This window comes from Hyperoodon ampullatus, assembly GCF_949752795.1.
Source record: "Hyperoodon ampullatus genome assembly, chromosome: 17".
NCBI classification, from domain to species: Eukaryota; Metazoa; Chordata; class Mammalia; order Artiodactyla; family Ziphiidae; genus Hyperoodon; species Hyperoodon ampullatus.
In genome coordinates this window covers 76567448-76637758 of record NC_136930.1, presented here as the reverse complement: position 1 = coordinate 76637758, position 70311 = coordinate 76567448, and the positions used below count along the sequence as shown (strand labels likewise).

The 70311-nt window shown below is 54.3% G+C and overlaps 2 protein-coding genes across 2 annotated transcripts; both read left to right on the top strand.

The window, feature by feature from the left end:
• Positions 1-49322: 49322 nt before the first annotated feature.
• Positions 49323-51024, top strand: LY6D (lymphocyte antigen 6 family member D). The gene is made up of 3 exons (XM_079722829.1): positions 49323-49401; positions 50184-50282; positions 50498-51024. The coding sequence occupies exons 1-3, from the start codon at positions 49350-49352 to the stop codon at positions 50731-50733; spliced, it is 387 nt and encodes a 128-aa protein (XP_079578955.1). The 5' UTR covers positions 49323-49349; the 3' UTR covers positions 50734-51024.
• A 7030-nt stretch (positions 51025-58054) lies between these two features.
• Positions 58055-58816, top strand: LOC307065816 (ly-6/neurotoxin-like protein 1; the record flags this gene model as incomplete). Its single annotated transcript, XM_079722780.1, has 3 exons — positions 58055-58106; positions 58321-58422; positions 58626-58816. The coding sequence occupies 3 exons, from the start codon at positions 58055-58057 to the stop codon at positions 58814-58816; spliced, it is 345 nt and encodes a 114-aa protein (XP_079578906.1).
• Positions 58817-70311: the final 11495 nt, after the last annotated feature.

Sequence of the window (70311 nt, the reverse complement as noted above, 5' to 3'; positions counted from 1 at the left end):
GGTCAGAGGTCAGGGAGCGAGAGGAGGAAGAGCCCTGGGGAAGCTGACCCCAGATAGACAGGCTGAAGGACTCCAGGCCCCAGCTGGGACGGACTCTGCAATTCGCTGGGGAAGAGGCCGAGTGTCCAGCGTTCCGTCAGTGCCTCAGTAGCTGAAATAAGAAGCATCCACGCACCCCAGGTCCCCAGCAAAGGGGCTGCTGCCAACAGGGCTAACACCCCTCCCCAAAGGCTGCCACAAGCTAGCACCCACCCAAGCAAGGAGAGCCACCCACGCACACCCCGCACGACACTCAGGGCGCCGTGCTGTGGCCATGCATGGCGATCATGGGTAACAGAGCCTCAGGTAACAGAGACACCACCGCCCAACGCCTCCATCCGAGGCACCTGCGCCTGTGGCTCCTCGCGCTGGGTGGGGCCTCCACATGGTCCCAGTCACGGGTCTGGTGCTCGTCCTTCCAACACCTGCTGCACAGCCAGCGCCTCCAATCCTCAGGCCCTCCTTCCCGTGAGATCTGGGAGAGCAGCCAGGGCCGAACCCAGAGCTGCCTGGAAGGAGGGCGCCCGCACCCCACAGGATGCCGGGCAGCACGCCTCGCGAGACACAAGTGCCTGGCAGCCTGACCAAACCCCTCGTGGCAGACATCGTCGGGTCGAAGCCACAGAGGTGGGCAGCCGCTGACCTGGTCTCTGCTGAGGTGATGTGCCTGGCAGGGCCTTGCCTAGTCACCAGAGAAGATTCTAGAGGGAGTAAGGCTGATTCTTGTGGCAGGAGGGAAAGGCACTCATGAATCAGCCGCCATCCATTTGGGGAGCAGTGAACCCCAATCACAGGAAGCCAGGTGAGCACAACGGGCCCTGGGGCTCCAGAACGGTCCAGACAGGGCACTGGCCTCAGTCCAGGAGGAGAACAGGGTGTCCTCACAGTCCCCCAGGAAGTGACCCCCATCCGGGGAGGCAAGAAGGGCCTGTCCGCACTGGGGCAGTGGTCAGGGCGTGGCAGCGGGGGTGACACAGACACCCTCTGGGGACCTCATCGCGTGGCCACCACCCTGTCCGCACTGGGGTAGGTTTCAACCTGGGTGACCAGCGCTCTCTTCTAGAGACCGGAGCCCTGGTGCCCACCTAGCTCTGATACGGAACTCAGAATCCAGTGCAGCAAAGAGATGAAAAGTACTAAGTAAGAAATGTCTCTCTCACCCCACCCAGGCATTTGGTGGGAGTGCCTTCCCGAGCTGGAGAACAGCTTCTTGCCCACTTACTGGTAAACACATGGCACGTGCTCTGTGCCAGAAACAGCTCTGAGCGCTTTGCAAACACTGACTTGTCTTGTCCCCTTCACGGGCACCACGATTCTCTCCACTTTATGGGAGGCGGCTGGGGCACGGAGTCAAAGGCTCACCACAGCCGCACAGGCAGTGATCCAGGGAGCTGTCACCCGAGGAGGGAGCCCTGGGTCATGGCCTTAGCCACTAGAGAAAGTACTCATCCTCTGCCCCAGAGCAGGCCTGGCAGGGCTGGGCCAGCAAAGTGGAGGGCGTGCCAGTCAGGGCGATGAGTGGGCAGACACAGAGTGTATGCAAAAGCTGCCGGTGCAGGGCAGCTCCACTGCAAGGACGTCCCCCAGTTAGCTGACACCTTGGGGATGGAGAAGGACCCAGAGCCCCTCACCTGGCGTTTTGCATGTCCCCTGCATTCTCCAGGGCCCGCTCAGGCTCACCCCCTCCCCACCTCCTTCAGGAATCCTCATCAAATGACTAGCAAACCAAATTCAGCAACATGTAGAAAGAAGTAGACATTCTGAACCAAGGGGATTCATTTCAGGAATAACAGGTTGGTTTCATATCCAAAGGTCAATTAATTGTAAGAGGACAATAACCCCATCAGTAGAATAGAAAAGAAAATTCACATTCTCCCCAACTCAATAGACACAGAAAGAGCATTTAACGAAATTCAATACCATCATTGTGGTAAGAAATATGGAACAAACTAGGAGTAGATAAAGGGCACCTATGGAAAACCCACAGCTAACAACATGCTTCATAGTGAAAAACTGGCCGCTTTCCTCCTAAGATCAGGAAGAAGGATGTCTGCTCTCAGCACTCCTACTCAACATGGTCCTGGAGGTTCTAGCCAGAGAAGTTAGGCAGTAAGCAGAAGTCATCCAGATTGCAGAGGACGAAGAAAAACTATCTCGATTCACAGATCATATGATCTTGTATATAGACTATCCTAAGGAAATCATCTTAAAACTATTATATCTAATAAAGTAGTCCAGCAATACTTCAAGATACACGTGCATGATACAAAAATCTATCGTATCTCTCTCCATTTGTAAGGGTGAATCTGAAAATAAAATTAAGAAACCCATTCCATTTGCAGGAACGTCAAAAGGAGTGAAAAACCTAGGAATGAGTTCAGCAAAAGGTGGTCAAACTCTATACTCGGAAAACCACAAAGCACCATCAAAGAAATGAAAGAAGATCTGTAGAGTTGGAAAGAATCCTGTATCCATGGGTCAGAAGCTGGTATATTGCTATGATGACAATACTCCTCATATTGGTCTCCAGATGTGATGCAACCCCTATGAAAATTCCAGCTGACTTCTTTGTAGAAAGTGCCGAGCTGATTCTAAAATTCACATGGAATGCAAGGAACCTATGTAGTCCATGTAATCTTAAAAAAGAAGGACAAGGTAGGAGGACTCAAGCTTCCCGATTTCTAACCTTACTACAAAGCCACAGTCATCAAGACAGGGTGGTACTGGCACAAGGACAGACAGACCAATGGAGGAGAACTGAGTGTTCAAAAATGAAGTGATACATCTGTGGTCACTTGATTTTTTACAAAGGTACCAAGACTATCCACTGGGGAGCATATATTTTCAAGGAATGATGTTGGGACAACTTTATAGCCATGTGGGAGAAAATGAAATTGGACCTTTACCTCACTCAGACCTTACACAAAAACCAGCTCAGATGCACCAAAGACCTAATCATACGAGCCAGCACTGTAAAAACCTTAGACGAAAATATAAAGGTAATTCTTCATGATCCTGGTTTTGGCAAAATATTCTTAAATATGACAGCAAGGGCATGAGCGCCAAAAGAAAAGCTAGATAATTTGGACTTCACCAAAGTTAAAAATGTTTGGTCTTCAAAGGACACTTCCAAGAGAGTGAAAAGACAAGCCACAGAATGGGAGAAAGCATTTGCAAATCATATGTCTGATAAGATACTTGTTTTCTGAATGTATAAAGAACACTCAAAACTCTGTCATAAAAAGACAATCCACAGGACTTCCCTGGTGGTCCAGTGGTTAAGACTCTGTGCTTCCACAGCAGGGGCGAGGGTTCAATCCCTGGTCAGGGAGCTAAGACCCCACATGTTGCTCGGTGGGGCAAAAAAAAAAAAAAAGACAACCCAGTTTAAAGTTGGGCAAGTTATTTGAATGGACATTTCTCCAAGGACGATGCACTCACAAATGACCAACACACACATGAAAAGATGCTCAACCTCATGAGCCGTCAGGGAAACACAAATCAAACCACAGAGGGGTGCTACTGCATACCCACTGGGATGGCTAGAATCAAAAAATCAGAAAATAACAAGTGCTGGTGAGGATGTGGAGAAACCAGAACCCTCATGCACTGCTGGTGGGGCTGTAAAATGGTGCAGCCACTGTGGGAATAGCCTGATAATTGTTCCAATGGTTAGAGAGTGATCGTAGGACCCAGCAACTCCACTACTAGGCATACACCCAAGTATGTACATACACCAAGTACTATGTCCACATAAAAGATGTTCACATGTATGCTGGTAGCAACATTATCCATAATGACCAAAGGTGGCAACAAGCCAAATGTCTTTCAGTTGATTAATGGATAAACAAAATGAGGCATAACCACACAATGGAATATTATTTAGTCAGGAAAAGGAAGTACTGCAACGCACCACAACATGGATGAACCTTGAAAGCTCTAAGACAAGCTAAAGAATCCAATCACAATGGACTCTGGGTTATATGATTCCATTCACAGAAAATGTCCAGAACAGGGAAGTCTATAGGGACAGAAAGTACATTTATGGTTGCCTAGTGACGGGAGGTTGAGCCTGGGCAGTGTAAAGGGATAACCACGAATAGGTATCGGATTTCTTTTCAAAGTGAGGTAAATATTCTAAAATGGACTATGGTGATGGTTGACATAGCTATGAATATACTAACAATTATTGAATTCTATAGATTACATGAGTGAATGGCATGGTATGTGAATTACATCTTAGTAAAGCTATCTAAACAAACAAACAAGGTAACAACACATGTTACAACAGGGATGAACCTTCAAATATTATGCCCAGTGAAAGAAGCCAGACACAAAAGGCCATGTATTGCATGATACCTTTTGTGTGAAATATCCAGAGTGATGGGTGATTTCACGTGTCAGCTTAGCTAAGCTATGGCGTTCAGTTCAATGGCCAAACACCAATCTCGATGTTGCTCTGAAGATATTTTTTAATGCGATTAGCTCTTTCATCAGGAGACTTTGAGTACAGCCGATTATCCCCCATAACGCGGGTGGGCCTCATCCAATCCGTGGAAGGCCTTAAGAGCAAAGACCCAGGTTCCCCAAGTAGAGGAAATTCTCCTTGAAAGCCTGCCTTTGTGCTGGTGTTTGTGAAATGCGTCCCTGCCTCTGTGCGCGGTTGTATGTTCTTCACTCTCGTAGCTGTATACTTGCCATTGACGAATATAAACGACAGTTTACTGTTGATGGACATTAAGGCCGTTTCTGGTTGTAAGAACCCCAGGTGGTGCTGCAGTGAATATTCCTGTCCTTGTCTTGAGGTGGGGCATTGTGAGTGTTTCAGGAGCTCCGTACCCAGAAGTGGTAATGCCGGGTCTTTGACGTGCTTAAGTACAGCTTTGGCAGAGGTTGTTGAAGAGATTTCCACAGAGTGTACCTGTTTATACTCCACAGGATCCCGCACACTTCAAAATCTCGCCAACACATGGTGTGGTCCTCTTAGAATGTTTAGTCATTCCCGTTGGGGTCATCGTATTCTTGCTTCACGTTGGATTTCCTCCAAAAGGAATCGTGTTCAACAACTTTTCTTATACCTATTACCCATACAAATTTCATATCTGGTAAACTGCCTTCATGCCTTTTGCTCAAATTTCTATTGGATGATCTACTATTTTAGTTACTGATCGGTAGGAAGAAGTTCATTCTGTATTCGGAATATGAGTCGTTTAGCAGATATGTGTTTGAAGTGCTTTCTCCTCATCTATGGCGTGCAGTTTTACTGTCTGATCAGTACCTTCTCAGGGGCAGACGTTGTGAATTTTTACACAATGCCAGTTATCGTTTTTTCTATGTGACCAGCAGTATTTTGTTCAGTTTTGAAAATTCTTAATTTTCCAAAGGACATAAAGATAGCCATCTACATTTTCTGCTGTAACAACTTCATTTTTGAGTATTTATTGAGACCCACAAACGTCCTGAACCTGCTTCTTTTGTGTGGTGTGAATACTGTGTACCTTATCTCATGTATCCACCACTCGTCAAGGCAGTTAAGGGTCTATCCCCACTCCAGGGTGGGGTTGGCTTCGTCAGAAAGCCTGTATCTGGATAAATGTGCTTTCGGACTTGGCTTTTCTCCTCTGTGGGTCTATTTTTCAATCCTGAGCCCAACCCCACACTGTCTTCATAAATGAGACAATATAAATGCTCTTGGGAGTTGAGAGTGCAAGTCCTTTAGCGTTTTTCTTCTCCCACTAGCTTGCCTTGGCTATTCCTAGCCCTTTCCATTTCCATAAACACTTGAACATTTGGAATCAACTTCACACACACACACACACACACACACACACACACACACACACACCCCACCTGCTAAGACTCTGACTGCAATTTCATTGAATTTGTAGATTAATGCTTACTCTATTGGGACTCACCATCCATAAGCTTGGTGTATCCTTCTATTGACTTAACTTCAAAAGTGTTTTTGTAGTTGCAGTGTGGAAATCTTTCACAAATCTAGTTGGATTTCTTCCTAGGTAGTGATATTTTTGTGCTCTTTGTAAATTTCAATTTCAGTTGGTCAGTCGTTGGTGTATAGAAATACAGTTGATTTTTATTTTATTTATTTATGTATATCATTTTTTTGGGCTGCCTTGGGTGTTCGTTGCTGCATATGCGGGCTTTTTCTAGTTGCAGCAAGTGGGAGCTACTCTTCCTTGCAGTGCACGGGCTTCACATGGGGTGACTTCTCTAGTTACGGAGCACGGGCTCTAGGCACACTGGCTTCAGTAGTTACAGTGTGTGGGCTCAGTAGTTAAGTCGCGAGGGCTCTAGGGCACGTGGGCTCAGAAGTTGTGGTGCATGGGCTTAGTTGCTCTGCAGCATGTGGGATCTTCCTGGACCGGGGATCAAACCCATGTTCCCTGCACTGGCAGGTGGATTCTTAACCCCTGCACCACCAGGGAAGTCCCCACAATTGATTTTTTTTTTTTGTGGTACGTGGGCCTCTCACCGTTGTGGCCTCTCCCGTTGCAGAGCACAGGCTCTGGACATGCAGGCTCAGCGGCCATGGCTCACGGGCCCAGCCGCTCCGTGGCATGTGGGATCTTCCCAGACCGGGGCACGAACCCGTGTCCCCTGCATTGGCAGGCGGACTCAACCACTGTGCCACCAGGGAAGCCCCACAACTGATTTTTAAAATTCACTGTTGAATACTTACCTTGTATCCAGGGCCCATGCTAAATTCACGTGTTTTTTCCAAAGCCTGTGGTCTTTGGTGACTAGTAGCAGTGTAATTCCTGTCTTTCCAATCACCATGTGTTTTGTTTGTTCCTCTGGCCTAACTGAACCAACCATGAACTTGGTTCCACGGGGAGCACATGTGGTGATGGCAGGCATCCGCCCACCATTTTGACTAAGGAAAATCCTCCCACCCTTCTATTGAACTATCATAGTTTCTTCGAGATAAAATTCCCTTCTGCTTCCATTTCCTTACAGTTTTCTTCTTAACTGGGAAAGGGCGTTGGATTTTACCATAAAATTTTCTGCATGTTGATCAATATTCTATGATGTTTTTTATTTTCTTTGTTAATATGGTGAATTGAGCTAGTAGCTTTCAAACTGTACCCACAATGCAATTCTGTAATTCCTTCCCTCTTGTCTGTCATCACTTACACTTTGATGGTACATTAGTCCCAAATGACGAATATTAATAAAATCTTATTAACTCAACTCCACACTTCCATTCAGAGTTCATTCATTTCCCGTTAATGTTCTTGTCCAATTCCAGAATCCCGTCCAGCATACGTATGCATTGGAGGTCCTACAGCTCACATAGACAAGGATTTTATTGGCTAAGGTTTGATTAGTATCTTTGCATCTCTAGTCACAAGAGATGATGGTCAGTGATTTCCCATTCTTCCGCTGTCTTTCTTAGGTTTTGTATTAGGTTTAAACTGCCACGGTAAATGTGCTGGGGAGCAGCCCCTCCCTGTTGGATATCTGGAGAGGTCTGTGGAATATTGGGGTGATTTCTCCCATGAAACTAGTGCGGTATTTGCCAGGGAAGCAATCCCTGGTTCGTAGGTTTTTTGTAAAGTATGATGGACACTTCAGCCCCCCAGTCTCACTGGGAGTGCTTTTCAAGTTTTTGCCCATTTCATCAGGAATCTCCCATTTATCACAGGGAGCCTCCTCATAGTAGCCCCCTATTTTCTTTATAAGGTCTGTGAGGGTTAACTGATGCCTCCCTTTTGATTTCTGATATTGGCAATGAGAATTTTATTTTTCTTCTTTGTGATCTCTTCTTCTGTGTTACCAATACCATAAATCCTTCCAAAAAACCAACTTTGGCTTTGTGAATTTACCTTGTGTTCATTCTGCTATCCTCTTTATATTTCCTTCCTCATTTTTTGGGGTGGATCATCTATTCTTTTTCTAGCATCTTGAATGGAAGCTGAGAAAATTTTCACCCTGTTCTCTCTTCTACTAGTTGCCTGTGATGTGATATATTTTGCACTAAGCACTTCTTCAGCTGCTTTCCCCACACTTTTAACTTGTCATACTTCATAATCGTTTAGACCTTACTATTTCCCAATTTCTGTTGGGGCTTGTCTTCTGTGAAATTGGTTTAAAAATAGAAATGCCCTGAATAATTAAAAAGCAGTTGGGGATTTCCTGGTTCTCTTTTGAGTAATGATTTCTAGCTTAATTTCACTGTAATAGAGAAGGACCCCTACGTAATGTCAATCATTTGAGACTTGTTGATGCTGGGTTATATCATGGCATGAACTCAACCAAGTAGAGTCATATGTGACCATGTAAAAAGCAGGAACTGGTCATCTCTGGGGCTGCTGTTATATATGTTGATTGTTCCCACTTTGTTAACGGAGCTGCTCACACCTTCTATAGCAGCGGTTGGCAAACAGGAGCCTGTGGCACAAACCCCATCCACCAACTGTGTCTGTAAATAAAGGTTGGTTGGAACACAGGGACGATCATATGTTTACTTATCCTGTAAAGCTGCTTCCACCTCCCAAGACAATGTTTTATAGTAGTGACAGATATAGAAGGCCTACAAAACTGAAAACATTCGCTGTCTGGTGCGTTCAGGAAGTGATTGTTGATCTGGGCCTGTAGCTGTGACAAGTTTTTCTCCTTGCTCCAGCATCTAGAAGCTATGGAGAGAGAAGTGTTGATGAGAAATAATTTGGGATAATGGAGTTGTCTACAGTACAGAGACCAGTACCTACGGGGTGCTGCCTGCAGGGCCTCCAGGGGAGCCCTGACCTGGACGACGGGAGAAGTCCAACCCACACGCAAGCCCCTCGGAGGCCAGTGCAGGTGCGGGGCTCCCTGACGGCAGGCATCATCCTTCTTCCTCTGGCCCTGCAGGAAGGGGCCGGGCTCCCCTGCCCGGCCCCAGGGCACACACGACCCCCAGGGCATGGGCACGATCTGCATCCGGAGCCAGTGGTCACCCTCTCTCCACCCACCCGGATGGTTCCCGGGCAGGCGTGCTTCGGGGTCTTCCCTTCCTCGCCTCCTGTCTGCACCCAAGCCGCCCGCCCCCTCCGTCCGCGTCCCCACTCGCCCGCACAGCAAGAACACGCCGCACGTGAGGCCACGGTCCTGTCGGTAGGCCAGCCAGGGCTCCAGGAACATCCGCCGGGGGTGAGGGCTCTCCACCTGCTGCAGCCGCTCCACGTCCTCGGGCAGCATGACAAACACCATGTGTCTCCCTCCCACGTCATACCTGTGGGACAAAGCTCCCAGCCCTGCCGTGGCGCCGTGTCCTCCCCGGGGCCCCACTCTGCAGAACCCTCCCGCCGCCTCACTGAAGCCTCCCCTCCTCTGGGGTCTGCGTTCTGTGCTCCCAGCCGCGAGCCACGCAGGGCTCCGTGCTCACGAAGGCCCCAGTCTGCCGCATCAAAGGCACAGACCTGCCCCGCTGAGCCCCCTCCCTGACCCTCCCCCTCACTCCCCGGGCGCCCCTGCGCCCAGCAGGGACTCAGCTGCCAGGAGGGACAGAAAGGGTGTTCTCGCCGAGGTGGGCAGGGAGAGCTTTACCTGAAAATGGGCCCCAGCTCCTGGAAGGCCTGATGCATGTCCAGGTGTATGTTCTCAGAGCCCTGCTCTGTCCAGATCTGCAGCACCCGCATCCACTTGTGGCCAGGACACCGGGGCATGGCTTCAAAGGGCAGCACCGCCTTGGGGGCCGGAGTGGCTCTGCTGCCCAGTGTGCGTGCCCTGTGCAGGGACAGCCAGGGCCCCGCCATCCACGCTCTGGCCTTTGCCCACAGCGCCATCCTGCTGCGCCCCCGCCCCCTTCAGTCCCATCCTTTTATCTCCGCTGGCTCGCTGGACCGGCCGACTGGATCGCGTCAGAGGAGAAAGTGTCCCTGGGCCAGACCAGGAAACCCGGGGCAGCGGTCAGGGCTGGAGGCCTCCAGCGGGGGAGGAAAGAGACGGACGGGCGCCGAGTCCGGCAGTGACGCAGGCCTGCTCGGGGGTGGCTGTTGAGAGCAGGGGCAGGGTCTGGAGCAGGGACCCGATGGGGTGGGGCTGAGGGCAAGAGGCCTCCCTCCCCGTCCAGTGAGGGAAAGAAGCAAGACGGATAGGTGCCTTATCTTAGCAAGGGATGAAAGGGGACCTTGGGTATTTTCATCCCTTTTCTACAAGGACCAGAGTGGGAAGCAGTGGTGAGGGCTTTGCTCTAATTTCTCGAGGCCACATGTGTTTTGTCCACTCTTCCCCAGGCCCTGGGCTGGGTCCAGGGAATGGAGGCGGGAGCCAGCAGGGGGTCTCCCAAGGGGGGCTTCCAGTCTCACGGGGGCAGAGAGGGGGATGCAAAGTCACCACTGGCGGTGGCACTGGGACCGCCACGGCACTGATGTGGCCGAGGCCCTGTCTGTCTGGCCTCGCTGGTCCCGCTGAGGAGCAGAGAACACCTAGAAGACGGGGTCACTGGGGGTGGCCTGCAAGCCCCTCTGCAGGCAGGAGGGTGAGAGGTCCCCGCCTCCCCCCCCGGGGCCTGTGCTCGGGGCCCGCAGCCTCCTTTCCCCCCGGAACCCGTGCTCCCAGCGTGGGCAGAGTCGATGACGGGGGTGTGGTTGTGGACTCCCCCTCTGCCAGGGACCCTGGCCAGCAAGCACGCAGCCGGAGCCAAGCCTAAGAGCCAACCCTACGAGGGGGTCCACGGTTTGGGGCCCCGACTCGTCTCACCCACGCCTGGCAGCTTTCCCGTGAGGTGGATAGCGCTGTCGCCGTCCCCATTTCCTCAACAGGCGACTGACGCCCGGGGCTCCTGTCACCTCCCAAGGCCCCCCCGTCCCGCCCGGTGTGCCAGAGGGGCCCCAGCGCCCTGACCCTGACTTGGGGGTGAGGCGGTGAGGCCACCGCAGCGCAGGCTCTGGGGGCAGGACGGAGGGTATGTGTGGGGTTAGCAGGGTGGCTGACGACCTGAGTGTTACTGGTCAGTCTACTTCAATCCGTTCCCTGCTCCTGACACTTCCTCGGGGAATATTCGGCTGCGGTAATGAGTCAGAACCGCCAAGGCCCCTCGTCAAGCTGAGATGTACGATGTGCCTCAGCCCCAGATGGTGCAAGAGCTGTCCTTGGGCGGAGAAGACGCAGCCTGCCCTTGGTGTGCTGGCACATCAGCCCAGGCCACTCTGGCCAGCCTCCTGCTGCCCGTCCCTGCCGGTGTGCCCTCCACCCCGTGCCCCCTCCCGGCCTCTCCTGGTCTGCCCTTGGGGCTGTCGGGGCTCTGCCGGGTGCCAGCTTTCCCCGTCCTTACACATTCTGCTGCAGGGTGCTGGACATACAGGTCAGCCCAAAGCCGACCCTCTGTCCCGAGGAACGGCAGAGGTGGCTGCAACCCGAGGCGCCGGCACCACAGGCTCCGGTACTTGCGCTGAAGTCCTGGTGCCTCCCAGACCGCCCAGCCTTGAAACCAAGGTGCAGGTGCCAGGAGAGCCTTCTTGCAATGGCTTCTCGCTGATGAAGACACCAGTGGCTTCTCAGGTCCCTGCTCCCCAAGATTTGTTAAAACAGAGGGATTTTTGCTTGGGGTATCATATTAATGAAGAAGTAACAAAGTTTTTTTATGCCCCTTTCTCAGACTCAAAATCCCCCCATCTTTGGCGATAAGGGTGCCCTCCAATCCTCCCCAAATAGGGGGGATACCTTCCCATGAGACTTTTGCTTCTTGCTTTCAGTGGGACAAAGGAGGGTCAGAGTGTTCTTCTGGTACTGGGTGTTTCTCAAGTAACTTTATTTTTTATTTATTTATTTATTGTTTTACATCTTTATTGGAGTATAATTGCTTTACAATGGTGTGTTAGTTTCTGCTTTATAACAAAGTGAATCAGTTATACATATACATATGTCCCCATATCTCTTCCCTCTTGCGTCTCCCTCCCTCCCTCCCTCCTACCCTCCCTATCCCACCCCTCTAGGTGGTCACAAAGCACCGAGCTGATCTCCCTGTGCTATGCGGCTGCTTCCCACTAGCTATCTACCTTACGTTTGGTAGTGTATATATGTCCATGCCACTCTCTCACTTTGTCACAGCTTACCCTTCCCCCTCCCCATATCCTCAAGTCCATTCTCTAGTAGGTCTGTGTCTTTATTCCTGTCTTACCCCTAGGTTCTTCATGACATTTTTTTTTCTTAAATTCCATACATATGTGTTAGCATACGGTATTTGTCTTTCTTTTTCTGACATACTTCACTCTGTATGACAGACTCTAGGTCCATCCACCTCATTACAAATAGCTCAATTTCGTTTCTTTTTATGGCTGAGTAATATTCCATTGTATATATGTGCCACATCTTCTTTATCCATTCATCCGATGATGGACACTTAGGTTGTTTCCATCTCCTGGCTATTGTTAATAGAGCTGCAATGAACATTGTGGTACATGACTCTTTTTGAATTATGGTTTTCTAAGGGTATATGCCCAGTAGTGGGATTGCTGGGTCATATGGTAGTTCTATTTGTAGTTTTTTAAGGAACCTCCATACTGTTCTCCATAGTGGCTGTACCAATTCACATTCCCACCAGCAGTGCAAGAGTGTTCCCTTTTCTCCACACCTTCTCCAGCATTTATCGTTTCTAGATTTTTTGATGATGGCCATTCTGACTGGTGTGAGATGATACCTCACTGTAGTTTTGATTTGCATTTCTCTAATGATTAATGATGTTGAGCATTCTTTCATGTGTTTGTTGGCAGTCTGTATATCTTCTTTGGAGAAATGTCTATTTAGGTCTTCTGCCCATTTTTGGATTGGGTTGTTTGTTTTTTTTGATATTGAGCTGCATGAGCTGCTTATAAATTTTGGAGATTAATCCTTTGACAGTTGCTTCATTTGCAAATATTTTCTCCCATTCTGAGGGTTGTCTTTTGGTCTTGTTTATGGTTTCCTTTGCTGTGGAAAAGCTTTGAAGTTTCGGACAGGTACATGTAAAAGTATGAGATTAGATCATTCCTTAACACCATACACAAAAATAAGCTCAAAATGGATTAAAGACCTAAATGTAAGGCCAGAAACTATCAAACTCTTAGAGGAAAACATAGGCAGAACACTCTATGACATAAATCACAGCAAGATCCTTTTTGACCCACCTCCTACAGAAATGGAAATAAAAACAAAAATAAACAAATGGGACCTAATGAAACTTCAAAGCTTTTGCACAGCAAAGGAAACCATAAATAAGACCAAAAGACAACCCTCAGAATGGGAGAAAATATTTGCAAATGAAGCAACTGTCAAAGGATTAATCACCAAAATTTACAAGCAGCTCATGCAGCTCAGTAACAAAAAACAAAAAACCCAATCCAAAAATGGGCAGAAGACCTAAATAGACATTTCTCTAAAGAAGTTATACAGACTGCCAACAAACACATGAAAGAATGCTCAACATCATTAATCATTAGAGAAATGCAAATCAAAACTACAATGAGATATCATCTCACACCAGTCAGAATGGCCATCATCAAAAAATCTAGAAACGATAAATGCTGGAGAAGGTGTGGAGAAAAGGGAACACTCTTGCACTGCTGGTGGGAATGTGAATTGGTACAGCCACTATGGAGAACAGTATGGAGGTTCCTTATAAAACTACAATTAGAAGTACCATATGACCCAGCAATCCCACTACTGGGCATATACCCTTAGAAAACCATAATTCAAAAAGAGTCATGTACCACAATGTTCATTGCAGCTCTATTTACAGTAGCCCGGAGATGGAAACGACCTAAGTGTCCATCATCGGATGAATGGATAAAGAAGATGTGGCACATATATACAATGGAATATTACTCAGCCATAAAAGGAAACGAAATTGAGCTATTTGTAATGAGGTGGATAGACCCAGAGTCTGTCATACAGAGTGAAGTAAGTCAGAAAGAGAAAGACAAATACCGTATGCTAACAACATATATATGGAATTTAAGAAAAAAAATGTCATGAAGAACCTAGGGGTAAGACAGGAATAAAGACACAGACCTACTAGAGAATGGACTTGAGGATATGGGGAGGGGGAAGGGTAAGGTGTGACAAAGCGAGAGAGAGGCATGGACATATATACACTACCAAACGTAAAATAGATAGCTAGTGGGAAGCAGCCGCATAGTACAGGGAGATCAGCTCGGTGCTTTGTGACCACGTGGAGGGGTGGGATAGGGAGGGTGGGAGGGAGGGAGATGCAAGAGAGAAGAGATATGGGAACATATGTATATGTATAACTGATTCACTTTGTTATAAAGCAGAAACTAACACACCATTGTAAAGCAATTATACTCCAATAAAGATGTAAAAAAAAAAAGAAGAAGAAAGTGTCTGCATTCCTGAGCCTATACAGGAGTTTGCCTGCTTCTGAATCCATGACAGTGAAATCCTACTTTGTTTTTGCGGCTTCCTCCTCTTCTCTGCCGGTGTTTGTGAAATGCGTCCCTGCCTCTGTGCGCGGTTGTGTGTTCTTCACTCTCGTTCTTGTATACTTGCCATTGATGAATATAAACCACAATTTACTGTTGATGGACATTAAGGCCGTTTCTGGTTGTAAGAACCCCAGGTGGTGCTGCAGTGAATATTCCTGTCCTTGTCTTGAGGTGGGGCATTGTGAGTGTTTCAGGAGCTCCGTACCCAGAAGTGGTAATGCCGGGTCTTTGACGTGCTTAAGTACAGCTTTGGCAGAGGTTGTTGAAGAGATTTCCACAGAATGTACCTGTTTATACTCCACAGGATCCCGCACACTTCAAAATCTCACCAACACATGGTGTGATCGTCTTAGAATGTTTAGTCATTCCCGTTGGGGTCATCGTATTGTGGTTTCAAGTTGCATTTCCACCAAGAGGAATCGTGTTCAACAACTTTTCTTATACTTACTACCCATACACATTTCATATCTGGTAAACTGCCTTCATGCCTTTTGCTCAAATTTCTATTGGATGATCTGCTATTTTATTACTGATTGGTAGGAAGAAGTTCATTCTGTATTCGGAATATGAGTCGTTTAGCAGATATGTGTTTGAAGTGCTTTCTCCTCATCTATGGCGTGCAGTTTTACTGTCTGATCAGTACTTTCTCAGGGGCAGACGTTGTTAATTTTCACATAATGCCAGTTATCATTTTTTTCTTATTTGACCAGCAGAATTTTGTTCAGTTTTGAAAATTCTTAATTTTCCAAAGGACGTAAAGATAGCCGTCTACATTTTCTGTTTTAACAACTTCATTTTTGAGTGTTTATTGAGATCCACAAACGTCCTGAACCTGCTTCTTTTGTGTGGTGTGAATACTGTGTACCTTATCTCATGTATCCACCACTCGTCAAGGCAATTAAGGGTCTATCCCCATCCGGGGCAGGGTCGGCTTTGTCAGAAAGCCTGTAACTGGATATATGTGCTTTCGGACTTGGCTTTTCTCCTCTGTTGGTCTATTTATCAGTCCTGAGCCCAACCCCACACTGTCTTCATAAACGAGACGATATAAATGCTCTTGGGAGTTGAGAGGACAAGTCCTTTAGCGTTTTTCTTCTCCCACTAGCTTGCCTTGGCTATTCCTAGCCCTTTCCATTTCCATAAACACTTGAACATTTGGAATCAACTTCACACACACACACACACACACACACACACACACACACACACACACACACCCCACCTGCTGAGACTCTGACTGCAGTTTCATTGAATTTGTAGATTAATCTTTACTCTCTTGGGACTCACCATCAATAAGCTTAGTTTATCCTTCTATTGCTTTAAGGCTTTAACTTCAATAGAATCTCTGGTTTATAGGGTTTTTGAAAAATATTCAGGACATTTCAGCCTCCCTCTCTCATTGTGTTGTGGTTAACAGTGTTTTCTAAGTTTTTGTCCATGTCATCAGAAATCTCCCATTTATCACAGGGAGCCTACTCATAACAGCCCCTTATTTTCTTTATAAGGTCTGTGAGGCTTGATTGATGCCTCCCTATCTATTTCTGATATTGGCAATGAGAATTTTATTTTTCTTCTTTGTGATCTACTTCTGTGTTACCAATACCCTGAATCCTTTCAAAATACCAACCTTGGTTTTGTGAATTTACCTCTTGTTCATTCTGCTATCCTCTTTATACTTCCTCATTTCTCTGGGTGGATCATCTCTTCTTTTTCTAACATCTTGAATGGAAGCTGAGAAAACTTTCAGCCTGTTCTCTCTTCTACTAATTGCCTGTGATGTGATATATTTTGCACTAAGCACTTTTTCAGCTGCTTTCCCCACACTTTCAACTTGTCATAACTTCATAATCATTTAGACCTTACTATTTCCCAATTTCTGTTGGGGCGTGTCTTCTGTGTAATTGGTTTAGAAATGCTCTGAATAATTAGTAAGCAGTCGGGGATTTCCTGGTTCTTTTTTAACTAATCATTTCTAGCTTAATTTCACTGAAGTACAGAAGGAACTCTAAGTAACGTCAATCATTTGAGATTTGTTGATGCTGGGTTATGTAATGGCACGAACTCAACCTTGCAGAGTCATATGCGACCCTGTAAAAAGCTGCATCTGGTCATCTCTGGGTCTGTTGTTACGTATACTGATTTTTCCTAGTTTGTTAATGAGGCTGCTCAGACCTTCTATAGCACAGGTTGGCAAACAGGAGTGTGTGGGACAAACCCTGTCCACCAACTGTGTCTGTAAATAAAGCTTGGTTGGAACACAGGGATGATCATATGTTTACTTAGCTTGTATGGCTGCTTCCACCCTCACAAAGACAATGTTTTGTAGTAGTGACAGAGACTAGAAGGCCTACAAAGCTGAAAACATTTGCTGTCTGCTCCTTTCAGGAAAAGATTATTGAGCCGGGTCTATCGCTGTGATGTTTTTTTCTCCTTGCCCCAGCATCTAGAAGCTATGGAGAGAGAAGTGTTGATGATAACTAAATATAGAATAATGGAGTTGTCTACAGAACCTGAATTCTACCAAGGTATCTTCTGTACGGATTTTGAGCCCGTGTTAGGGGGGTGCATATGGATTTTGATTGTAATGTCTTTCTGATATTTTGTCCCTTCGCCCCTACACAATGTGGCTCTTCACATAAGTAACACTCTTGTCTTAATATTTACTCAGCCTGTGTGTGTGTATAAGACGGTCCTTTGGGGGGCAATCAAATTGTAGACCATTTTCTATATTTCATTTTCAATCTTTTCATGTCCTTGTTTTAAAGCATGTCTCTAATAAAGAGCATATTTTTTTGTTTACCCCAAAAGTTTTGAGTTCCTAATTGTAGCCATTTAAATAATAATGTAATTAATGATATGTTTGTTTAAACATTTCATTTCCATTAAACGTTTACTTTGAGATAATTGTGTATTCAAATGCACTTGCAGGAGATACAGAAAGATCCTGCGAGTCCTTTACTCAGTTACTTGTTAATATCTCGCAAAATATAGTACAGTATTGCGACTAATAGGGTAGTGCCATTCACAATAGTGAGGGAAAAGATTGGTTTCATCACTGCAATTTCCCTTATATGGACACACGAACCTCTTTTCCACCCGTATCTGGAAACAGTGGCCCCTGCAATACTAATTTCATGTCCATTTATAAAAGTTTGTCACCTGTATAATGGCATATAAAAGAAACAGAGTGGTATGTAACCTTGGGAGATTGTCTTTTTTCACTGAGCATAAGTCCCTGAATATTCATTTAAGTCAGTGCATGTATCATATTTTTCTCTCTTTACTGCTGAGTAATTTCCCAGGTGAGAAAATTACATGGTTTGTTTACCCACTGCAGGACATCTGGGGTGTTTCTTGTCGTGGGATATTACAAATAAAGCTGTCATATACAGCCATGAGTATGTTTCTATGGACACGTTTCAATTTGTCTGGGGAAAACAGAGAAGTAAATTTGGGGATCTTATGGTAGTTGCTTGTTTAGCGTTTAAAGCAACTGCCACCCTGTCCTGTACGTTGGCTGCACCATTTTTCTGGGTCACCAGCAATGTGTTAACAATCTGGTTTCTTTGCATCCTGCCCAGCATTTGGTGTGGTCCCTCTGGAGACCTCCACGCCGCCCCCGTCCTGCCCAGAACTTCTAGAACCATCTCCCCCTTCCGTGTCCTCGGAGACCTTTGGGCACCGGGAACCGCCTCTGGGGACGCGCTTCCGCCCCAAGGCGAAGCCGAACCTTCTAGAGGCCGCGCAAAGCCTGACGGGAGACGCCCTTCAGTCCTTCCTGGGTGGGGTCTGGGCTCTGAGCCTGACCAGCCTCTCCTCACTCACCTGCGGCGGCTGCGCTCTCTACGGCCTGTGGGAGCCCGTCTTGAGGTCGTGTCCGTGAAGGTTCCATAAGGTCTGGGCAGGACACACGGATGTGGGGGAGGGTTCCAGAAGATCTCGGCAGAACGCGGGCTGGGAGGGGGGATGGGAAGGTTCCAGAAGGTCCGGGCAGAACGCGGGCCGGGAGGGGGGAGGGGAAGGTTCCAGAAGGTCCGGGCAGAACGCGGGCTGGGAGGGGGGAGGGGAAGGTTCCAGAAGGTCCGGGCAGAACGCGGGCCGGGAGGGGGGAGGAGAAGGTTCCCGAAAGTCTGGGGAGAATGTGGGCTGGGAGGGGGGAGGGGAAGGTTCCAGAGGGTCCGGGCAGGACACAGGGATGGAGCAGATTCCAGAAGGTCTGGGTAGGAGATGAGGGGGAGGGGGACGGATGGGGGGGCGGGGGGGATGACGGATGGGTGGGTGGGGCAGGAAGGTGCCAAAAGGTTTGGGCAAGACGCAGGGGGCAGTGCTGCAGGCTTGGACTGGGTCTTAGGTCAGTGTCTGCAGATCCTAGGGTTTGGCCCTGCCCTCCTGGAGCAGGGGTCGCAGATCCCACAACCACATCCATTCTGACCACACGGCATCCCTCCCCTGGGGTCCCATGGCCTCTCCTACCCACCTAGCAGCCCTTCCTGTGGGTGTCCCTTTCACCACCCCCTGTGCCATATAATATATGATGATATATAGCATATATTATCACCTTTCTGGGTACGGATGGCCCACTGAACCCACACAGCATCTTCACCACTGAAATCCCTGTCCCACCTGGACCCCACCTAGCATCCCCTCCCCTGAGTCCCAAGGCTCCCGGACTCATATACCTGTGCCTTGTAGATTCCAGGTTTATTTAAATTAAGACCCTAGGAGGATCAGGTCTTTCCTGCTGAAAGCAATTCACAGATATGACACTCTGTTATCTTTCTGTTAGCCGACACCCTCAGTGGAGGACCAGCACAGAGATCTGACCAGGTCATCATTTTCCTTCCCAAACTAGTGGCCCCAACAGAGAGGAAAAATGAGGTTACAGGCTGCTGCTGAACTTTGCCTTCTACAACCTTTTGTAACCTCTGGAGCTAAAATTGGGGTGGGGGGGCTCAAAATAATCCAGGGTCCAGAGTAATCCCCAGGATCTTTTTTCCAGAGATCTCTTCAGGTGATTTCTTTCCAGGTGGCACTGAATGTTATCACACATTTCTTTGAGGGAAGTCATCCACATGGTATTATCAATGTAGCTACTCGCTGATTCATGATGGTTATCAGTCTGAGACCCACCACACTGGATTTTCACATATGCTGGCAAATTCAAACTCCTCTGTGGCAAAACTATAAATGTATGATGAGTTTCATTTCCAAAGAATACACCTTTTGCCTGAATTGGGAGGAGGAGGCCTTAGCTAAGTTGTCCTCCATACACCCATTCTCCCATCAGCTGTTTTTCTTCTTGCACAGTCTTTGCCATATCAGGGACAACTGAAGCAGTGCAAAGGCCACCTGTTTTAATTCTCATTCATGTAATGATGTTCTTATTCCTTTTGCTATCCCCATAGAAGTCACTGTAGCTTGTAAGACTGTGACTAGCAATCCTAAAACATTCTAAACACCACCCCCAGACCACTTACCCTACACTCTGCAAAAACCTTAGATTCCTACACTCAGGTTATGCAATCAAACTCTGGACCTTCAGTCTTTAACTGAGGAGGCGAATTCAGCCTCTTGTTGAAATATTTTCTGCTCTGTGTCACGATTCTCATAATGGATTGAATCTGGGCTAAATCATGTAGAGCCCATTTTTTTTTAATGAAAAAAAATTTTTTTTGGCCACGCCACTCATCTCACGAGATCTTAGTTCCCCAACCAGGGGTCGAACCGGGCACACGGCAGTGAATGCATGGAGTCCTAACCACTGGACCGCCAGGGAATTCTCTGTAGAGCACATTTTTAATCCCTGGCACTTTATATAAATTATTTGAAACAGTAAAGTTGAAAGAATTTACAGCAAATACAAGGATACCCACCACCTGAAGTCCACCCTTAACATTTGACTAGTTTTTCCACGTATCCATCCATCTCTCCAACCATGCTTTAATTCATCTTATCTTTTGATTCATTTCCAAAGGAACTTCAGGCATCAGCATTCTTTCCCCTACAAACTGTAGCAGTTTTGCCTTGCAGGATTCATGCTTTATGTGTCTTATCTAAAAATTCTTTGACTAACCCAAGATTGAAAAAATTGTTCCTGTTTCCTTCTAGAAGTCTTCTTGCTTTGTATTTAGATAAGTTTTATAGCTTATAGTTATACCTGTGATCCATTTCCAATGGATTTTTGTATATGATGTGAGGTAAGGGAAAAGTCACGTTTATGTTTTTGCTTTTCTTTTTTGCAAGTTTTTTTCGTTTGGGGGCATATCTTTTGCATTTGGTTGCTCAAAGGTCCCAGCACCATTTGTCACAGAGGTGGCCCTTTCTTCATTGCATTGTCTTGCTTGGCACTTTTGTCTAAAATCAATTAATCACTTATGGGTAGGTCTGTTTCTTGACTCTTTAGTCTGTTCTGCTGATTGTATGTCTGAGCTTTGTGCAGCTGCAGCCTCACACTGACTTGGTTACTGTAGCTTTTTTCTAACTACCATTCAAAATCCAGAACCATAAAATAAAAGATGGTGATACAGCTCCTCTCCTGACCAAACTCCAGCCAGGCTCCTCTGGGCCTTTTATCAACTAGGCCTCAAGCTTGGCCTGTAAAGACTAGAGCAAACACTAAGGTGGCTTCTAACAGCTGAAGGCCGCATCCCTAGGATGACCCAAATCCCCCCACCCCTGCCTTAAAGTACCTGCCTGAAGAACTGTGTTCCAGCGGCCACCTGAAGATGGGCCCCTGCTCCCAGCCTCCGTGGGAGGGCGGGAGCTTAACTTAGATAAGCGCCAGTTAGCAAACCCAAGTGGGTTTCACAGGGACCAACCGTGCCTTCCTGCTTTTGTAATTCTCACCTCCCTGACTCCACTGAGCCCCTCTCGCCACCTCCGTACTCCCTCACTCTCCCTTTGAAATGCCCAGTCACCCCCGTGCAAATCCAAGTGCAGTTCCCTTCACGCAGACGCTTTTCCCCACTGAAATAGAATGTTCCTGATCAAAATCCATCCTTACCACTTTAACTAGTGTCTGACTTTATCTTTGACCATGAAAAGCAAGCACTTCTGCTTGGCAAAAATACCAAGACCTGTATCAGATAGGAAAAAAGTTTTTTGACTTTTTATGGCAGACAGTGGACTACTGTCACAGTGCATGTAGACAACAGACTTGAATGGAGAGCACAGGAAAAGGAACACACAAATCGACCTGGATGCAAAAACTTGCTCAGCGTCACTCATATTAAAGAAATGCAAATTCATGCTACGGGATACTATTTTTATCTACTGGATTGGTGAAAACCCAAAGGATAGATAAGAATGCATTCTTTTTTACGATACTGTGGGAACGGGCACTCACACTTCTCAAAGACGGGAGGAGAAAACTGATGTAGCTGCTGGGCAAGTGCATCTAGATTGCAAGTACATTGAACCTGAGACTGTCAGCCGAATTTCTGGGAAACCGTCCTTCCGGTGTACCTGCACTCGTAAGAGATAACATTACGGACAATTGCAGCTCTATTTCTACTGCGACACGCTGTAAACAACACAAAGGCTCATCGAAGGAGGCTCTGTAAATACACTCTCTTACATCCAGACCGTGGATGCTTCGCCACTGTAAAAAAACAGGAGAATTCCTGCGAAGGTGCCGCCAGTGCTAACAAAGGCACATCTGCAGGAGAGGGCTGCGGGAAGAACGCAGGCGGGGAACAGCCACGCGCCACGCTCCTCTGGGGCCACGACGTGGGAGAAACCAGGACGCGATCCCGTGCGGCCTGGGAAGCGACAGGGTGCGAGCACCAGGTGCACCCGGAGCAGCCTCTCCCCTAGCGCCAGGCGCCAGTTGCGCATGCGCGGCTTGCCCGCAGGGGGCAGGGCCCTGCGGAGTGGGCGGGGCGGTGGGTGACCACTCCCTCCACGGGAGGGCCCTGCCGCCCCCAGACGCGTGGCCAATGGCTCTCCTCCTTGACCCGCCACGCGCCAGATAGCAGGGCGAAGGCGGGTGTGGAACTTGGGGAACATTCCAGAAGGAGCACGAGAGGGGAGCCCGGAAGGGAGCAGGCAGGAGTGAGAGGAGAGCCGGCCTCAGCATCAGGGGTGGCAAGGCCAGCCTGGGGTGGGCTGGGTGCTGCAGGGGTACCCAAGCCTTCATGTGCCCTGGGGTCAGGATGCACTGGTGATGACCTGGCCACAGATGGAGAGGGAGATGAAGATGGAGGAGGAAGGCTGGTGGTGCTGGGTGGGAGGGTGCCCCATGGGGGCTCCTGAGAGAGCGGGAGTTAAGATCGCGGTGGGGGAAACGTGGTACAGCCTTCGGGAGCAGCAGCGGGCACACCTGCCGAGCAGGTTTGGGTGAATGAATGCAGAATTCCCGGGAGTGCTGACGTCCCTGGGGATAGAGGGGACTTAGTGGTGGTGACAGGCCGCCCAGCACCGAGAGGCCACACCCAGCCCCAGGCCCATGGGCGAGGAGGAGAGGGTCTGCCCCAGTGTCCAGCGGGGAAGGGCTCCGAATGCTGGTGGACACCCAGGGGCCAGATCTAAGCGCGGAGCCGCAGGGCTGACCACGTGGCCCTGCTCGCTCCTCACGTTCAGGGCCGGACATCCCCGGAGATGGTGGTCCTCCTTGTTTTGTTGCTGGTCATGAGCCTGCCACGGGTGGAGACCAACGTCACCGTGTCTGGAAGGCAAAGTAAGTTCCAGGCCCTCGGCCTCCTGGGCTGGGAGGAGGTGGTGGGCTGGAACGCCTGTGCGGACTCGGGGGTGGCCATCCCCGTTTGGATGCCGCCCTGGCCCCAGGTGGCTTTGGACAGTTGCAGCACAGAGGACTCAGTGGGCAAAAGAGCGTGAAGAGGGTGGTCAGCTGGCCTGGACGCCTAGTGGGGGAGCCTCTTGATGTGGAGCCCCCCAAGAGCAGGTCAGGATGGCTGGTTTTATTCCCCAGCGCCCAGCTCTCCCTGCCATGACCCTGCCTTCCTGGGGGAGGTCAGGCTGGAGGCCAAGCCTGGCGCAGCCGTCACTGGGCCCTCTGGGGCTGCCTCTGAGAACAGAGAGCTGCAGGAGTGTGACCAGCTTCTCGCCCAGCAGCGAGTCCCGCCGTGACGCAGAGCTGCCCGTGGGCCGCCGCTCTGGGCTCAGGAGGGACACAGGGTCTCGGGAGGGGAAGGGGGAGCCGGGTGCCGAAGGAGGTGGGGCGGGCCGGGAAGCGGGGTGGGAAGGGTGTGTGGGAGCAGACTCCGAAGCTGTGGGGTTTCTTTTTCTATAGAAGTCGGAGGTGAGATGCCAGTGTTGTGTGTGGATGGGGCACGTCCCTGAGGCTGGGCGGGGTGGGGGGAGGTGAGCCTTGGGTGTTGCCATATGAAGGTGGGAGCTTGCACGTCTCTGGGGCGAGGGTCTGTGCGTGTCGGGGTCGCGCGGTGGGTCTCGGTGTGGAGGTGTGAGAGTGACACGCCCTGTGCGTGGATGAGGGAAGCCCGGAGAGCAGAGAAGGAGCTCCGGGCCTGGGGCGGGCTGTGGGGAGCTGGAAGGACAGTGGGACCCCCGGCTGTTCTCATTTGGGGGAAGGAGAGGATGGCGGGCGTTGGTCTGACGGGACCTGACAGCTGCCACATTCCGCTTTCTTGTTATTCCTCATTTCAGACGTCCTGAGGTGTCACGTTTGCGAGGAGGAGAACAGTTTCGATTGTGAAAGACCCACGGACTGCAAGCCGGGCCTTCCGTACTGCGCTTCCGTCGCCGTGAGTGAGTGTCTCGGTTGGTCCTGGGCTTCCCCAGGCAGGCCAGTGGAAGACTTTCAGGACTTAGGGTCTGTCTAGTTTTCCTCAATAGAGAATAACTAATATGAAAGAGACCCTTTTTTTAAATTTGAAGAGCAAAGTCCTGTGAAGCCAGGAGGGCGGGTGGGCCATGGAGGAGACCCAGCTTGTGTAAGTGACAGCAGGGCCGATGTAGGGTAACACGCGCTGACTGCCGGTCGGGGTGAAGGACTGAGGTGTAGGAAGAAAGCAACGGAGAGTTCTGTTCATTCACTGCTAAGTGAAAAATTAAGCTTTAAGGACTTCACATGTCCCTACAAGAGAGGTACATAATTAGGGGCGTGGGCTTAAAATATGTTCTGAAGGGAGTGTGCATGCTTTAAAGCGTCTGGAGACCACTGCTGGGTCATCTGTGATTCGCCCGAGGACTTCTGGCCTCCTGGAGAGCTCTCTCCCGAGGGTGAGTCTGAAGGCCCCAGCATGACCCAGCAGTGGCTTCGTCAGGGCTGGAGAATTCACTTTCCATTCGTCAGCCGCTTCTGGAGGCTTCCATGTTCCAGGAAGTGTGCGGGGTGCTGAGTGGGTCGAGGTGTAAGCCCCACTGCAGCCTCACGTGGACCTGATAACTTCGTGTGGAAAGATGACGGCACAGTGCAACGTGAGATGAGGTGAAGTCGGAAGACTGGCCCTGTCCCCCAGCGCTGAGCTGTGCCCTTGCGGCAGGCTCACTGTCACAGCACTCACAGCCAGGCCCTGGGCAGCGGCTCCTCAGGAGGCCAGCTCCGAGCTCCGGGCAGTGGCTGCGATGGCCGGGAGCCCCTTGCCCTCGTGTGTCTGTCCGTGGTCACCAAGGCCTGAGCGACCCTGCGTTTGAGAAGTTGAGGCCTAAGGAGCCTGTACGTTCCCAAACGGAGACTGCCAGGCCCAGGTTCCCGGTGCGCGCGGACAGGCCAAGGCTGGGGGCATCGGTGCCACACCCCACTCCCAGAAGCAAATCTGAACACGAAGCCCTGATGCTCTTCCTCTGTGGTGATGGCTCCCGACTCCCCATCAGGTGCCCTCTTTGAGCGGGGCTTCTGAGAGGCGGCACCGGAAGGGTCAGGGTTGGGCAGATTTCAGGCAGAAATGGTGTTGGTGTCGTTTTCAGTTCACGTGACTCCTTTCTGTCTCTCTCCTTATTTCCCGTTAGGAATATTTCCCCGGTTCTTCTATGTTTCCAAGCAGTGCGTAAAGTACTGTGGGATCATCAGTCCGCCTCCACAGACGGCCAAGGCGTTCGTGCTCGTAAAGCCCACGCCCTTCCTGTTCATGGCGTGCTGTAAGCAGAACCTGTGCAACAACCAGAAACCAATCATCAAAGAAAACACAGAAGACAGATACAAAGAGGGGGGCGGGGAGGACGGCAGGAGCAGCAGTGCGGGGCTGGTGACTTTCCTGACACTGGCCTCTGGGCTCCTGGGCCTCAGGCTGCCGTGATGAAGCCGACTGGCTGCAGACGGTTGGAACCTGTTGCATTAAACTTGTTTTCCATTGATTAGCTCACTGGTGGTCTGACTTTCCAGGGGCCTCGAAATGGGGAAGGAGTGGGGGGATTGAATCTATTTGGCTCTAGCCGGCAGGTCGGCAGGTCAAATGAGAGCAAGGCCAAACCTTCCCCGTAGCGATCTTGTCTACAAGTTGTTTCTCTCTGAAATCAAGACTTTAACTCTGTTTATTGCTGACAAGCACTCCTGACCCCCCTTCACCTTGGAGGGCCTCAGTAGTGATGGAAGCGAGGGCCTGTGGCCACCCGTGAAGAGCAGTGCTCGGATGCTTCTGACCTTTGCGGGGTCCCAGGGTCCGTGGGGGAGACAGAATGATTTGGGCATAAGACATCCCTGAAGCGGAAGAAATACTGCTCCGCGTGGGGAGTGGGACATCATCCTGGGGACACAGCCCTCTTCTGACGGGGGAGGCCCCGTGCCTGCTGTCCCTCAGCTCTTGCTACCAGCTTCCAGGAGACAGAAGACAAGGAATTCTGCTGAATATGCATGGACTTCACCCACCAGCTGGCACAGGTGGGTGGACTCACAAATTCTTTCACATGCATTTGTCCAGCATCTGAAACTTGAGCAGGTAGACAGCGGCAGGGTCAGCCTTTTTTCAGTTTTCAGTTGAGATGCAGCTGTCCAAAGACAGCTGAAAAGTCAGTCACGGTTGTGCACAAAACAAAGGCTTTCTCCCCCGTGGTGTTGACTCGGTGTTAGGATGGGTGCAGCGCCATCTGCAGCTCACCTTCCTACCCCGTCTGCCCACACTCCAGCCCGCCCCGAACTGGTCTGACTCAGGGAGACTGCTGGTTGGGGCAGCCTGGGAACCTTCCAGAGAGTCTCGGTGGCCGTGAAGGAGGCACTGTGGGGCAGGCACGGAGGAGGGCCCTCTCTGTCCCATCTGGACCCTCTAAACCAGAGGTCTAGGTGGGCCAGAAGGCCCCTGAGGGCTGGCCAGCAACTCCAGGACTGAAGATTTCCAGCCTCTGTTAGGTTCCTACCGCATGCACGTCCCTTTTCCAAGCACAGGCTTTGCGCTCACACCCTGCTGCTCGTGCCCGGGTCCAGGAACGGCATCCCCCAGCTACTCCCGACTCAAATCCTAGGATAGGAGCTTGGGGAGCATCCCTTTTGTTAGGGCAGGCAAGAGAGGCAAGGGGTCAACTACGTGAGAGTTACCGTGGCAACCTGACATTGGAGTCTCTTCACCAGGAGGACCCTTAGGTGCGCTGTAAGATAACCGGGAAGTCAAGACGTATGAATATGGAGAACCCCTAAATTTGGACCTGGTGGGTCTTTGGTGATTTGACGAGGATCACTTTCAGTGACCGATGGTGGGAGATGCCAGCGTATTGCAGGATGAGGAGCTCAAGTGAACTGGGAAACGCGTTGTCACCAGCGTGATGGATACTCTTTCTAGAAGTCACTGTGGAAGGAAGGAGCTGTAAGAGGGTAGTGTTTAGAAAAAACAGATCAAGGGTCAACATCGGTGCCACATTAAGAATGTAAAGACTTGGGAGCCTTTATCTGCGAAGAGTGGGGAGCCCGTCGCGGAGGACAGAAGCAGGAGGCGGGGGCCCAGCTGGTGCAGGCAGAAGGGAACGGGATCCAGGGCAGAGGCCGCAGCCCCGGCAGGGAGAGTGGACGCTTCTCCCGTGAGCCAGCAGAGCCACGGCAGGAGTGCACAGAGAGCGCGCGTGTGGGAAGGAGCCGGAAAGTTGAAAGGATGCGCTCCCTGCAGTCACGTTTGCTCCGTGAACAGCAGACAGGGTATCTGCTGAAGACAGACGCGCTGGGGCATGATGGCAGCTTGGGACCGTCCCTGCAGGCTGGAGAGAGAGGAGGTCATGGCTGAGACTGCGCAGAGGCCCAGAAGAGCTTGCTGGCAAGAGGACGCAGGAGCGGTCGAGGCACAGGAGCAGACGTGGTGGAGGCCCTCTGAAGCCTGCTGTGAGCTAATCCCCTAGGTCACCAGGGCAAGAGGGAACTGCACTTGGTTTCAGGAGAGCAACCGAGTGACGACTTGTCAAAACTTGGCCGGATAGAGAAGGAGGTCCAGCCAAGGTGAATAGGACCAGGCCAGGCCTGCAAGGCCACGTGGAGGCAGAGGGCAGAGTGTTGGCTAGAGCTGAGGGAAGAGCGTGAAGGGAAGGGGACTGTGGTCACCCAGACCCCTCAGAACTCCGTGCAGAGTAAGGAGAAGCTCACGTGCCGGGGAAGGACGCGTGATTCTGCAAGTGGCGTTGCTAAGGTGGGCCACCGTGTTCCTTGAGAGCCGGTGGGGTGCAAGTGACAGAAAACCCCAAGCCACGGTGACCTCAGCAAGGGCAGAAAGTGTTTCTTTCTGGCTCACGTGCACGAAGCGCAGCACTCAGCAGCCCAGAGCGGCGCGGCGTGGCCCGGAAGCTCGCTCCGCCTTGCCGAGCGCTGCTGCAGCTCGGGGCACACGCTTCGGGGAGGGGAGTGGGTGGGCCACAAAAGCAGCATCTCTTTCAAAGTGACAAGTTCTCCAAAATATATATGCATGCCCAAGTTGTCACCTGTACGTAGGCTTGAAAAACCAAGAAAACCGAGAATTTGAGGATAGCAAGAGCTGAAGGACAGCAGGCACGGGGCCTCCCCCGTCAGAAGAGGGCTGTGTCCCCAGGATGACGTCCCACTCCCCACGCGGAGCAGTATTTCTTTCGCTTCAGGGATGTCTTACGCCCAAATCATTCTGTCTCCCCCACGGACCCTGGGACCCCGCAAAGGTCAGAAGCATCTGAGCACTGCTCTTCATGGGTGGCCTCAGGCCCTCGCTTCCATCACTGCTGAGGCCCTCCAAGGTGAAGGGGGGTCAAGGGTGCTTGTCAGCAATAAACAGAGTTAAAGTCTTGATTTCAGAGAGAAACAACTTGAGCAGTCTTCTAGGGAGAACAGGTATCTCAGACGCTCTGAGCTGCCAGTCCCTTGGACGGTTGGACTCAACGGGCCACATGAAGACTCGCAGAGGAGCTAGGGACTGTAGCCTTCAAACGTTGCTCCTCAACCACAGCAAAGCCCCCCACCCCCCGATACATATGGAGCAAATCACAAGGTGCTGGACACACAGGCTTGCCAAAGCCTCTGCACCTCTGAACAAGCACGTCCACCTTCTGAAACATCATCCTGTCTCAAGCACTTGGAACGCTCCTACCAACTCACTCCCTTCATAGGCAAAGCGCAGAACCAATACTACCACAAAACAAAAACAGTACAAGAAAGGAACACTAGAGGTCCACGTAACTGTAAACTAAAAGCAAAAACTGGCTAATTGGCTGTATTAAAATAATAACAGGCTATGACCAAGTACAATTTGCTCCAGAAACGTTAAGAATGAGTCAGCCTTAGAAAAAGATGTCAACCAAGGAGATAAAGGATAATAACCACAGGATCATCAACATTCACTTATATGATTTTTTAAAAATCCTGGATCACTAGGAACAGGAAAAAATGTCAATAATTTACTAAAAGTCACCCACCAGAAACCTAAACCAAACACCATACTTAGTGGTGAAGCATTCCAAGTGCTCCCATGTAACCCAAGAACGTAATGCGCACACACGCTGTCCCGGCTACAGTCAGATGCTCAAGTGGAGGCTTAGACATATCACAAAGGAAGGAGAATAAAGGAAGGACTATAGAAATGCTTTCCCCCAGCAACAAGTCTAACTGGGCAGCTAAAAACCCTCCTATTATAAAACACTTAAAAATGTTGCATGAAAAAACATTCTAAATACTTTTCAACTGTATGCCAAGCTAATGTGCACATTTCAGAAGAGGAAGAAAGGAAAGAAGAGACGGAGGGAGGGAGAAAGGAAGGAAGGGAAAAGAAAAGGAAAAAGGAAAAGGAAACAATCTTGACAATATATGGACAGCAAGTAGTGAACCTGGCAGCTGCCTTCAGGATACTTGCTGCTCTCCAGTCACCTAGAGCCACAGTTTGGGTGGCAGACGAGGCCCTGGCCTCCATAAGAGAGGAAGTGAAGGTAAAAAAACATAAATGAGGAGCTTCAGAAGGGATATGCCCTAAATTAAATACTAAACTAGAAAAAAAGAGATACTCTCTGCACAAGGAAGCTTGTCTGTGTCAGTATTGGCTCTACATGGAGAAGAACATATGAAGAGAAGTTTTTACTGAGAATTAGAAACTCTCATATGACCTTGGGGCTTGTATTTCCACTACTGGTTTATTCCAATAAACCTCAAGCCACAAAATAAATGTTAAGTGGCAATGATGGGTTTCTCCCTGTAGATACCTAGAAGAACAAAGGAAAATCCTCTCTGAAGGAATATCTGCTCAACTCAGAAGTCAGAGTCCCAAAGGTATTATCTCAATAAATATCTGCTAAAAAATAAAAAATCACAGACACAAGAAAACAAGAAACAAGGAGTAAGTAGAAGTAGACCACCAAAGGTTTCAAACATTGGAAATCATAGATATATAATACAAAATAAATTTGCTTTAAGAAATAAGAGCATAGAAAACATGAGGAAAGAATGAGATACCATCAAAAAATATTAGGCAAAAAAATAAAGGAAACTGCTGGAAGCGAATGATGTAATCTTTGAATATAAAAACTTGAGATGGTGGTGGGATGAAATGGGAGATTGGAATTGACATGTATACACTAGTATGTATCAAATAGATAATTAATAAGGACGTGCTGCATAAAAAAATAAAATTCAAAAATAAACTTAAGGGAGAAATTTAATAACAGATTACACACAGATGAAGAGAGAACAATAAACTGGAATTTGAACTGAACAAACTATTCCACTGCAACCTAGAGATTAAAAGAAATGGAAAACACAGAGAAGAAACTAGAAGACATGAAGAACAGAAGGAGAGAGGCTAATACAGAAACAAGCAGAATTCCAGAAGAAGAGAACACAGAAAATGGAGTACAGGCAATGTTCAAAGAAAAGAGCAATGGATGGTTTTCCAAAAGTGATGAAAGACATGAATACTCAGGTCAAGCAATCACAACAGACCTGTACTGAGACACACTCAGAGTAAAACGTCCAGATTTCAAACCAAGAGAAAATCCTAAAAGCTGCCAGAGAGAAAAGACACGTCTCGGAGGCAACAGCAGTTACACCCTATGCAGACCTCAGCTCAACATGGGAGACAGAGGACAAGGCAGTGAGCTTGGACTCGCAGCCTACACAACTGTGAGAAATAAGTGTCTGCTGTTTAAGCCCCCCAGTCTATGATGTTTTGTTGTAGCAGCCCGAGCAGACTAAGACATGTGGATAAAGCAAAACAAACACTGACTAGAGAGCACAAAAATAATAATTTCTTATTTGAGAGGTTAAAGAAAATAAGACAGAATATGGGATACAAACGGCATGAAAAGGCAGGAGGAACGTGCTTAACGATGAAGTGTTCTCTGGTTTCTACGTGGTTCACAGAGAGGTTAGAGATGCCATAGGCATAAAGGGTCAATGCCAAAGGGTCACAGAAATGGTGTTTGTTACCTTCTGCATAGGTATAGAAAAAAGATCATAATTGAGAAAAAACGGATAGAAAAAATTAAAAGTACTACATGACTGATGATAGAAATATATCTGCCTGCCTTAGCAACCACAATAAATAAAATCACCAGCTCAGAGACAGATCATTAGATTGAAGTTTTTGTTTTCATCCAGAAAAACACTCAAAACAAAAGACCACAGAAAAGTTCATCATAAAAGATGGAAGAGGGCTTCCCAGGTGGCGCAGTGGTTGAGAGTCCGCCTGCCGATGCAGGGGACACAAGTTTGTGCCTCGGTCCTGGAGGATCCCACATGCCGCAGAGTGGCTAGGCCTGTGAGCTATGGCCACTGAGCCTGCGTGTCCGGAGCCTGTGCTCCGCAACGGGAGAGGCCACAACAGTGAGAGGCCCGCGTACCGAAAGAAAAAAAAAAATGGAAGAAGATATTGTGGACTTATACTATTAATGTCAGACAAATAGTCTTTAAGGCAAAAATCACTAAGAGACGTAAAGGACAAAATATTCAACTCACTGGAAAAAACATTTTTTTAACAACTTAAAACTTATGTGTATCTATCTAACAGAAGTGCTCCAAAATACATAAAAAGTGCTAGAACGACAGGAGAAATGGACAAAACCAGCAACACTGTGGAATGTTTAAACACACCTCTCCCAACAACTGGCAGACCTGAGGGCAGAAGTTTAGTAAAAACACTGAACAACACAGCTAACATATCTTGTACCCTGCACCCAACAATTACAACATAGGCACTCTGCTCAAAAACAAGACAGCATGATGAAAATTTTCAAGTACTTTAAGTTGGACAGTTAACAAAGTCTACAGAAAACAAAACAATACACAACAAAACACTGGGATAAAGCTAGAGCAGCTTCCAGGGGGAAACTGATAAGCATTTTAAAACTCAAATGCTTGTAACAGAAAAGAAGAACATCGGAAAATTAAGGAATTAGACATTCCATTTCAAAAGTTAGAAATTTGTAATGAGAAATAATGAAGTGGCAGAAATTAATGAAATAAAAATCTAGGGTATGATAGAAAGGACCAAGAGTTGGATTAGCAGCATTTGAGACAAAACCAAAGAGAGATTTTAGTAATCAAGAAGAGTAGTAGGTAGAAAACATCAGACTAAACACAGTACCACTTTTAAAAGACTAGAAAACAGCAAAGAGCTTGATATCTGGGACATGGTGAAGTCTAACATACTTGAATGCAGATGTAAACATGGACCCCATTTCTTAACCAACCCTTTGCCATATAACTCTGCAGGCCCTTCAACCAAAGGCTGGATTTATTTCCTTGACCTTGACTTGGGGCTCAATCTTGTAACTTGCCAGGGGCTGCTTTCTTATGCCGCTATCACCATCATGAGAGAAAATGCTCATTAGTGCCCTTGTAGCAGGAGGATGGCAAATACATGTGGCTGAACATCTCAGTTGACCCCAAATCTGCAGTGAGAAGCACTGAACCCAGCCTACCCTCAGATGCATGGATGATAATATCAATGCTTTAACTCTGAGAGCTGTGTAGCCACTGGTTATGCAGCAGCAGCAGCAGCTAACTGAGACAATGTGGATCCACTAAGAGGAAAAGAAAGAGAATGGGTCAGACACAACATTTCATCAAGATACAGGAGCTAATACGATTCCAAAACTGATTAAAGATATCATCCCACAGATTTAAGAAATTCTTAAGGAACTGAAGCAGGATCAAGAAAAATCATACCCACGCACATCACAGTGAAACTACTGAACACCAAGGATAAAGAGAAAATCTTAAGAGCAGCCAGAGAAAATAGCCACCACACTTAAAGGGGCAACATCAAGACTAACAACTGAGTTCCAAAAGAGAAAATAATCAGTGAAAGACAGGAGACAATGGAATGACATCGTCAAACCACTGGCAGAAAATAGCTATCAATCTAGAAGTTAATACAAAGCACAAATATCCTTCAAAATTCAAAGGTAACAGGGGCTTCCCTGGTGGTCCAGTGACTAAGACTGCGCTTCCAATGCAGGGGGTGCAGGTTCAATCCCTGGTGGTGTAAACTAAGATCCCACATGCCTCGCAGCACAGCCAGGAGAAAAAAAAAAAAAACCCTAAATAAACAAAAAGAAAGATCAAAGGTAACAACAAATTCAAAGAAAAAAAATCTCAGAGAACTTACCCCCAGCGGACCACACTCAAAAAAATTATAAGAGGTAGAAGAAAAATGATCTCAAACATAAGCACAGAAATGCACAGACAAAAGGGAAGAAAAAGGGTAAATGTGAGACAGTGTAAATGAATATCATTATCTGAAGCAATAACAACGAGGTCTTGGGGTTTCACTACATAGAGTTAAAAAATTACATAGCATATTTAATCCAACGATATCAATAGTGTAAAGAGTTGCCTGCGACAGGAGTGGCACAGGTGGCAGCGAGATACACGGAGCCAGAGGCGGTAAACATGGAAATGGACAACCGTAGCTACGTTCCAAAAAAACTTTACTTATGGGCTTCCCTGGTGGCGCAGTGGTTGAGAGTCCGCCTGCCGATGCAGGGGACACGGGTTCGTGCCCCGGTCTGGGAAGATCCCACATGCCGCGGAGCGGCTGGGCCCGTGAGCCATGGCCACTGAGCCTGTGCTCCGGAGCCTGTGCTCCGCAAGGGGAGAGGCCACAACAGTGAGAGGCCCGCCTACCGCAAAAAAAAAAAAAAAAAAAAAAAAAAAAAAAAAAAAAAAAAAAAAAAAAAAAAAAAAAAAAAACTTTACTTATGACAGACGAAACCTGAATTTCATATATTTCACAAAAGTTGCTTCCCCCCGCTCCCCCCTACCCCCACCGTTTAAGCGTACAAAAGATATTCTCGGCTCCCAGGTGCAACTAAAAACAAGCAGCCGGACTGCTCTCAGGCTACAGTCGGCCGACTACGGCATCAGGGAACCACTAACACCTAGAATCGCCATCGAGCGGAGCCCACGGAGCGGTCACAGAGACCCCCGCCAAGAGCAGAGCGATGAACGAGGCTTCCACGCCGGCGAAACCGCAACCCGGTTAAACAACTGCGGAGAGAAAAGCCCGCATCAGGTGAACGAACTATGCCCCAAACTCCGCACAGCCGCCAGAGAACCGGAAGCGGCAATGCGCAAACCGGAAGCACGGCGGAAGGAGTGTGTCCTCCTTCCTCCCAGCCCCACTGCTCCCTCTGGCGTCCCTAGCGGCCCAGCCTCGCCTGGAGGCACCAGGAAGATCCAATGGGATCTGCAGATCTGAGTCCAGGGGCGGGGGGGCTGTCCTGGGCGGGCACAGATGCTGGGTCAAAAACTTTGGCATACCCTGCAAACAGTAAACAAAAGAAATCTGGTAGAGTATCTAATATCAGACAAAGGTGATCCCAACACAAGAAGCTTTACTATCATAGAGAGCTTTTGGTAATTACAAAAGTGTTAATCCAAGAGGCTGAAATAATTCTAAAACAGTATGCATCTATTAACATGGCCACAAAATATAAAGCCAACATTAACAGAAATAAAAGAAGAATTGGTAGATTTCAGTATATTTTTCTCTGTGTACGATAGAACAAGTCAGGACATTAATAAAGGTATAGAATATTTGCACATCATGACTAACAATCTTGACTTAGTAACTGTCAACTTCAATAATATAACAACTTCAATAATATAACAGCCAGGTATTTTACCAGCAAAAATAAACTATTCCTGAGTTTACTCAGGAATAGCGAGAGGAATTTAGACTCGAGAGAAGCCAGCTAGGGCCAACCATAGGCAAACCCAGAGAATAAGGAAGGGGAACTTGCTTTTATAGGGAAACAGGGGAGTTGGGCGGGGCTGTCGTGATAACCAAACAGCCCATTGGAGGAGCTGGGAGGCCGATGGATGGAGGCTTCCCATTGGTTCGGCTGCTGCAGTTTCTGACTGGCTGAGCTGCGGGTTGCAGAGAGCAGTGTCTTCCTTCTGCTAGAGAAGAAGTAGGGGTTCCTTCCTGTGGCAATGTATGTAGCCCCTTGTGTGTTCCCCTTGGGGTAATTGACTATGCATATAGGGGGAGCGCTCCCCACTCCAGGCCTGTCCCAACTACAAATTTAGCTGAGATTTCTTTAATTAATTCCACATAACATATATAGAGTATTACATACAACTGAACAATCTTTTCAAGGGACATGGAATATTCACCAAACGTTTGTCCATATGCTGGGTGTAAAGCAATTCTCAACAATTTCAATGGATTGAAATCATCTGGAGTGTGTTTTTTGACCACAGTGACATTCAATAAGAAACTAAGAACAAAAATTAAAATACTCCCAAATATTTGGCAATTAAGCAATACATTCCTGAATAGCCTAAGACTCAAAAAAATCACAATGGAAATTAGAAAATATTTATATTAAATTACAACATGTCTATGACATATTATTACCTGTGGCATAGTGTTAAAGCCATGCTTATAAAGAGAAATTTGTGATCTGAAATCATATATTAACAGGGGAAACCTGAAAGTCAGAGATCTGAGTATCTATTTCAAGGAATTAGAAGAAGAATAACAAACCCAAAAGAAGTAGAAACAGGCTAGTAAAACAGAAATGCACAAAATAATAAAAAAAATCAAAAGTTATTTCTTTGAAAAAAATAGTAAAACTGATAAATCCCTAGAAAGAATGATTATGACTAAGAGAAGACACAAATTATCAATATCAGGAATGAAAAGGATGACATGTCTACAGGTCGTATAACCACTAAAAGGATACGGAAAAAGATACCATCTAGGGCTAAGCAAAGAGTTCTTAGAGTTGATGCCAAAAGCACAATCCATAAAAGGAACAATTGATAAAGTGGGCTTCATCACAATTAAAAACTTACGCCCTGCTAAAGATTCTGATAAGAAGATGAAAAGACAAACTACAGACTGGGGAAAAATATTTGCAAGGCACGTATCCAACAAAGTATCATCTAAAATTCTAAGGAACTCTCAAAACTCAACAATTAAAAAGAAGAAAATCCAATTAGAAAATGGGCCAGGGGACTTCCCTGGTGGTCCGGTGGTAAGGAATCCGCCTTCCAATGCAGGGGATGCGGTTCGATCCCTAGTCAGGGAATTAAGATCCCACATGCCTCGGAGCAACTAAGCCTGCATGCCGCAGCTACTGAGCTCGCGTACCTCAACTAGAGAGAAGTCCGCGTGCCGCAATGAAAGATCCTGCATGCCTCTACGAAGATCCTGTGTGCCACCACTAAGACCTGATGCAGCCAAAAAAATTAAATAAATAAATAAATAAAATGTTTAAAAAAAAGAAAATGGGTCAGAACGCATGAACAGACATTTCACCAATAAGCAGAGGTAGGTGGCAAATAAGCACATGAAAAGATTTTCAACAGCATTATCCTTTATGAAAGTGCAAATTAAAGTCACAATGAGATATCACTATACATCTATTAAAGTGCTAAAGTAAAAATAGTGACCACACCAAATGCTGATGAGGATGCATAGAAACAGGATCATCCATACATTGCTGGTGAGAATGTAAAATTATATCACCACAATGGCAAACAGTTTGACAGTTTTTTATAAAACTCAACATGCAACTACCATATGACCTAGCAATTGCACTCTTGAGTGCGTATTCCAGAGAAATGAAGATGTTCACAAGAAAACCCTGTGGATAAATGTGTATAGCAGCTTCATTTAAAAGTGCCAAAAACTGGAAACAACCGAGATGTCCTTCAATGGGCAAGTGGTTAAACCAGCTATGGTCCATCCATGTCATGGAATACTTCTCAGCAATAAAAAGCAACAAACTATTGAAACAGGCAACAACCTGGATGAATCTGAAGGGAATTATGCTGAGTGAAAAAAGCAACCAGTCTCCCCCTACATACTATGGGGATCCATCTGCATAATGATACAGGCTTTCTCAAACCATCCAGAAACCCAGGACCTGTTATGGGGAAGCCTCACAGTAGAATCCCCTGAGGATGAGAAGGCAGCCGAGTCTATGCAGCCGGTGATCAATAAATGAATGAACAGTATGTGGCGAGCTGTTGTCCTAAGCTCGGTATGCACAGATCCACCCAGTGAGAAGGGCACTCACACCTTCTCCATCCTACAGGTGACAAAATGGAGGCTCAGTTGAACACTGAGCCTTTCCTCCCAGCCCAGGCCCTGCAGTGCTGCGGCCTCGAGCCCTGTGATCCTCTGGTGGAGTGCGCCCCGCCCGACAAGTACTGTGTGATTATGCGCCCTGGTGAGCACCCACACCGCCTGGAGGCCCCCACAGGCCCCGCTGGCCTCTCCTCGGCCCACCCAGACCCTCGGGGGACACCACGCCCTCCAGCAGGAAATCCGCAGGGGGCCAACCCCGGGGCTGTAGCGGGCAGGGACTACCCGTCCTTGTTTGTAACACTCACGAGTCCATACAAGGGTGGGTTAAGAGAAACTCCGTCAGCAACACAACACTGTCACAGCAAGGCCCCAGCATGGGCTTCCCGGCTTGAGTGAGTCCCTGTAAAATACTTGGGAGGGAGGGGGCAGGTGGTCCATGGATCCTGCAAGATGTGGGCACGGAAGGAGGGTGATGCCTGGAACACCTGGCCTCGGCCGGCAGCCCGGCCGGGGTGCCTCTCCCGGGCTCCCTACCTCACATCATGGGTGGCAGGACCCCTGACCTGGGCACCTCGCACTGTGCTGGGGCCCCGGCCTGCCCTGCCCAACCACACCCAGACCCTGCCTTCTCCAGGCTCCCCCCACCCCCCCAGGGCAGGCCCCTCCTTCCTCCAACCTCCCGGGGTCCCCTCTTCAGGTCTGAGCAGCCGCGGGCTGAACCGGGGCCCAAGCTCTCAAGTAGGGCCTGCTGGTGACAGTGACAGGCAGGGGCGCCGGCCTGCTGGTGACAGTGACAGGCAGGGTCAGGGCGCCGCTGGGCCCCGGGAGGTTGCGTGGTAGGGGTCTGTGCAGCAGGAATGGTTGGCCTGGAAGGGGTGTCAGGGATAGGGTGGGGACCTGAAACGAAGGGGGCCCTGGAAGCTGCCGCCCCTCAGAGAGAAGAGGTGTGACGTGGTGACGGTCCGTTATGGGCGCTGCGTGTGGTCCAGGAGAGGCCGGCCGGGCAGCTTTGTCTGTTTCTGCGAGGGAACGAGGAGCCCTCTCCCCTTGCAGGTTGCTGCCACCGTTGGGGTCACGTCTGCAGATGCCCCAGCCGTGTTCCCCAGGCTGCCCACAGGAAGCAGGGGCTCTGCCACGCACGGGGCAGCCGAGCAGCCTCATCGGGGGCCCACCCTCTGGGCCACAGCCCCTTGTCAGTCCCGATGGTGACAGAGGCCCTAGCAGCCGGGACTCATTACAGGGGGGCACGGTGTGTGGCCAGAGCCCCCATGAGTGCACGGCAGGGCTGGGACCCATGCGGGGGTCTCCCCACCACCCCGCTGGCCATCGGCCTCCTTTCAGCCCAGGGACACCGTGCGGGAGCACAGGGCCCCTCCAGTGCCTCCCGGACCCTCCCCCATCTGTCAGGCGGAGAAAGACCCTGCCCAGAGACACTAGCATGTCACTTTCTCAGGGGCTAGGGGACAAGCCCCCCTTCTGGCAGAGCCCCAGCTGCAGAGGCCACAGCCAGGAGCTGCTCCTCCCTCAGTCACCTGGCAGATGGCCCCTGAACACGTACTGTGCGCCCCTGGCTTTAGCCCTGGTACACGGCAGGGACCACAAGGTCTCCATCCTCGAGGGGCTTACTGGGGGGAGGTGGCTAGGAAACAGTGAGCCTCAAAGTGAGAGGGACCAAGGGGGCACTGCTTCTCCCCAGCGATCCCCAGCACAACCAGGACCGCCCCCACCAGGTCTCCCTTCACACCCAGGGCCTCAGCTCTTTCACCCTGGACAGGACCAGACACGCTGAGGGCTCAGTTCCCTCCCTGGGGCGGGGCCTTGCCCAGGCCTGCTGTCTCCGCCTTCACCTCACCTCCCACTTGCCCCTCACTGCCCATCTGTCTGTCCATCCACCTGTCTGGCCCAGCGGCACTCCCTGAGTGTCCCCTCCAGGGGCAGCAGTCAGACCCAGCCTGACCATGTGGTCAGGGGGTCCTCCGGGCTGACAAGTGGGGAGGGAGCAGTGAGGCGCCCCTGAGAAGGAGGGTTCTGGCAGACCTGGGCGGGTGGGGGGCACTGGGGGGCCTGGGACAGCGAGTGGAGGGACAAGAGCCCTCTGGCCGACTCAGCCTGGGCAGTGGCGGGGTGGTCATTCCTCTGCGCCCCCTCGTCCCCCACAAAGTGCCTCCAATAGGTCATGGTGCCTTCCCAAGCCTCAGTTTTCTCATCTGACCATGGGCATGGTAGCTGGGAAGTCCTGGGGGACGGGGTGATCTCTGAGCCTCGGCTTCTGTGGATCCGGTGAGGAGGGGTCTGGGACCACAGCCCCTCAGAGGTCCTCACAGCAAAGAGCCAGCCCCTGCTGGGTGCCAGGCCCAAGGTATGAGTCCATCTTCTCAGTCAATCCTCCAACAGCCCCGGCCTAATATCCCATTTCTCAGGCCAGGAAGCTGGAGCTCAGAGCCTTCCAGGGAAGATGTGCCCACACTGGGCGGTGTCACCAGCACCTGCTGTGTCTTCTCAGTAGTAACTCAGAAATGGGTTAGTCACTGCTACCACTGTTACCAAATGGAACTCAGGGCCACTCGCAAAGCCAGTCTACTCGCACCAGGTTGTGGTGAAGGAAAGTGTGGTGAAGGTCAGGGCACAGCTTCGATCCACCAGGAGCTGGCGGCTCTGTTCCTCTGCTTGGCCAAGGCCTTAGAGGGCAATGTCCTTCCTGGCACTGGTGGCTCTGATGGCACCACCCTAAACATTGCTCCTAACTATGCCAACCCAAAAGAGACGTTTATTCAGCCTGCTGTCAACACCACTCATGAATGAATCCGTTTAACCCCAAACAACCACGGAAGTTGGCCCTCTTATTACCCACCTTCTCTGGACAAGGACATTGAGGTGCCTTGAGATAGACCCTCTAGTCCTCTGGGTTCTGGGCCGGCTGCGAACAGGAGTCCCCTTCGGTCAGGCTCACAGGCTCCAGCGCGCTCTGCACAGGACAGGTTGGGGGAAGCAACTCGTGCTGACCCAGCACCACTGGGCTCTGGGCTGCCAGGGGCGGCGTCTCAGGAACCCTGCTTAGCGGCCCCGTCCTGCAGGTGTGGCAGCCGAGCCAGTGTCCACGGGGGACGGCGTCTTACCCGAGCGCCCCACTCGCTCCCCAGGGGCCCCTGCCTCCCTGCTAGCACTCTCCCTTCCCCGGAGGGTTGTGAAGCTCTAAAGGCAACTGTGCAGCCTTCCCTGTGTCCTTCTAATCCCGTACCCACCATTTCCTAGGGCTTTGCAGTCCCAGAAGGGGACGGGGTGAGCACAGGGCCTGACATTCACTCCAGAGCCTGAAACCCAGAGCAGAGAAGTGCCCCCACATGTGTCAGAGGGAGGGGAAGACAGCCTGGGTGTGGAGAGTCACCGCGTCACTCCCTGACCCCAGGTGTCACGGGAGCGCCCGGTCTCCGCAGACCAACCTGAGCACACAGCGGAAGGCTCTCTGGGACACTCACCCGCGAGATCCCGGAGCCCAGAGGGGGGCTGTGCCTGCAGTGCCCACGGCCCCAGGCAGCAGGACCTCCCGGCGGGCTGGCTGGGTGGGTGTGCACGGAGCAGGCACCCATGGGCCCTGGCCCTCTCTCCGCAGCCAGCCCCAGAGACATCCTGGTCATGAAGTCCTGCGCCCCGATGTGCCCCAGCAGCACCGTGTCCTCAGACGGCCTGGCCCTCTCCGTCTCCTGCTGTCAGGGCAGCCAGTGCAACAGCAGCGCGGCCGTGGGTCTGATGGGCGGCCATGGGATCCTGAGGCTCAGCGCCTCCGCCAGGCTGCTGTGGGCGCTGCTCCAGGCAGCCGGGTGAGCCCCCCACTGCCACGGGCCGGCCCTGGCTCTCTCCTGACCCCTCTCAGCCTGGACTCAGGCTGCACGGGGTCCGTCTGCAGCCCACGCATCCCCCCCACAAACCCCAGCGCTGGCAGGAAGAGCCCTTGTCTCCCTGTCACTCCTCCCTGCTCCCCCCAGGCCACACCAGCCCCCCTCCCTCAGGGAGCCACCGATGTGGGGACACCCTCAGCCCTCTCCAGGGCTCCTGGGGTCCCCTGACCATCCGGGAGTGGGATGGGCACCTCGATTCTCCCCAGCACCCTCCAACCCACTTCAGGGGCTTCCCCTGGGGCTCCGAGAGGTCCTGCCTCCCAGGACCCCTGTGCTCCGTGGCCATCGGGTCCCTCCAGCCGCCTCCCGTGCGGGCAGAGGCAGATCTGAGGGTTGGGCTTTCCACGCGCCCCGCCGGCCACTCCCCTGCCCACGCGGACGCTCGTTCGTCCACAATTGGCCCCTCTTCCCCTCGCTCTCCCACCTTCCCGTCCGCTGGTCAGCTAGAACGTTCACGCATCACAGACCCACGGGGCCTCCTTCCTTCCTGCCTCCGGGGCTCAGGGTGCTGAAATCGGGGAGGGACGGAGCCTCTGGAAGGCCACTGGCACCCCTGCCAGCCCCTGCCAGGTGAAGTCAGACCTATCCCACGGTACCCTGGTTGCCCACGGGGGCAGCATCGGGACTGGGAGGTGGCCCTACCTCCCCCAGAGGCGACCCCCCAGGGTGTTGAGAGAGAAGGAATAAAGCTGCAGGGCTGCTCTGAGCTCAGTCTGAGACGTGGGGTCTGGTGAGTTTTCTCGTCCTCGGTCTTGGGGGCCCCGCTGTGCCTTGGAGAGGCAGGTGGCACTTTATGAGGGGGGTCCTCAACAAGGCACATGCTCAGGTGGGGATGCAGCACTTTCCTCTTCTTTAAGGAGCCAACTTCTGTCCTGAAGCCCCTTGGCCAGAGAGGCAGAAACATGCTTTCAGCAAATCCCAAGTTGGGGGCTGACACGGCACCCCCCGGGTAGCCCCTCGGAGCCTCAGTGTCCCCCAGCATGGGTGGTCAGCTCTGTGCCCACCCCTGCCCGTCGTACATCCCCGATCAGGGCACGCCAGGCGCCCGGGGCTCTGAGTCTCCTCCCAGGGCCCAAAGCCCCCAACTCTCCAGAAGTTTTGCTCCTCCACACGTCTGCCCAGGGCCCTTCCTCAGGAGCCCGTCTACCTGCCCCAGAGGGAGGAAGGCCCTTCCTGTTCCCGGCAGCCACCTCTCTGGCCCCAGGGCCTGTGTGCCCAGCCAGTGTTGGTCCCCTGCTCCTGTAACAGGGCAGGGGTGGCCGTTCCGTCGGGGAGCACAGCGGTCCCAAGAAGTGCAGGGCAGCAGAGGTTTCAAGCCAGTGGGAGGGGGCCTGCCCTCTTGTGGGACTTCTGCGCGCTGTCTGCACCTTGGGCTGTCTGGAGGACAAGATAGGCTGAGGGTGCCCTGCCTTGAAATAAGGGTGTCAGGATTCCCTTGGGGGCCCTCCCAGCCCCCAGCACAGCCAGGCCTAGAGGCCCAGGAAGAGGTGTTTATGGGGCACGTATGGGGCAGCCATCCCAGCAGCAAAGGTGGAGCTCAGGGTTGGACCACTCCACCCAGCCTTAGAAGCTTGGGGTTTCTTCTCTTAATGAAAGTGGATATTTCCTTTCTTGCCTCTCTTGTCTGACCAACCTTCCCTCTGGGGCGGGCCCCACCCCTACAAGTCCCAACGGAGAACCACGTTGGACGCCACATGACAACACAGGGCCACCTCCTCCAAGAGCTTCTGTGTTCAGAAGTAGGGGTGGGGCAAGGGAGCTGTTTCCAGGTGAAGACACTCACTCTCCCTCACTACAGACGAGCAAACTGAGGCACAAAGAGCCTTCCGGACCCTTTCCCGGCCCCCCGGGTCCTGGTGGGGGAGTGGTGGTCTGCACCCAAGCCTGAGTTCTCTCTACGCCCACCTACAGGTGCCCCCCAGTCATTAAATCAACAGACACTCAGAGATCACGTGGACACTGAGACACCACGGTGACACAGCAGACCTGGGGGCCGTAGCCCGCAAACCGACAAGCAAAGGTGGGCCCGCAAGTTCTGACGGGGACTCGGGAGGAGGTCGGGTGCTGCAGGGCTCACTGGCCTCTCAGAGGGTGAGGCTGTGGCTGTGATCCTGACCACAGGCAGGCAGCCGGATGGCAGGTGCAAAGGCCCGGAGGTAGGGAAGGGCTGGAGGGACTTCAAGAGGACCCCTGGCGGGAAGCCTGAGGGTGGGCACCTGATGCGCCAGCAGAGCAGGGCTCTCGGGCAGCGGGGCAGGGAGGCTGGCTCTGACCCTGGAGCCCCCGCTTCTGCTGCTGGTTTAGGGAGGAGCGTTTAGGGGGCGGGGGGGTGGGGCCGTCCATGGAAGGCTCAGGCTTCGACCTGTTATTTCTGAAATCCTTGAGGGAGGGTGGGGTGGGAGGGCAGGGAGGCAGCTGGAGCTCAGAGGGCTTGGGAGCAGGGGTGGCTCTGCAGTCTTCTGGGTTAGAAGCCCAGACCGCCAGCCAGCAGGGGTCCTGGAGCACCAGGCCCTCCGTGTGCCCTGGGCTTTGCAGTCAGAGCTGCTTCCTCTGCTCTGGGCACATCCCTTGGGGCTCCTGGGCCTCTGTGAGTCACCTTCCCTCCAGCCAGGGGGGCCACCCCTGCTCCCTTCTTACATACGTCCCAAGTTATGACGGCACAAACCCTCTGATCCCCTGAGCCCCTGGGATTGTAGTCATGAGCTCCTGGCAGGCCCAGCCTGGGACCCACCTCCCTGCCCCAGGGCTGTACCCACACCCAGAGCGGGCTGCAACAATATGCAAACTCCTGGACCAGGACTGGTGCCGGAGCCGGGTCCCTGAGGCCACCAAGCTGAGCAGAGAGCGTTGGAGCTGGGCTGTTCCGGACTCCAAGCTCAGCAGCTGCCTGAAGCCTGGAGGAGCAGACACCCGTGAGGACAGAGTGCCACCAGCTCCCAGGCCACGTGGCTGCTGCAGATGCCGCCCTGCTGGCTCCCATCGCCCTGTGCCCGGGAACCGTGTCTGCAAAATGCAGGGTCTGCAGAGAGGCTGCCCACGTCTGAAGTCGGGGCCTCACTGCAGACTGAAGTCTTCCCCGACACATAGTCCCAATTCCACAGTTTCATCAGCTGTTTCCAAAAAACTTTTTTTTTTTAAATTCTAGGTTGTCCTGGCCATATTTTAGTGGGGCTTAAAGAGTGGCAGCACCCAAAAAGGGGTCATTTCCTGTTCCCAAGGGGCAGGGGACAAAGTGACAGGGGTGCCAAGAAAAGGAATTCCCACTGCCCTGTGTAAGGGGTACTAGCGCCAAAGGCGGACAGACACGGAGCGCATGATTTGTATTAGATATTTATTCCCCTCTTAAGGGATAGGATCAGTGATGTCCTCCCAAAGCCTTTCTCCTCCCCAGTTAACATAATCTTAAATAAAAAGGGAGTGTCTGCATGTGAGGTGTTGCAAGTTCCAGAGCTGCCTGCCAACCACCTGCAGACCTAAGGCTCTCAGAGTGCCACCAGGTTTCACTCTGTGGTCTTTGAGAATTACTGTTTTCTCTTGTCAGGGGTAGGTGTGTGTATAAATGAGAAAGGGAAGAGGAGAGAGGAGAGAGGAGATAGAGAAACATCCCTGTAATTATTTCCTAGAGGACATGTAAGAGGAATGAGTAGATGGGTAGATGGTGGATGGTTGAATGGATGGATGGACAGATGGATAGATGGATAGACAGATAGAAGATGGATGAATGCATGGATAAAAGGATGGGTGGATACATGGATGGATAGGTAGATGAGTGGATATACGGATGTGGAGGATGGATGGATGGATAATGGATGGGTGGATGGATGCATGCATGATGGATAGATGGGTGGATGGATGCATGCATGATGGATAGATGGTGGATGGATGCATGCATGATGGATAGATGGGTGGAGGGGTGGATGGATAATGGATGGGTGGATGGATGCATGCATGATGGATAGATGGGTGGATGGGTGGGGAGGTGTTGGGAGCAAGTGAGGACAGAGAAGTGAGGTGGACAGTGAGAAGGGCCCCGTGGTCACTACCCCAGAGCCTATACCCATGCCTTCATGGAAGGACGCGGCTCACACCCGAGGGCTTCGCCCTCATCACCCAGATCCCCAAGTCCCAGTGTCCTCTCAGCGACACAGCCAGAGAAGCTGACAGTCAGGGCCCGTGTGGGGCTTCGTGGAGAGGTGCCCAGTGCTGTTTCTAGGAGCTGCTGTGAGCAGGCGTCCTGTGAGGCCTCTCTCAGGGGGATTGGTCTCTCTTGGCCCTAGGGCTCCTGCCCAGCCACTCCTGGCAACAGGCTGTGCTTCAAGGCAGGGCAGGGCTGCCCATGTGGCTACTCCCTGGATTTTCGGTTGGCAGAGCAGGAAAGACGGGCCCCGCGTGTACGAGAGGCCGGCGCAGAGGGCCAGAGCCGGCCTTGGACCACAGCCCCCAGCCCAGCCCCAGGGTAGTAACTGCATCCAGAAGCCTCGCCCGGCGATGGGGAGAAGGTGTCTCTGGAGAAGGGCAGCTGGTGGCCAGGGTCCCAGGGGATGATCTAGGATGGACGGGCCCACGTCAGGCCCTGGGCAGTTGGTGAGAGAGACCTACATCTAGGCCCGCGGCCCTGGGTGTAAAGGCAACTCTCCTGCGCCAGGAGGGAGGAGTGGAGAGGCCAGGGTGAGGGTTAGGGCCCCATGCTGGGGGGCCAGGCCCAACTCTGGCTCCCACTCACTGACTGGGTGACCCTGGGCAAGGCCCTGCCCTCTGTATGTCAGCTGAGGGAGGCCCCGTATGCGAGCAGGTGTGTGACTTACAGGAACAGAGCAGGCCCAAGGGAGACCCTGCATCACTCCGCTGCCTGACTCAGGGGAAGTCACCTCACCCCAGCTGGGGAAGAAGAGAGAGACAGAAAGGGAGCATGACCCCCAAGGCCATGCACGGCCCCTGAGCCAGACCCTGGCTCCCTTGCCGGGATGTCCTTCCCCACTCCACCCTGGGGAGAGCCCCCCTGGGTCCCTCAGCCTCCCTGATCATCATGCTCACGTGGGGTACACACAGAGCCTCACATGTCCACCCCCTCGACATCTCCCCAGCTAGTCGGGGGGCCCTGAAGCCTGGACCCTGTCTCTCCTCGTTCAGTCTCTGTTACACCCTCTGTGCCTGGCACGTGCTGAGTCCTTCTAAAACTCTGTTGAAGGAATGAAGGAGGGGGTGAATGGGGCGCCTTGATGTGGAGGGAAGTTTGGGGGTGTAGCCGGGGCCAGGGCTGCCCTTTTGGTGACCTGAGCTGAAGAAGCCTGTCTCCGCCTGAGGTTTGGAGGCGCCCACCCTCAGCCCGGGGCAGGCCTGGGGTGCCTGCTGTGCCACGCTGAGCCAGGCGCTTCCCTCTCTGGGCCACACTCCTGCTCTGTGTAACCCCAGTGGCCCTGGCCCCTCTCCCATGCCCAGGCTGAGACGAGGGGGCCCGGGCAGGAGAACCTCAGCTGCAGACAGAGACCTGGGCTTGTCTTGGCGTCTGGCTTCCTGGCCAGCTGAGTTCAGGGAGCAGGCAGGGCTAGCGGGTGGGTGTAGGGGGTAGTATTCCCTCCAAGGCCTCTCCTGGGTGTCACACCTGCTGGTACCGTCAGGTCTAGGGACCCAGGCCGATAGGAGGGCTCGGGTTCCGGAAAGCAGCTGCTCTCTCCAGCATGTGAGGGCGGAGGGAAGGAGGGGTCAGTGGTGACAGAAACAAGTGCCAGTTTCTGCCCCACTCCCAGATGACCTGGTGCCATCCCGGTCCTCTCTGGTCCTTATTTCCTCACCAGTGAAAGGGGTTGGTAGGGGACGAGCTTCAGGGCTCCTCTCTCCCCTGAACCCGGCCTCTAAGACCGTGGTGGCCAGAGCACTGCCTGCAGGAAGCCCTCCCCGACTGCACCGTCCTGATAACTCCCAGTTCTCTGAGAGCTCCTGTCATTGGAATCACCCACTTTCTCCCACAAGTAAAGTGTATCTGGGGTTGATGTTTCTGCTAGGAAGCCCCAGGGGTGGCAGCTCGCGTCCTCGTGGGCAGCCCTGCCGGGGCAAAGGCCTCCTTCGCACAGAACAGGACCAGCTGCCGCCTCTGCTCCAGTGTCTAGCCCTGCCACCAGGGCACACAGCCACGTAAAAGCCTGAGGTGCCTCACGGAGGTGGATTGGGGGTACAGGGCCCCCTCCAGTCCCACACGCGGGGAGCCCCCTGCCCAGCGCCCTCACGCCCAGACCTCCACTCCCAGTCGGCCCGACATCCCTGGATCCTGCAGCGTCACCGGGCCCGACAAGAAATCCAATCCCCCAAACCTATTTTTCCAGCAGCTTCCATGACCCTTAGCCCAAGTAGTCCCCACTCCCCACCTGCCAACCGCCACCCCTTGCCCTGTCACTGAGCCCTGTGCCCTGCTTCCCAGGGCCTCCTGGGCACCCTCCCTCCCACTCCGAGGGAGGCCTCGGAGCTCAGAATGACTTTCTCTGGATCAGGGCCCAGGGACCCCCACGTCACCTGCCTTGTCAATCCAGACCCCAGCTGCCTTAAACAAGCCCCAGGGACCAACCAGTAGGACAGGCAGCCTTCGCGGGCTCAGGAGGCTGATGGGGGGCTGCCTCGGGGGCTCCTGCCTGCCCTCTCCCTGTGCCTCCCAGGATCCTGGAAGGCACCGCAACACCACCCCTCCACCATCGTGCAGGTCCTGCAGGTCTAGTGACTGCTTCAGGGTGGGCACACCTCTTTGGACCCCCAGCATCACGATATGCACCCTTGACTCGGCAGGGAGGAGGTGAGGCCCAGCTCAGGAGCCAGCTTGCCCGAGGGCCTGCCAGGAGGAAAGGCCAGGGGTCTGGAGCCCAGACCTGACCGGCCTGAGCCGCTGCTCCAAAGAGCCTTAGGCTGGCCCAGATCCCCACAGCAGGCGCTGCCCCACCAGACCCTCAGGGGCGTGACCACCGGCAGGTTCGGCTGTTGGCAGCGGCCCAGGGCCGACCTCCGTCGGTGCCCCGGCCCCACTCAGCGTCATCACAGCCTGCCTCTGCGGGTCCCACCCGCACCTCCCAGCAGGGTCTGCCGGGCACATCGGAGAAGTAGTGGGGTCCCAGGGCCAGCAAGCAGACGGGGAAACCTGCGGGAAGAGGGACAAGGGAAGGAGGAGCCTATGCGCAGAGGTCCGAGTCCCCCCTGTGAGCACGGCCGGAGGGGGAAGGTGGGGCGGCACCTGCCTGGCAGCCCCCAGCTGAACCCCGCACCAGGCGGGACCCTAGGCCTGGCCTGGAAGAGCACACTGCCTTTCAGGACCAAAGCAGACACAGAGAGCAACTGTCACAAGGCAGGATGCAGGCAGCTGCTGGAGGAGGGTCGGGCTGGAGCATGGCGGAGGGAGCACTTGGTGAGGAGGGGTCCTGGGGCCTGGAAAGATGGGAGGCAGGGGCGGTGGAGACGATGGGGGGTTGAGTCTTTGCCTCCACACCACCCCCTCGCCAGCAGTCCAGCCCCTGCCCCTCGTCCGAAGCCCCAGGCCCCCTGGACTTCACATCCCTCTCACCCAGTTGGTGCTCACCTCTCCGCAGGCACATCTGGCATCCACGTCCCTGCCCCGAGGGCTTCTCTTTCCCCTTCTCCCCCAGGTCCAGACATCTTAGTGAACACTTCACTTCCCTAGGGTCTTTTCCCCAGGACCCCTGGGGGTCAACCTAGCAACCCAGAGCCCCCGGGAGCCCAAGAATGCAGGGCCTGAGCCTCCTCCTGCACCACACCCCTCGGCCCCGAGCACAGCACTGGGCACACCCAGGGCACCCACACAGCTTTGGGACTCTGTGACCCTATCTGAGGGTGGAAGTCAGAGACAAAGTGGAAGGTCAAAGACAAAGTGACCAGAGCTGGGCAGAGGACAGAGAGAGGAGGCGGGCTGCAGAGCCAGCTGAGGCCGCTGTCCACAGCCCAGAGAGGGGCAGGCGGTGGGGGGGTGGGGGGGTGGAGCTGGGGCAGAGATCCCTCCAGCTGGCAGGGCAGGGGTGTGCCTCGCTGGAGGGCGTGGGCCAGGCAGGGAGGGGCAGCTATAAGGCCTCCGGAGAGGAGGGGCTCCCACTGCTCCGGGGACGCCCAAGATGAAGACAACCCTGCTGTGCCTTGTTGCCCTGGCTGTGGCTTCTGGGCCAGGTGAGGGGCTGGCTGGGGGCTGGGGGTAGTGGGGAGCCGGACCCTGGAGTTGCTCACCTCTAGGCACAGAGAACCTTGGCGTTGTGAACCCTAGAACAAAGTGAACCCCGCATCTTAACTTTGTGGGATCACAGACTTAACAATATTTCAGAATCAGAGAATCAACCCCGAGAATCAGACATTCTAAGAGGGAGCGATGCTGGGAGTTGTCTTGAGATGCCTCTCCTGGGGAAAGACAGATACCCAGGGTTCAGCCCCTGATCCCCCTCTCCAGAGCCCAGGGCCCTCCTGGGTCACCCTCCCCCCCACCCCACAGGCTCAGCATGGCCAACCTGACAGCCTCCGGGACCCCAACGCAGCCTCAGGTCCTCACCGTGGGCTGCCCACCAGGAGACAGCCCCCAGGGTGGGGACTGCAGCCAGGTCCTGTGAGCCACTATTAGCAAATCCCAGAGCCTCTGATGCCCCTAGGGAAGGGTCTTCAGTGCACCCCATACTGGCCACCTCCTCACTGGTCCTCTAGGGATGCCCGGCACTGGACAGCTCCTCCGTGTGGGGAGCCAGGGCCCCAGCAGACGGGGGCTGTCACCTCCTGCCTCCTGAGGCTGCGTGCAAGACCTGAACCCTGGCGGGGCCCAGGGACCTCAGAGGGGACTGGCCTAGGGCAGGGGTGACAGAGGGCTCTGTCCAGGAGGAGTCTTTTCCGGCAGTAAACCCAGGCCTCCCTGTCTCCCTGGGAGGTCTCCCTGGGGCCTGCTGAAACCCCTACACCCTCGCCCCCAGCCCAGGCTCTCCGGTGTCACGTATGCACAAGCTCCACCAACTGTGAGAATCCTCAGACCTGCCCAGTCAACTCAAACTTCTGCAGGACCCTGACCAAGGGTGAGCGATCTGGGGGAGGGGAAAGGGACCCCTGCAGGACACTCCAGGGCTCTGTCCCGGTGTCCCAGGGCTTGGAGGATCATCCCTGGGGAGGATGGTGGGCGTGATCTCGGTGACCGTCCGGTCACGGTGGCGATGGAAGCTGGGAACTGGCACTTGGGAGGCCCTGGGGGTGGGAGGCGCTGCCGGGCCTGACCTCGCCCACCCGTCCCCAGTGGAGCCCCTATCTGGGAACCTGGTGAAGAAGGACTGCACGGAGTCGTGCATGCCCATGCACAACCTGCAGGGCCAAGGCAGCACGTCGTCCTCGACCACCCTGTGCTGCCAGGGCGACCTGTGCAACGAGAGTCAGCAGAGCGCTGCGCCCGCCCGCGCCCTGCTCACCAGCGCCCCCCTCGGCCTGGCGCTGGCCCTGGGCCTCCTCGCCCTCACCTGGGCCCCCGGCCTGTGACCCTCGGGACCGGGGCCCCACCCCCTCCTCTCCCTGACCAGGATGGGGGCTCAGACACCCTGGCTGGGGGCTCCCCTGCACGGTCTAGGGCAGGGCGGCGGGTGCGGCACGAAGAGCTGCTGGCTTGGAGCCGCCCCTCCCCCAGCACAAGAAGACGCCCCTCCCTGAGCAGCGCGGGGAGGAGGGGGCCAGGAGGCATTCGGCTCCCTGCAGGCTTCAGATTCATTCTGTCTGGTTTCCGTTTATCTTTCTACCCAAAGCCCTGCACAGGAATAAATGGCTGCAAACCAGTGTGGTCGTGTCTGTGCTCGTTACGCGAGTAGAGGAGGTGGGGGGAGCCATCCACACAACCAGGCCCCCAAGTCCCAGGGTTTGTCACCCAGGGCCAGTCTTGGCAGCGTGCATGATGCCTGGAGGGTCACCGTCACCCTTCACCCCCGGAGGGGACACGACCCTCCCCAGGCACCTCCTCTGCAGCCCCAGACAAGGAGGGCCCTCCTGGGGGAGGCCTGAGTAGGCGCGCCGGCAGAAGTTTGTAGGTGGAGCAGGGATGCGAGGCCATAGCTCTTCACCAGGCCGCCGCCAGCCTGCCTGAGACCACGCGGTGGAGCCCCTCCCTGCAGGGCCGCCCCGCGCACCCTGCCAGCCCTTCCCCCACCCCTCACGGCCAAGCCCCGCCTGCCCAGGCTCGCCCGGGTCCCACCTTGTCCTACCAGGTGACCTTGAGCAACACCCTCTGCCCGCGGCAGGTCTCTCCCGCTCCGCGCTCCCGTGGGCTGCGATCCGACCGTAGCTCCTGCTGCGGCGGGAATATTCCGAGGACCAGCACCCCCGCCCCCACGCGGTGGCCACCGGAGAGCCGGGCCTTGGGAGGAGCTGCCAAGGGGGGCATGCCTCTCCCCTCCCTCAGAGCCCACTCTGTGCCCTCGGCACCCGGCACCCGGGGCAGGGAGTGGAAAGGCCGGATCAGACACGCGGGGCCACTGAGGTCGGACGTCAGACGGGCGGGGACGCACAGGGCGCGGACCATCCCGAGTCCTCGGGATATCCCACAGCAGGCCGGCCGTGTGGCTGGGATTTGAATCAAGAGGTCGGGGGCAGGGACATCCGCCTCCGGAGAGGGGAGGGCGCTCTGAGCTGGGCCAGCTGGAGCCAGGGAGCAAAGTGTCTCCTGGTGCCAAACTCCAGGGAAGACCCCCCACCCCCCAGCTGGAAGCCAGGGGTGCCGTCAGCAAACTTCAGGGGGCAGAGGGAGGAGGAGGCCGCCACACGGGGTCAGGGAAGGCTCCGCAGAGCAGCCATCCCTGAAGGGACACCGAGGCCACCTGGGCCCCAGGTTAGAAATCCCCACCAGTTGGAAGAAGTTAACTACATGATGACCAGGCTGTAGCCATGACATAAGCTGCCACAATTCTGAGAACTGGCCTCAAAGAAATGGGAACAAACCAACCCTGGGAATGAAGATTAACTGTATCTAAAGCAATCAAGATGACTGCTGATCAGACCCCTGATGGCCAATTTCAAGGTGACTGTCAGAGCTGCCTGTGGTGTTTCTGCATGGAGCCCCCTCCCTCTGTCTGTAAAAGCTCTAGCCCACTGATTTTTTTTGGGGGGGGGTCGGCCTTTGGACAGGAGTTCCCCCCGCCCTGGTCGCCAGCCTCGGAAATAAACCTAACTTTCCTTTTCACCAACCTGGCCTCTTTATTGGCTTTTGAGCAGCGAGCAGGCAGACCCCACTTTTGGTAACAATGTCATTCATAAAGTTCCCTTGTTATTTTTGTGATGCCGTTATGGGCTGTCACAAGGCTCCCTTTGTCATTCCTGATATTAGCGATCTGTCTTGTCTCTTTTCCTTCTGAAGAGTCTGGCTAGGATGTTAAAAATTGTATTGATATTCTCAAAGATCAGCTTTTGGGTTGATTGATTTTCTCTATTGATTTTCTACTTCTATTTCCTTGATTTTTTTGCTCTTATTTTTATCATTTACTTTATTTTGCTTACTTGGGGTTTGATTTACTCTTGTTCTAGTTTCTGAAAGTGGGATCATAGGCCATTGTGTCAAGAGCTTTATTTTTTCTCATACAAGCGTTAGTGCCAAAACGTTCCTTCTAAACACTGCTTTAGCTGCATCCACTAACTTTGATATATTGTGTTTTCATTTTCATTCAGTTGGAAATACTTTCTAATTTCCTTTAAAATTTTTCCTTTAGCCCACCGGTTATTTAGAAATATGTTGCCCAGCTTCTAAATATTTGATGATCTTATTTTTCTGTTCTTGATTTCTTGATTTAATTCCACTGTAGCCCAAGAAAATAATTTGTAGGATTTCAATCCCTGTAAATTTGTTGAGATTTATTTTATGGCCCACAATAGGTCTAACTTGATCAGTATTCTGTGTGTTCTTGAAAGGAACAGGCTCTCCTTCTGTACTTATCAAGTAGCTCACGTGGGCTGGTAGTGTTATTCAAGTCTCCTTTATCGTTATTCATTTTCTGTTGACTTCTATGAGCTCCTAAGAAAGGAGTGTTGAGCTTCCCTGGTGGCGCAGTGGTTAAGAATCCACCTGCCAATGCAGGGGACACGGGTTCGAGCCCTGGTCCAGGAAGATCCCACATGCCGCGGAGCAACTAAGCCCATGCACCGCAACTACTGAGCCTGTGCACCTAGAGCCCGTGTTCTGCAACAAGAGAAGCCACTGCAACGAGAAGCCCGCGCACTGCAACGAAGAGTAGCCCCCTGCTCACCACAACTAGAGAAAGCCCGTGCGCAGCAACGAAGACCCAATGCAGCCACAAAAAAAAAAAATTCTCTAAGAAAGGAGTGTTGAAATCTCTGTCTGGAATCATGAATTTTTTTTCTCCTTTTTGTTCTATCAGGTTTTTTGGCTTTGTGTGTTTTGAAACTCAGTTGTTAGGTGCATAAACATTTAGGATTGCTATGTCCCCTTAATGAACCGACCCTTTTGTCATTATGTAACGCCCTTCTTTATTCCTGGCTATATCTTTTGCTCTAAAATCCACTTTGTCTGATATGAGTGTGGTCACTCCTGCTTTCTTTTAATTACTGTGAGCCTGGTGTCTCTTCCTCCATGCTTTGCCTTTTAACCTACATGTGAACTTACATGTACAGTGGACTTCTTGAGGGCAGCAGAGACATGGCTCTTTCTCTTTTTATTTAATCTGACAACCTCTGCTTCCTAGTTGGGGAGTTTGGACCATTCAGTGTGATTAGAGGTGACATGGGTTTAACTCTCTCCTCCTGCCTTCTGTCTTTTCTCAGTCCCACTTGTTCTTTTTCCTTTCCCCTCTTTTTCTGCCTTCTTGTCAATGACCAGATTACTCTCTGTGATTCCATTTTATCTCCTTTGTTACTTTATTAAGTAGAGCTCTTTGATTTTTCTTTTCTTGCTCTTTATTATTTTTTTTTAATTCTAGAAAAGAATTCTTTTTGCCTTTGCATGTCTGAAAATATCTTTATTTCCCCTTCACTTTACAGAGATGTTTTTGGGGGGGCATATAATTCCAAGTTGTTTGTTTTGGTTTTGTGTTTTGGTATTTCAAATGTTGCTTCACTGTGTTGGCTTGTACTGTTTCTGACAAGAAACCTGCTGGCGTCCTTCTCTTCTTGTGCATCACACAATGTCTGCTTTTAGTGGTTTCTCTTTATCACTGTGGGTTTTTTTAAAATTTATTTATTTAATTTATTTTTGGCTGCGTTGGGTCTTTGTTGCTGTGTGCAGGCTTTCTCTGGTTACAGCGAGCGGGGGCTACTCTTCGTTGCGGTGCGTGGGCTTCTCATTGCAGTAGCTTCTCTAATTGTGGAGCACGAGCTCTAGGTGCGCGGGCTCAGTAGTTGTGGCTCGCGGGCTCTAGAACATAGGCTCAGCGGCTGTGGAGCACAGGCCCAGTTGCTCCACGGCATGTGGGATCTTCCCGGACCAGGGCTCAAACCTGTGTCCCCTGCACTGGCAGGCAGATTCTTAACCACTGCACCACCAGGGAAGCCCCTATCACTGCTTTCAAGCAATTGATCACTATGTGCTTTGGTATAGTTTTCTTCAATTTCTTGTGCTTGAGGTTCATTGAATTTCTGGGTTCCATGAGTTTATAGTTTCCCTGAGGGGAATTCAGGATAGAGGAAAACAGGATACTCCCCCTAGATAGCTAAGATGCACATCAAAGGAATAATTTCAATGAGCCCAGACTCTTGCATCTTCCCGAACAGAGAAAAGCACTAAAATCATTAACTTGCGATGTCTGCTTTTTGTGAACTAGCAGTGATCTTTTTTTTTTTTTTTTGCTATATGCGGGCCTCTCAGTGTTGTGGCCTCTCCTGTTGTGGAGCACGGGCTCTGGACGCGCAGGCTCAGCGGCCATGGCTCACGGGCCCAGCCGCTCCACGGCATGTGGGATCTTCCCAGACCAGGGCACGAACCCGTGTCCCCTGCATCGGCAGGCGGACTCCCAACCACTGCGCCACCAGGGAAGCCCAGCAGTGATCTTTTGATGTTTGAGTACATTTGTTTGTTTGTTTGTTTTTTCCCAGCAAGAACTCCTATATGTCCCGGCTCCTCCCTTACTTCTTTGGACCAGTTCCTCAGAGCTGAGAGGCTGTCTCCTGGGCTATAGTCCTCAGTAGGGTCCCCAAATAAAATATTAACTCAAGACTTTTAGGTTGTGCGGGTTTGTATTTTTTTCAGTTGACACAAGGTTTCTCCTCCAGCCTGTGTGAGCTCTGGGAACCCTTGTGCCTGCTCCTTCCACATCTTGGGGTTGGTTCCTCGAATGTGTGCACTGATGGGCCTCAGCTGAAGACACAGGCACCCTCTGCTGACCTCCCCAGCCCTGTGGGTTGGAGAGGGGACAGCTCTCTCCTCTCTGCCCTGTGAGATCCAGCTGCTTTGGCTTCTCTGAACTCTGCTCTCCTCAGAGAGTCCCGGGCTCTGTCTGGGTTTCCCCTCCCTGCGCTGTGGCCAGCAGCTCTTTTGTCTCCCCCACCTCCAGGGTCATGGCCCCTGCTGCCTGCTGTACGACCTCTTCTGAGAACCATGGCTTCATTTATTTTGTCCCATTTTTCAGTTGTTTAAAGGCAGGCAGAAAATCCAGTTGCTGTTTATTCATCATGATCTGATGCTGAAGCCCACAGCATACTTGGGTTTTGACCCACGTGTTTATTTTATGCCCCATTAGAGTGTGAGCTTCATGACCGTGAGAATATTTGCGAATGTTTGCCCGTTTTATCTCCAACTCCTGGCACCCTGTGGCATCTCAGGGACTATTTGGCAAATAGGGTGACCAACCATCCCAGTCCGTCCAGGGAGAGTGCCCACTTCGCTCTGGAGGCTCAGGGCCTACGGTCCCCAAAGTGGTTCAACGCTTTTAAAGAAAAATAAAATTGAGGGTCAAAGAAAATGTTGCATTTTTTCCCTCGCATTAGAAAAAAAAAAATTTAGGGCCCATGAACATCTTAAAATTTGCCTTAAACATTATTATTACCGTGGAAGGGGGTCCATGAAACAATGGGCTCCTTTCAAGGCTTGCTTTTACGCTTTGTTAAGAGGGACCTGGTGTGGGGACCGAGGCCCAGAGATGCTAGGTAACTTGCCGAGGTCACACAGCAGGTAAAGCGGGGCCACGTGGGGACCCAGAAGCCGGATCCAGAAGTCAGCACCCCCCCCACCCCCCCACCCCCCGCCCCGGGCACTCGCTGCAGCTCCGCGAACATCCCGGTACAACTGGGCTAAAGGAAGAAGGGGCGCGGGCTGCTGCTGGGGTGCGGGGCTGACTAGCAACACGGGGGTGAGTGGGCAAAGGGTGGCGGGCGGAAGCAGGGAGAGGAAGGGAGGGGCAGAAGATTCCGTCCCCGTGGAGATGGCCCGTGGCCCCATCCCGAGGGGCGCGTGCGTCTGACGGTAGCGCGGGTGTCACTGCGGGGGCCTAGGTCTGGGCACGGTTGGCTCTCCGCGGGGGGCGGTGGGGCCCAGTCCCCGCGGGAAGGACTAACTCGCGGGCGGGGCGGGGCGGGGCCTGCGGTGAGGTCACGCGCGATGGGCGGCTCTGCCGCGGGGCGGCGGCGCGGCGTGGTCACTGCGGGGCTCAAGGACGGACGCACTGTCAGACCCGGGCTGGAAGGGCCGGCGAGGGGTGAGTCCTAGGCGCACCGGGGGCTCATTGTGGCGAAGGTCATGGTTGAGGTCACCCCGACAGCCGCCCGAACTTGGGACCGCAGTCTTGGGGGTGGGGCTCTCCGGGAGGGGGCGGGAAGAGCAGGAGCCGCAGGCCCGGCCTTGCTCAGACCTTTGACATCCCGAGGTGCACGCCCAGAAAATGGGTCATGGAAGATGGATTTGTTGTTCTCGGGAAGGGGAGGGTCTAACTCGGGACCCCGGGCTGGACTATCCGCGCGGGGAGGGGAGTCGGACTCCAGACACCCCCCCAGACCCTTTCCGAGAGAGTGGGCATCTCCGCTCCAAACAGCAGGTCCAGACGGGGAAGTTCTTGTCTTGCCCAAGTGCCCTCCTGGAGTGCATTCAAAGCGCGTTCCCCCACAAGCTGGACAGAGCCCCGAAGCCTTCCGCTGCCGATCTGGGAAGCCCTGTGCCCCACCCCCACCCCCCCGTCGGCCGTCCCCTCGTGTCTAGGCAGCCCTTGGCAGGGGAGGAAGTGGCTCAGCCTAAAGAGGCCCCTGAGGCCCCTCCAGACCCGGCGCTGGGCCCCTGCGCAAGGCCTGAGCTCTGCAGTACTGACTCAAAACCTCAGGCAGGGCTCTGGAGGTCTTCCGGGAGAGGGGCCCCTAGCTGGGCCCTGAAAGTGTCAGGAAGTGGGGGGGCCTACGCGGGGACACGCCAGGGGCAAAGGGTAGGGGGATCAGTGAGGATAGACCCACCCCCAGGGCCCCAGGGCCCCGGGTGGGAGAGGGCTGGGTGCCAAGCTCCTGGGCCCCTGCATCAACCAGCCCCGGTAGACTGTGGGTTTGGCCTGGCATTCAAGGCCCCTCCAGCCTTCTGGCCTCCCCTTGGCCCCCCACCCCTGCTTCCTTCTCATCTCATTCATGTCTTCTCCTCCAGGAAGTCTTCCCTGACTCCCAGGCTGAGTTGGGGGGCTCCTCTGCCCAAGCCTGTGGGTCCCTCAGGCCCTGCTGTGACCACCTGTCCTCATCCCCCTCTGTGCAGGGCTATAGCGCCTCCAGTCGACCAGGAGCTCCCAGAGGGCAGGGGGTTGTCCCACCCCGTCTGTGCCCTGCCCCAGCCCTGGCCTGAGTTGAATCGAGGACCAGCTGCTCTCCACTTCCCTGCTCCCACTCTGCTCTCTCACCTCCGGCCATGGTGCCCCTGCTCGCCCTGTTCCTGGTGGCCTTGGTGGGCCTACCTGTGGGTAAGATGGATGGAGAACAGAGGGATGGACAGACCCACCTTTGGGGGCAGGCAGGCTGGAGGGGGTGGGGGCGGAAATCCCAGTGACCGCCTCTCCTCCCAGCTGTTCTGACCTGGGGAAGCTGACGGGACCAGGGGGCTGATGGGCTGGAGGAGGGGGCCTCTTGCTGTCCTCTGACTCCGATCTCCCTCCGGCCCCGGCCCCCGGCCCCCAGCCCAGGCTCTGGACTGCCACGTGTGCGCCTACAATGGCGAAAACTGCTTCAACCCCATGCGCTGCCCGGCCATGGTCACCTACTGCATGACCACGCGCACTTGTGAGTTGCTGGGGTGCCCCTCACAGCCCTGCCTGGGGAGCACGGCGGCGGGTGGGGGAGTGTGAGGGAGCTGAGGAGGGAGGCTCCCACCTGCCCCAGGATCCTTTCTGGGAGCTCCTGGCTTAGGGGAACCTGGCCTAATGGCCCTGCATGCTGGGGTTGGCCCCCGCAGCGTCCTGGCCCACCTCCCCCTCCCTCTGCAGACTACACCCCGACCAGGATGAAGGTGAGCAAGTCATGTGTGCCCAGCTGCTTTGAGACCGTGTACGATGGCTACTCCAAGCACGCGTCCACCACTTCCTGCTGCCAGTACGACCTGTGTAACGGCGCTGGCCTCGCGGCCCCTGCAACCCTGGCCCTTGTACTCCTGGCCGCTCTCTGGGGTCTGCTCTAAAGCCCCGTCCCGCCCTCCACAGACTCACTCAAGGGCAAAGTGCTGAGCAGCACGGTCCCGCCCGCTTCCCCTGCACACTCCCCCTCTGCCCTCCCCCGACCCCCCCAGCCACATCCAGGAGTGTCTGCAAGAGGACGCTTGACCTTCCCCAGCCACCTGGGGGTCTGCTTCCAGGTCATGACCTGTTGTTTTAAGAAGGCCGATGTGGGACCACACCTCCCAAGGCATCTGGCTTTGACGGGGCAGCTCAGCCCCCTCCTCTGTCCAAGGATGGGGGTGTGGGCACGGTGTGCTGTTTATGGGGGATCTTCAGTTGGCCGGTGAACACTGATGTGAAGGGGACCCCTGCGTCTGCCCTGTAAGTGTGCTGGAGGGGGAGGGAGATTAGGGACCCAGGGGGTGGAGAACAGTCCTAGGAAGAAGGCTCTCCAGGGCCCCAGGAGAGCTGTCCAGGGCAGGTGTGGCATGGCAGGCCGATCGGGGAAGACCTGTGCCCACCCCCCCGTCGGCCGTCCCCTCGTGTCTAGGCAGCCCTTGGCAGGGGAGCAAGTGGCTCAGCCTGAAGAGGCCCCTGAGGCCCCTCCAGACCCGGCGCTGGGCCCCTGCGCAAGGCCTGAGCCTGGAGAGGCCAGGCTATATTTGGTCGAGCTTGAGAGCTGATCCCAGGACTATTTTGGGCCAGGAGGGAAGGGAGCAGAGCGGTGGCCACCCGAAGCCTGGCCTTCAGCCCTAAGCAGGCCCTGGCGGAGTGCGCCTCTTCACGGGGGGCGGGGGTTTGGGGCGGCGAACTTTGCCGGAGTGCCGAGGATTCGCCGGGGCGGGGGCGGGGGTGGTGCATCCTTGAACCGGAGCGGGGCGCCCTCTGGTGGACGCTTGGGGCCGCGCCGGGCAGGGGTGGGCTCGGTCCGCCGGAGGGGAGGGGAGGGGAGGGAGGGGAAGGGAAGGCAGGGTCCGAGGAAGGAGGGGAGGAGGGGTCGGGGAAGGGAGGGGGACTGGGGTCAGGAAAAGAGGGGAGGGGAGAAGGAGAGGGGAGGTCCGGGGGAGGAGGGGAGGACGGGTCGGGAAAGAAGGGTGCAAAGGGCCGCGCTCCCTCCCCGCGCAGCCGGGATCCCCTCGCCCCTCGCAGCGGCTCGACTGCTATCCGGGCGGCAGCAGGATCCCGACTGAACGAGTGCCGGGTGCGCCGGCCTTGGCCCCAAAGGGTTTCGCGGGCCCCTCGACCTCTGACTCTGCCCACGGGGAGGGCGGGAGCTCCGCTCCGGCCGGAGCGCTCCAGCCTCAGCTCAGGGAGTGGCTCTCAGGTGCTCCCAGTCAAGCTGGGCCTTGGGACCCCCAGAGACCCAAGAAAGGGCATCATTTAAAAGGCACCCACGCTAGGTGAGCCCCACCCTTGGCCAGCTTGGGGAAGCCCGGGTCTGCCCAGTGTCTGCTGTTCTGCATCCGGGTGGCCCGGGGAGCCGGGCCCTCCTTCCAGTGAGGCCAGTCAGGACGTGAAGCGTTGTGCCTGGGGTCACACAGCGCCTGAGGCCTCCTCAGCTGATCAGTGCCCCCAGCTCCAGTGTCCGGGGAGGGCCAAGGAGCCCCTTCAGGTTGGCACGGCCCAAGTGTGCAGGATGGTGGCAGGTGCCCACGTGGGGTGTTGTCCCTGGAACTCAGAAGCCCTTGGCCCCTAAGCATGGCCCCTGTCAGGGGGACCTGTGCTGGAAATTCCCTCTTGAGAGCTTCCCTCTGGGACCGCCAGACCTCAGGGGATCCGGTTGCCTTGGGGGAGCCCGGGTAGGAGGTCCTTAGGCAGGCCTGGGTCAGGCTTCCCAGAGGGCCAAGAAGCAGAAGGACTGAACCCCAGACAGCCAGCCAGGTGGCCCCTCCCCCTGATGCCCAGTGTGGTGTGAGCCCCTCCCTGGGGGAGGCTGGGGGGAAGCCAGACCCCACCCCCAGCTCCTCCACCCAAAGACTCCCAGGAGCGGTCCATCTCAGGGAAGTGACCACACTCCCTGCAGAGTTGGCTGCGGGGCCACTGCAGCTCCAGATGCTTCCTGGGAGGGAGGGCAGTCCTGGGCAGACTGCCCTTCTGACTCAGCAGGAGAGGCCTGGGAAGCACTGTCACTGCCCTGCTTGTGCAAGCAGTTTGTCCTGGGTCCGGTGGCTCCTCGGCTAGATCGGGTCCTCCCTCCCTCCCTCCCTCCCGTCCTGACCCCCTGTGGGCTCTGGGGTCACTGAGAGCAGGGATCCAGCAGTTGTGTGTGCTTGGTGTTGGGGGAGCTTCTCACACCTGCCTCTTGCCTCCATCTCCTCCACCCTGACCTGGTCCCATCCCAATACCCATGGCACCGCCCCAGCACCGGGGACCATGCTGCCCATCCCACCTCCACAGACTGGATTCTGCCTGGCCCGGCTGTGGTCAAAACTCAGCACAGACACACCAATGTGTTATGCTCACGCCCTGGCCGGGCCCCCTAGTGGGAAGCGCGTGGCACTGCAAAATCAGGGGACCGCACCAGTAGGGCCCCTGGAAATCAAACAAGTCAGCTTGTCCCGACTGTCCATGAGGTTAGTAACTAACATCTGCCCGTTTCCCTGCAGTCGTGGCTCTAAGCACTGCAAGACAACCCTGCAAGGTAGGAGCCGTTATCATGTCCCTTTCACAGATGAGGAAACTGAGGCACAGAGAGGTGAAGTAGTTGCCCAAGCCAGGTGGGACTTCTTGTCCCCCGCCCCCACTGCACCCCTGCCCCACCCTGCAGTCGCTTCTCCCATCAGCTGGGAGAGGAAGGGGAAGCTGAGAAGGTGGGTTTATAAATTTAAGAGATTTTAGCGTATGTGAAATCACTGTAACAGCTTAGGGTCAGGAAGGAAGGAGAAAATCAGCACCAGGTGTGAGAAGCCGTGAAAGAGTCAGGGCGTCCAGCCCTGTGTCTGGGTGCTGGGTCAGGGGCGGAATAGCGCAGACGAGGGCAGAGGGGCGCCAGGCACTCCGAGCTCGCCCGGCCCAGACCCCTTCCCCACCTGTGTCAGGATCGTGGGTCCCCAACGGAAACGAGAGGCCGCTCAGCAGGCGGAGAGGCCCAGGCTCTTCCCCGCGGCTCTTCGCTGCGTTTCAGACCTGGAAGCAGCCTGCCTGTCTCAGGAGCGGCTGCTTGACTGTGTGGTGGCACCTCTGTGGACTCCTGTGCCGTCCGTCTGCCTGGAACACAGCTGCGACCCCGGTGCAGACGGACGTGCAGAGGGGAGGCTGGACAGCTGCTTCTCACCTCCCTTTGTAACATCTGATTTGTGGTGATGAACGTGTATTTTTTTCATGATTCTAAACCTCTGAGAAAGGTAAAAAGAAAGTGAGAGGTCTCTTTCATCTCTCCCCCTCCCCCAAATTTTGTTGGATCCTATCCCTCAGGCCGATCTGGAGCTTGTCGTTCACACCTCTGAGCCTCTGTTGTCTTGCTGATAAAATGGGGAAAATAGTGCTCACCAGGCTGGGGCGTAACTGCCCAGTCTGGGGCCTGGCACACAGGAGGCACCGGGTGGACAGATGGATGAACGGACGGACGGACGGATGGTGCCTCTCCCATCCACTTCCTGACCCTACCCAGCATGGGCATCGACTTCAGGCCATGGCCCCCCTCCCTCACATGGCCTCCCAGAGAGGTCTCGTTTGCACCTCCTCGAGCTATTGAATAAACGGATGAACATGTGTGTCGACTCTCTGTCCCACCAGCCACCCCTCCTGCGCTCACCTCCACCCAGTGGTCTGGTTTGCTGGTCCTGCTGGCTCTGTCTGTCCTAGACTCCCGCCCACCCTGGGTCGCCCAGTCTTGACCTCGGAACCAGCCCTGGCCCAGGGCAGGGGATGACCCATGGGAGGGGAGGGAGCCAGGCAGGAGAGGCAGGAGGACTCCCAAGGTTCACGGGAGCGGCCCCAGTTCTGGTTCCCTGGGAGCGAGGCAGACCTACCACCTCACCCAGCGGCCCCCTGGGGAAGGCTGACTCGGCTGGTGGAGGAGGTAGGACCCCAGGAACCCACCCCCCACCCAGCTCTCTAGCTCCTGACACCGGCTCTTCCTCTGTGCCTGGGAGCGGGGTCTGAGACTGACTACCCACAGGGGCCCACCGGATAGAGGTATGGACAAAAGCCACTCGGGCTGCCAGGGCAGACAAGGGCCTCTGGGCCGGCAGGGCTGGCCCCCTTCAGACAGCCACCCACACCGCCCCCACGGTGCACCTCCCATTTTGACAGAATGGCTTGGCTGGCGCATCGCTCCCACAAAGTCTGGCTCCTGCTCTCAGGAGGGTCCTTCTGGGCTCACCCATCATGGGGCCTCTCTGAATACCAAGGGCCTTTCTGCTCCCCGCCCCCCAGCACTCGGCAAACACCCACAGGTCCTGGGCCCTGCAATACAGTCATGATCATGACCAGGGTCCCTCATGACTCCCAGGGGGTAGGCAGTGCAGAACCACCACTTCTGGAGGGAGGCCCATTTGACAGATGGGAAAGCTGAGGACCGTGCTTTGTGGCTCTTCGGAGGGCAGCTGCTCCGCTAACTCACCGCAGGGGGCCATGCTGGTGAAGCTTCTGGTTTCGGCGGGGCCCTAAGCTTTGTTTGCATGTTTAGGGCCAGGGGCTAGGCCCCCAGGCCTGAGCCAGACCCTCATTCCTGTTCACCCGGGAGGCCAGAGGCTGTGTGCTGAGGGTTCATCGTGTGTCACGCCACCTTACGTGATCCCCAGTCGTATCATTTGAGGACCAGGAGAGAGGTTTATGGAATTAAATGAGGCTCTCCGGAGGCCACACAGCCATCGCGCCTGGGGACCAGGCTGGACCCCCGTGCTGCCCAGGCCCCAGTCCAGTTCCTCGGCTGCGCTGGCCTGTGGGGCGGGGCAGAGCAGCAGCTGGTATAAGACGGCAGCCCAGGCGCCCTGGGAGCCAGGCCTCCCCCAGGAGGACATGAGGCTGCTCCTCGGGCTCCTGCTGGCCGCTGCCTTGAACCTGGAGCCGGGTGAGTCCAGGGGTCAGGGCCACCTCCTTTCCAGCCCTCCCCGCTTGCTCTAAGCCTGTCCCTCCGATCTCGGCCACCACTGAGCTGTGACTCCCACCTTGGGGGAGCCCACTTCCTGCCCCCGCACCCCCTTTCCTGAGGCACTGGCCCTCCCATCCACCAGGTCCTACCCTCTGCCCAGCCCCTCCCCGGACCTGCGGGCCCATCAGCTGAGCCCTCACCCTGTCCTCGTCCCTGCAGGAGCTGCGGACCGCTCAGCGCCCTGCCCCTGGCTTGACCCCTCCTTCCCCCACCCCCACAGGCCTTCCCAGTCCGGCAGTGACCCCACCCACCTGAATTTGATGGCCTGGCCTGCTCCTGGGTCCACCCTCTCCTGCCTTCCTCCTTCCTCTCCTCCAGGGAGGATCCAGGCCTCTCCCCTTTCTGGTCTGGCCTTATTCTGGAGGCAGTTTTCCCACTCCCATCTCTGCAGTCTTCTCTGGCTCCACCCACATCCACTGTCGCTGGCTGCATCTGCCCCTGAGGCCTGCTCGAGGGCTCCTCAGGGACATGCCCCCAAATGGGGCTGCCCACACCTGGCCTTGTCATCTCCCTACCGACCCCTGAGTTGGGGTGGCATCTCCACCCACCCAGATGCCTGAACAAGACCAGCTGGGCCCCCACAATCCAATCCCAGCCAGCCCACTCCCCCAGCCCTCACCTGTTTTCCCATCTGGGTCAGCACCCGCCTCACCAGCCCCATGGCCCTAAATGAGATGGACAGAGGAAGCATCTGGACAGCCCCGGCCCACGCCTGGCACTCCCCCTCCCAACTGTTTCTGGGATCTGCCCACTGTCTCCCCTTGCAGGGACCCTGGGGAAGGGGGGTCTCTGCCCTGTGGGAAAAGACTGTGAGGCTCGGGGCCCAGGCCTCACCAGTGACCCCCGAGAACTGCCCCTGCGTCATCAGGGTGTATGGATGAGGACAGGAAGACTGGGGGATCTGAGCTCAATGCAGAGAAAGCCCTCATCACTGCCAGGGCTGGGTCACGGGGGTTGGGAGGTCTCCTCTCCCTCCCCCGGTTCAGCCTATGGCCAGGGGATCATGGGAGCCCCGCCGGGTGCTGAGTGTCCACTGAGGCGTCGCTGAGTGGAAAGAGAGGGTGCCATTATGCAGGAGGTGCCCTCAGCTCTGTCCCTGTCTGTGTGTCCATCTGTCTATCCCTATGCCTGTGGCTGCAGTCCAAGCCTTGCAGTGTCACCAGTGCAAGGGCTTTGGAGGATGCTCCCACAAGTCCAGATGCCCAGCAGGCTCCAGCCGCTGTATCACTCTTGCCACCCATGAGTAGGGGGTGCGGAGCGGGCTGGCCACACCCTCCTGGCCCAGGTGGGGAGAGCCAGGCTCAGAGGGGCAGGGCCTGACCCAGGCGTACAGTAAGTCAGGAGCAGGACAGGGAGAGAACCCACTGGCCTCAGCCCAGAAGGCCTGAGAGAGGGGACCATGTCCACCCGGGTGGGGGGCTGACCCTCCGCCCCCAGGGGCTCCCATCAGGGGGTTTGGGGGTGACGGCCAAAGGGTAGGGGTTTCTTTTTGAGACAATGAAAGTATTCAAAAACCGACTCTGATGGTTGCACATATCTCTAAATATGCCAAAAACATTTCACAAGGGTGAACTGCATGGTATGGGAAATACACCCAATAAAGCTGTTAAAAAGAAAAAAAAGAAAAATCATTTTAGGAAAAACAAGACTCAAAATTCGATTGAGAAAGATTCATGATGACATAAAAATCTAAAAAGAAATGCGTGAAAAATGCCATAAACAAAACTAAAAGAAGACAAGGTGGGAAACATTTGCTATATGCGAAAAAGAGGTGGATTCCTTTCCTACATAAAGAAAACTACAAATCCACAAGGAAGGGGCGAGGATGTGAGTAGCACGTTCAAAGAAAAAGACATTCAACCACACTCCCAACCAGAGAGGAGCAGAATGAAGGAAGTAGCATTTTAAATCCTTGAGCAAAAAATTGGCAGGACAATGATGCCAAGGCGGCAGGGACCCCGCCCGCTGTGTGCCCTTGCAGGAATCGCGGAGCCTCTTGGAGGTGCCGTCTGTGAAGCTGTAAGATGTCCCTGGAGTGTTGTTGAGTGCAGGCTCCCGAGAGGTCACCCAAACACCTGGGACGGGAGGGACGTGGGGTAAGAAGCCCTAACCACTGGACCAGGAGGGCCCTGTCCGTGAGGGAGACGGCACAGCGCTCGAGGGACTGATCTGACCCCTGTGTGTGTGTCCCATTGCCCGTGGCTAAAGGCCGTGAAGACTCTGTAGTGGAGGACGCTCACAGCAGTGTTTTGAGCACAGACTGAGCAGCCTGAGTGCCCACTAGGACAGGGAAGAATCCATTAGGGCGTCCCACTGGGTGCTGCAGTTAGAAGAAACAGGCAGCAGCCACAGCCCCAGGAGCCCTTCACACTGTCTGCGCAGTTTCTTCACATCTTAGAAACATGGGTTTAAGGGCCCTTAGTCTGCTCTGCCGGACACAAGAGGGGCACAGGTAAGTGGAAACCCAGGTAGGGAAACCCCTTGGCCTACTTGGGGATCCACAGAGCCTGCTCTGAGGAGACAACCCCACAGGCAGGCTGGGTAGGAGGCCATGCCAGGCAGACGGAGCAGCGGAGCCCTGGCCCTGGTCCCATGCTGAGCCCTGACCCTGGTCACAGGCTGAGCCCTGATGCTGGTCCCACTCTGAGCCCTGAGCCTGGTCACACTCTGAGCCCTGACGCTGGTCCCATTCTGAGCCCTGGCCCTGGTCACACTCTGAGCCCTGATGCTGGTCACAGGCTGAGCCCTGACGCTGGTCCCACTCTGAGCCCTGAGCCTGGTGGCATGCTGATCTCTGATGAGGCTCCTGGAGAAACAGAGAGAGGGATGTAGACCTCTTATCAGGGAGGCATCCTAAGCAGAGCAGTCCAGACGCTGGCTGGGGCACATTCCTCCTCACCCTAAGTAGGTAGCAACTTGGCAGAAAGGTTCAGCCTGTGTCTCCCCAGCAGGGGTCACGCAGAAACTCTAGGAGGAACTAATGCCCAAGGGCCAGGCATGTTCCGGAAGGAAAGAACAGGTGGGGGCCCTGGGTCTGAGGGCAGGAGGGCGGTGGGCCAGGCACAGCAAAGGAAGTGGGCTCAACCCGAGGAGGAACCTCGGCTGCGCGTGTGGTGTCTGCACCACCAGGACCAGCTGAGCCCAGCATCAAGCCTGGCAGCCTGGTGAAGAGCAGAATCAGACACGCCCGGCTGCTGTCTTGGCTTTTGCCCAGCCCTCCCTGGATGACCAGCCTGTCAGCTCGCTGCTAGAGCCTCCCATCCTGCACCCAAAATCCAGGCCTTAGCACTGGGTACCATCGCTGGCTGTAGTGAGAAAAATAAGATACAGCAGGCGGAGTGTCTGACACATTCTGGGTGTTAAGAAAGGCTAGGTGTCCCCCGACCCAGTGCCCAGGGGGACATAGGCCCTCCCAGTCTCGGGGTCAAAGACAGACGCCAAATGGAGCTGATGCCCGGAGGCTAGAAAAGGCCGTGGGGTGGTGGCGGGGCAAGGCAGGCGGTCCCAAGACAGAATTTCAACCACGAGAGGCAGGGGTGGGAAGGGCACCCCTGGTGCAGGAAGGGCGGGAGCGGAGCCTCGGGAGTGAGATCTGGAGCCTTCGGTAGAAGACGGAGGGTCGAACTGGGGAGTGAGATCTGGAGCCTTCGGTAGAAGACGGAGGGTCGAACGAGGCTGCAGCAGAGCCCCGAGTGCGTCTGCGCGCGGCCCTGTCAACAACCCGCCCCTACGCTCCCAGCGAGTGTTCCGGCAGCATGGGGCCTGGAGGAGGGGGTGACAGGGTCACAGGTGGGGCACACCTGGCGAGGCTGAGGTGCAGGCCGCCCTGGGGCGGGGAGGGGGAGCAGTGCCTGGAGCCGCTTGAATCTAGGGCCCAAATCCACATCTCCCCCATCTGAGCCCGGGAAAGGGCCTGCCTGTCCACTTCGTGACCTGCAGTTGGGCCAGGGGAGCCCTGCCTGAGGGGCAGCCCCCTCGGCCCTGATCCAGGTGTGCCTGCCCCTCCGGGGGATGCCAGGATTAGCATCCCAAGACGACCCTGCCCGTTCCCCCTCCCACCATCCAGGACCTTCCTGTTGACCCAGCACTTTTCCTGTCTTTGTCCCCTTAAGCCTGTGAGCACATTTTGGCTGGCTGTCCTGGCGGCCATTCCCCATCACTGCGTTCCACATGACCACCTCAAAGAAGCTGGGTGCTGGGGCCTGGGGCGCCCTGGGAGGATTCGAACGCGGAACCACTAGACCAGGAATCCACCCTGGGGAAAGGAGTGGGGACCCCAGGCCAGACAGGTGCCTGACTGAGGCAGGAGTCAGGGTGCAGGAAAGCCCTCACCCTCTGCTGCTCCCTGCCAGGTAGCCTGGGGGTCTTCCTCAGGTGCAGGGATGTCTCCGTTTGGGGTGGGGGGACAAGGTAGAGAGCCCCACCGAGGGGGTTGCAGAGGCGAGTGAGGAAACCCCAGTCCTAAGAGGGGGTCGTGAGGGTGCGGGGAGGGGCCCAGACTGCGGGAGGTGGAGGCATGAGGAGGGGCGGGTGGGCCCCAGTGGGCGGGGGGCGGATCTCCGTACCTCTGCCACCCACGGGAAAACCAGTCCCCCTGATCTGCTCGGCTGACCGGTCTGGTGGCTGCAGCGGGTGTTCACCATCCCTGCAGGGCAGGCCCAGGACCACGCGCTGCAGGGACCAGACTCTGGGGGGCACACGGCTGGCGCTGCTGGCGCTGGTGCTGGCCGCCAGCTGTGAGCTTGGTGAGGGGTGCGGGGCCGCCAGAGGGGGCAGTGCCTGGGGGGTTGGGGGGGACGGAGGGAGAGGAAGAAAGCAGGGAGGCAGAGGAGATGTGGTGTGAGACGGGAGAGGTGGGAGTGGGGTGGGCCAGGCACAGAGGGGCTCTGGGGCAGATGGGGCGCCTGCGACCTGGGCCAGGGTGAGGAGGGGTGTGGCGGGGAGGGGCCTCTCCACAGGGCTGAGACTGGCAGGGGGGTTGGTGGCCAAGGCCCTGGGTGCCCACTGGAGAACAGCCCTTCATCAGCATGAGGCGCCAGAGAAGGGCTTTCCGCTGGGGCGGGCGGGCAGGGTCAGAATCATGCTCCCTGCTCCCGGGCCATGGTGTGGGGGCAGGTCTCAGGAGGGGCCTTGTGGACACCAGGGAGGCCCTGGGGGTTGGGGGAGCAGGAGGTGGAGAAGAGGAAAGCAAACCAGACATACTGCGAGACTCGGGGGTCGGAGAGACATCCCAGGCCCTTGGGGGGCCCACACCCAACCAGAAAAGGAGCTCGGTTGGGTGGGCCCCAGCCAGATGGTTCTGCCCATTTCCCAGAGGGGAAAACTGAGGTCATCCCGAGAGACACAGCAAGAGTCAGCGGGGGTGGAGGGGCCTCACTGTGCACACGGGCGGCCCGGGCTGCCGTGGTAGGGGTGGGGCACTGGAGCTGGAGGGAAGAGCAGCCTGTGTGCCCTAAGCGCCCCCACCACCCCACCAGCCTGCGCCCTGACCGGCCTGGGCCTCACTGGACCGTGGCTCTTCTCCCCTCCCTTGTTAAGCTTCCACCAGCGGGCACACCGGGCCCACCCCGGCCCACCCCACATACCTCCTTGCCTGATCCCTGATCCCCTCTGCAGCCCTTCGGGTCCTGCATTTTGCTGATGAGGACGCCAGGGGTGACCCGCCTGCCCCTGCCAGGCCCTTTACTGCAGGGGCCCCAGTGCCTTCGTCTCCCCACGCCTGCCCAGTGCTCCCAAAGCTGCTTCATCCCTGCCTGGCCTTGGCCTCTCCAGGGGCATAATCGGCCTCAGGACTCGGGGACCCCAGCTCGAAGCTCTTGAATCTTCCCTGAGTTTTGGTCGGTGGGCGACTGGACCCTGGGTGGAGCGGTCCCCCTCAAACCTGGGCCTTCTGGTCAGAGGGCTTGGGAGGGCCGGGGCCTGCCTGACCCATCCCTCTCCGCTCCTTCCCCAGTGTTGGCCTTGCGATGCTACACCTGTCCTGAGCCCACCAGCGTGTCCAGCTGAGTCACCACCACGACCTGCAATGCCCACAGAACCATGTGCAAGACCACGCTCTGTTCCCTGGAGGTGGGGCAGTGGGGCCGGGTAGGGCGGGGCCGGGGTCCCAGGGGCAGAGCTGCCTCCAGGCCAGGCAGCCCGTGGGCAGAGAGCAGTCGCCACCTTCGTCAATTCCAGAAAAGGCTTTGGGTCCAAGCAGCCGGGCCTCCCTCCCTCCCTCCCTCATTCCTCCCTGTCCTTCCTGCAATGGGAACAATCTTCAGCCTGGCTGTGGAGTCGCTGGGGGAGGAGTGGCCTCATCCCGCGGGGCATCCGGAGCAACGGACCACTGGCTGGACCTGCCCAGGCCCAGATCATCGCGTGCACCATTTCCTATCTGTGGTCCCACCCCGGAACTTGTCCTGTCTGGCAATGCTCAGCTCA

Excerpts from the sequence above, each read along its gene's own strand:
- LY6D (XM_079722829.1), top strand. The coding sequence starts at position 49,350 with ATGAAGACAACCCTGCTGTGCCTTGTTGCCCTGGCTGTGGCTTCTGGG. Across the intron at positions 49,402-50,183 it reads GGCTGTGGCTTCTGGGCCAG|CCCAGGCTCTCCGGTGTCAC; the intron begins GTGAGGGGCTGG and ends CCTCGCCCCCAG. Across the intron at positions 50,283-50,497 it reads CTGCAGGACCCTGACCAAGG|TGGAGCCCCTATCTGGGAAC; the intron begins GTGAGCGATCTG and ends ACCCGTCCCCAG.